Consider the following 72,089-nt stretch of genomic DNA (forward strand, 5'->3'; position numbering starts at 1 on the left):
ATTTTTCCTTGTGCATCTTTGACACTATTTTATTTTTACAGCACTGTTTGTTGGGATAGATAGGGTTCCTTGTTTACAGTGGTGCTTTACTGTGATTTTGGTTAAGTTTATTTATTTATTTCACATTTGTTATCCTGGTTAGTCCAACTGGGAGACCCGAGGAGAAAATCTCCACAACAAAACAAAAGATAATAATCAACAGTAGATAACAATTATAAAATTGCTTAACAGGATAGTAAAAATAACATTTGTAAATTACTAACATTTAAATATACTGGGCAGGATTCACAAAGCCTCCGTGTAAGAGTTACAAGGCTTACACGGAGGCTGCAGTTAAACGGTGTGACGTCAGCATGCCATGCATATGCATGAGGGCATGCTGAATCACACCTAAGGTTAACACGGTCCATGTAAGACAGTAGAGGGCGTGTCCGTAGGGCGAGCCCTGCAAATAGACATGCCCCCAGAAGAGTAAAAGTCCCGAAAGTAAACCCCCACGACAGAGTCCGTGTAAATGTGAATAAACACAACACAACACATTCCCCCACAGAATATGAACATAAAATGTAAAAATGAACGTTATATATTTTTTTATAAGTTTTAAAGATGTTTGCCCGTGAGTGCGCTTATGCATGCGTCTGGCCACTTTGTCACAGTTAGCAGTCAGTGGAAAAGTGTATAAGAACTAAATATGCAAAGTAAGCCAAGAAGCAATAGCGCAGCGGTAGAGACATCGGCTGAAGAGGAGGCAGTCATGGTTCGAGCCCCCACAACATCAATTTTTATTTTTAGTGAAATAACCACGGAGCAATTCCCTGACATATATGTACATGTATAAAATTATTTTTATGTAAAATGTAATGAAATGGGCCATGTATTGTGAAGAAATGTGTGAAATAAAAAAATAAGAAATGTCAGAAATGCCCATAGCTGAGCTACACTCTAACAAGCTGAGTATACCTGCCCATAGGTGAGCAGTGTTTTAACAGGTGTAAAATGAGTGCCCGTAGGTGAGTAGTGGTTTAACAGGTGTAAAATGAGTGCCCGTAGGTGAGTAGTGGTTTAACAGGTGTAGAAGGAGTGTCCGGGGTTGAGCAGAGTTTCAACATGCTGAAACTGTGTGCCCGTAGCTGAGCTGAGCATAATATGCGTGCTGACAGCCAAACAGCACATAAGCCAGCGTGACCCATTTGCGCGGAGCTGCGCACCGCGCCAACAAGCTAACCGACGAGCAACGTTGAGCAAGCTGTATCAAAATTGCCTTTACACAGACACACCTCCTGGCCTGTGTAGACAGTCATAAAATATAAAAAGTAATAGCCAGGCTTGAACTCAGGATACCATGCACCATAGTCAAAGTACTGAACCACTAAGCCATGACAGTTGCTCTTAGAAATGCAGTAATAGCATATATATAGGAATGAATGGAAAGAGGAGCATGACAAAGCAGGTTTTGTGAAGCTGATACAATTCCAAAATGGCCAATCACAGATAAGTGCAGGAAAAACGGCATATATAAGCCCCATAGGCGGGAATACACAGCATAATTGATTGTGGAACCGATTTGCAGTCAGGATGGCAGGTGTAGGAGAGGGTAGTTGCTTCCAAGCACAGAGGTGGGGCATTGAGGAGTCCAAATATATGGTTTGGCTCCTTGTCCATGATCATGAGGCCCAACTCATGCAGGGCCAGGTCCTGTGGGGAGCATATAGGGCTGAGGCATGGGACCGGTTGGCACATGATCTCACCAGTGCCACAGGAATACCAAGGACTGGTGAACAGGTCTGTCACCACCATGTGGACCTGAAGAGATGGAAGCAGGACCAACTGAACCATTGGAGGAGGCCCGGAAAATGCCCAACGCCCCACTACTGAGTAAGTTACATGTAATTATTTATGTAAGAAATTAACCTAGCTGATATTATGGAGATGTGTATTCCAATATTACTTCATTTATATTACAGCTGCAGGTGTCCGTTCCATGAACCGTCGAGCCTATGCCGCTAGGCTGGTGCGGTTGCGCCACCAGGCAGGTCAGTAATTCTCTCCCTGTAACTATAAAAAAATATAAGTATGACAGCTTGCAAAAGAGTGCAGTGTAGTCACTTATTAATAAAAAGTGCAAGTAACAGTGTAAGAGAGATTTTGCTAGTATTGTTTGATTACATAAGTGTGATGCAGCCTGTAATCCAAAAATAAAAATGAAACAAGTCTGAAATAAAGATGTTCCACCTGTAATATAATAGTACATAACCTGCAGCAGACTGAAAAGTACAGCTACAGAAGCTGAGTAAAACACATGTGTGAAATATATCCCCATTTAAATTCTGAAACATGACACAAGTGAGACTGTTGGAAAGGATTGTTATAACTAAGTAAAACATGTCAATAAAGCCTAGAATTAAGTACCATCCTGAATTGTAAAAATAAAACAAGTGAGAGAGTGTGAGAAAGAGGTATGAATCCACCAATAAAGTAGTAATAACTCCTGAATAAAGTATACTGCAGTCAGTACAGAATGAAATGAATGTGACAGGCACAACCAAACAGCAACATGTGTTGAAAAAAGTACTGAAGCTGGAATGTGTGTCCCAAGATCTGGATATGTTGCTCTCAGTTTGCAATATGCAGATAGTATGGTTGTATGAAATACCAAACATCCACAGTTGTCTAGAGCCATATAAAGCAAATGTAGCAGGATGATGTAGCTGAACAGAGCCAGATATGAATGTGTATGAATAAAAATGAAATGTATATTGATGTAGCAGTAACATTCCTATCACCAACATGCATAAGTTGTCACATACGAAACTGTAGTCAGACCTGTAGTGTGTATATATCTGCAGCTAGTAGAAATGCCGTAGGCAAGTCCAGGTAGGCCGTATGGACCGCTGTGCCCTCGTCAATGGCTCTAGTGACTGATTTGAAAAGGTCAACCAGGTTGATAAGGCAGGATCTGCCCTCTACAAAGCCAAACAGGGTGGGATCAAGTGTCCAAGTCCCCAATGTCTCTGTGTATGAGTTCCATGATTCTTTCCATAGCGTTGCAGACCAGGCTGGTTAAGCTTATGGGGTGGTAGTTACAAGGGTCTGTAGAGGTGCCTCCTTTGTGGAGTGGGACTACTGTTGCTGTATGCCAGTGTCCAGGTACATATGCTGTAGTAAGGCTACGGTTGAATAGCATGTAATGTGCGTGTGTAGCTCCTCTTGGAGTTCACGTAGCATGCAACCTGCAATACCGTCGGATCCCATTGATGCTGTGTTTACAGCTTTGCTGAGGGTGGTTCCCAGCTGGACATCTGAGATGACAGGGAGGTTACAGTCAGCTGGGATAAGTAATTCCTCATGTGTGGGTGAGGGAGGGGAGAAATCTGCACTGAACCTGTCTGCCAGAATGTTGGCATTATCTCTGTGTTCAGTGTAGCTTTTGTCACTGTGAACTAACTTTGAACATATCTGAGGGTTCCCACCCAGGTGTGTAACATAGCAGAAGAAGGCCTTGTGGTTATCTGTAGTGTCCATAGCGAAGTCCCTCTCATTGTTGGCCTTGCATGTTTGTACGACAGAACGTATCTTTCTACTAGTGCTGATCAGAGATGCCTTATCTCTATGGAATTCTGCTCTGCCGTGCAGTAGCTACCTTCTGTTGTTATACAATTTGTTCAATGCTGGGGTCCACCAGACAGGACACCTGCCCTTAGTGGAGAGGGTCTTGGTTTTATTTGAGATTGCATGATCCATGCATTCTTGGAGATGTCCGTAGAAAGCATATGTGAAGGTGTCTGCATTGTGGGATGTGATTTCCACTGGCCCAGTGGGCATAAAGGATACCAACTCAGTTATAAGAAGTGTAAAGTCGGCGGTTGAGAGGTTTCCCCACTGTAGTCTTTTGTGTTGTGGGGGAGGTGGGATATGTATATCCAGGGGGATTAGTCTGTGGTCAGATGTGACTAGTGAGGGGTATACTTCCGGTGTGTAGCACATTGTCCCCATGTTTGTGATGATCTGGTCTAGTATATTATCTCCCCTTGTGGGAGAGGTGACTAGCTGTTCCATTGCATTTGACTTAGTGAATTCCGGGAACCTTTGGGCTAGGGTGTTTGGGGTAGAATAATGCACCCAGTGTATGTTAGGGTAGTTGAAGTCTCCCAATATGATGGTGTGTGGTGGGGCATTCATATCCTCCAATGTCTTCAGGAAGGCTGACTGTGGTTGCTGAGATTGGGAGGGTGGTCTGTAACATGCTACCAGTTGTATAGCAGGTTTGCCTACGGTTATCTGCAGCTGGATGGTCTCTGATGCTTCATGTGTTGCCACTAACCTGGAGGTGTGGGTGTCCTTCATGAATATGGACACACCCCCTCTCTTTTTGTTTTGTCCCAAGTCCTGGGGCCAAAAAGCATGATACAAGGTATAGCCTGGTACCGCTGGTGTGCTCTCAGGAGCCTTGAACCAGGTTCTCACTTACTGCGCAGACATCGAGATTGGTAGAATATGTACGTACAGATATATGTAATACACACATACATATATAGATATATGTAGATACATATACATATACAGATAGATCTGACTGACAACAGATATGTCTGTATATGACTATCTCTCTCTGTCCCACCCCTCTCACTCTCCCTCTGTCTCTCTCTCTCACTCTCTCCCCCTCTCCCCCCACATTTATATGTATATATCTACATCTATATATACATAGTATATACATATATACAAACATATATATATATCTATATACAGATATAAATATATCAATATATATATCTATATATATATATATATCTCTATATATATATATGTATATATATGTATATATATATATATATATATATATATATATATATATATATATATATATATATATATATATATATATATATTGTGTGAGGCACATGTGTGCAGATGTCTTGCAACAGGTGCCTGGTGTCAAAGGCATAGAGTGAACACCAGTGAGGATACTGGAGTACCATACCCCATTCAAAAACACTGACACCAGTAACCACCACATATGTGCATGCCTGGCCACCACTGCATGTGTCAGGGGGGAACAGGGGCAACAAGTGTACAATAGGCTCCCCATTGATATACACAGTGGCACACTAGTCCTGTAATACCTGTACATGGAATATGTCAGCGGACATGGTGTGTCAGCTATGGACATGTGGGTCACTGCACCCCTCCACACCCCACAATGTCCTACACGGTATGTACCTCCCATGACAGCTACAGATATGGAGAAGGACACAGACATATGCAAGTAACTGTGTCAATGCACTCAAACACAATACCTATGCAGAGTGACTGACAAGACCACAGAGCGCACACAGACTACCTACATAGAGGTTACCACTGCTGGATATGCATAGTTCGGTCACACCCATGACAGTTGTCTAACAACCATGGTAACACCTCCAACATCCACAACACAAATTACCTATGTCTGTCATCCTTGTCACTGCAGTATAGAGCACATGGTGGAGGTACAGAACCCTACCCACAGATACGACATACCCTGTAGTAGAACACAGAATTAAGAAGCTAGGCTCCCCCATGAGTAGATGTCAGACATACCCCTGCTGAATGTTATGCAGATAGGTAATATGCCATATGAGTCACCGTGTGTAACTGTTTGTAAGGAGCAGGTACGATCATAACACATGTGTCACAAGGGGCAGGGTAGCATAACAGTATGCTGCTGTAGGCCCAGGGCCAAAAGCACACTACATACCTAAGACACAATGCACACCCATGAACACATTGCAAACGAAATATGTGAGGTGGAATGAGTGTGCCAGTGACTGGGTGCATGTTGTGTACTGGTGTAATTGCTCACCATGACTGTCTGTCTGTCATGGTAGTGTGTGTCCTTGGTGTGAGGCCAGAGACAGGTGTGTGAGTTATTGCGATCAACACATACTACATTGCCATATGTTGAGCTGTGTTACCCTGTATGTCACTGTGGTGTAGGTAGGGTTATGGCAAGTAAGAGTAGTGTGCATTACCAGTGAAATATGTAACGTGCATTGTGTGCAGTGCATGGGCTGATAATGTTCCCCATACAGTACCTTGATACAAACCCCCAGTGTGAGGTTGTGTATTGTACCTGAAACAGTGTGTTGACTGCTGCAGTATACTAGTCTGTCATATGGAGTGTGCCAGGTACTGTTGCACAGTTGTCAGATGAGCACTGATATCTGGTCATTTACATGTGTATCCCCCAATAGACAGACAGATGCTATATATGGTGGTTAAGTTATATCACTGCAGTCGAGTATTATGTGTATTATGTGTGCCATAGTTTGCTGACAGATATTGCTGACATATTTTTCTTCTCATTTTTACGGCTATGGTTCACCAGCGGAACCCTGTCTACTCCGCTGCAGAGGAGGAAGAGATATACCAGAGCCTGGTGCGGGATTTCGCTGTACTCTATTCCTGCATCAGCCAGAACCAGCAGGAGAGGGCTGCACTGTGGCAAGACCTGGTCCGTCGGGTAAATGACATAGGCACACATAACCGGACATATGAGCAGGTACGCCATCACTGCAGTGATTTAATTAGAAATGTCCGTCAGCGTGCGTCGGATATCCACAGGCAGCAGCTTGCCACAGGTGGTGGGGTGTCTAGACATCCTCCGCTTACCAGACTGGAGGGACTACTCCTAAGTGTTGTGGCTCCAGCCCAACAGCAACAGCAGCAGCATACATGTGTAATGATGGAGGCTGGAGCCACACAGCAGCAGGACACGGAGCGTGCAGGTAACATGCCATGTGTATAGTTGACCGTTCTGTACACTGTTAGGTTATGCATGTGTGAGGTGTGTCCTCATTTTGTAGCTGTAATCTTGGTAATTATTGTGCAAGAGTGATATCCTCAATATCAGCAGTACACCTGTGGAAGCTAACTGTTGCACTACTGAACTGTATCATGCCCACAGTATCAATGGCACAGTTGTGCCCACTGACAATAAATGTCTCTTTTCTGCAGGTCCCTCTGCTGTAACAGCAAGGCAGCCTATCCATGCTGGTGAGTGTGTAATACCATTACCTTCAATACTCTTGATACTAACAGTAATAATAGGCTGAAGCAGTAGTGCTATGTGTTTGATTGCAGGTGTGTTTGTGTCTGTGGGTTGATATCTCATATACTGAGGGGTGTGCATGTGTGCATGTGAGCATGTGTGCATGCGCCCATGTGTGCATGTGCCCATGTGTTCATGTGTGCATGTGCCCATGTGTGCATGTGTGCATGTGCGCATGTGTGCATGTGTGCATGTGTGCATGTGCGCCCATGTGTGCATGTGCCCATGTGTGCATGTGTGCATGTGTGCATGTGTGCATGTGCCCATGTGTGCATGTGTGCATGTGTGCATGTGCCCATGTGTGCATGTGCCCATGTGTGCATGTGTGCATGTGCCCATGTGTGCATGTGCCCATGTGTGCATGTGTGCATGTGTCCATGTGTGTACCAGTGGTGACATTGTGTACACATTGTAAACTGTGTTTACTGTCTTACTCCCACAGGTTCTGGTGCTGCTCTGGTGTTGTGCAGCAGGGAACCTGAATCAGCTGCTGTGGATAGTGATAATGATGATACCTGTGTAATGGCACAGGTAGGTGTGCCAGGGTCCGTCATTGGTCAGCCAATTGACACTACACAGCTGTCGACCCCATTAATGCGCACAGTCATCCTGCCAATACATCCTTTGTCACCAATGTCCCTAGGTGATGGACAGGATACAGTGGGCACTGACCAGGGTAATGTGGTATCGATGGCACATGCATCCCCACACAGCAGCCATGGCCAGGGTCCTGACATGGTACCACACAGGCAGACGTCCAGGGGTTCTCATGGGAGCATCCGTGGGCATACCACCCCTGTCAGACATGCCCACAGAGGTCTTTCAACTTCAGCTATGTTTCGGGCTGTAATGCAGGCACAGTCACGTATGGAACGATACACCAGACAGGGTCTGATGGAGCTGAGAGCATGTCGCACAGCCATGAGTGACAGTATGCGTGATGTTGCGGCTGCCATCCGTAACTTCACCGAGGTCATTGACAGACATTGGGGGGACACATTAGATCTGTTCCACAACTACATGTCCATGAGCCAGGGCAATGGTGGACGGTTGAGGCGTCGACGTGGCCGTATGCCTGCAACAGCAGCAGCTGGCAGCCATCGTGGACGACAACAGGCCCGCGGCTGCTCACATTGTGCTAGCAGCAGCCCCAGCAATGCTGGGTCTGTGCTGTCATCAGACCGCCCCAGGAGACCACGTGCACGTGGCGCTGGACAGTCCCAACAGGGACCTGTCTCCAGTCACCAACCACCTGCTTCTGATGACAGTACCCAGTCTGGCTTAGTACCTGATACGGTCCGTAGCACCCTTGCCAGGCACAGGTACCGTATCCGTGGCCACAGACAGTGATCTGTATGACCAGGCAGGTACAGTCTGTGGCTGTCCACAAACACCTGTATATGGCAGCCATGAGGTGGGACTGTGTGCATTCATACACACATGCAAAGTGATAACACCTAGGGCTAATGCATACATGCACACACTGCATCAACATTGCCCCATCTTGTACTGCTGACCCTCACCAACACACACACACAGACATGTCACTTGGTTGTATCAGTGGCAGACTCAGGCATACCAGGTACACACCCTGTGCATATGATGAAACTGTGCCACCTCCTGCAATCTGTAAAATCGGTGCAGGAACAGGTTAACATGGTGCTGATGCACAGGGTGACTACATAGACGTGTTGTAATAGTATGATGTTGACAATAGTACAGTGTAATGATATCATTGTGGGTATATACCAGCATGCCTGATGTAGTTACAGTATGAATGTCATTGTATTGTTTTGTACACCCATAGTAATTACCACAGTGTTCTGTCTGCACATCTTTGCATACTGGTGGTGAGGCTGTCAAGGGATGGCCACCTACATAGGTAGCACAGAGGATACAACAATGTACATATTGATACTCAATGTTGGTCATGTCAACTGCGAGTTGCATGCTGTCCACACACGACTCTGCAATGTGGATGTTTCAGGATGTTGATATCTGTGCAGTACTACACAACAGGTTCAAGGCTCACAAGAGCACACTAGCACTACAAGGTCACACCTCATACCATGCATGACGGCACCAAAACACAGAACTAACTATGACAGGAGGGAGAGTGTCCATACATGTCAAGGATACTGTGGTGCCAGGACAGGTAGCATACATCATACTAAGTCTGGAACTGCTGAGTGAGGGCTCAGATTCTGTTATTTGACATGTGTATTATTACAGGTATGAGCACTTGGGTATTAGGCCAGTTATTCAACATTACGAAGGTACTTGGTCTATACACTTGTGGGGTTGGTGGCTGGACCCAGCCTGTCTGACCTGTGAATGTCTGGGTACTGGCTTATAGTGCCTGCATATATGCACTGTTACCTACTGGAAGTCGTACACCTTGTTTGTTGTAGCATAGTCTACATACAAGCCTGCTGACTGTAGCTTTGTTTGTATGCATGTTTGCTTGTTATGTTCCTGAAACACTGATTCCACCTGCAGTGCAGATTTACAGTGCCTCTGTGGATCCCTAGTGACATCTGTATTGCTCACTGTACTGATGTCCATGTCTCACTTGACAGAACATCACTGTTTGTCCTGTTTGCATGTAGCTTGCCTGTAACACATTGCATAAGACTTACCTCGCATTTGCTCAAGACAGCATTCATATATGCCAGCACTAACAAATCAGGAGCACTACACCCTCACATAGTCACCTTGAGTACCTTGTTCCCCATTGGCCCTATGTGTCGTTACTTAGTATGGGATTCACAATGCTATGGTAGCATGTGCAAAGGTCACCTGTTGATCTACTCTCAGGTCCAGTTGGTGAATCTGTGAGTCATGTGGCAATGTTACAGCTGCCTCATGTACACAGACAACCCTCTCCCCTTCCCATACACGTACAACACATGTGAGAGATGCAACCACATAGCCAAACTGGGGGCTAAGCTCTGTTAACTCAGCACTGGCAATCCCTGTCAGGTGGAGTGGGATACTACAGTACCAGTCTCCCACAGACCTGCCATGACCACAATCCAAACACAGAAACCCACAGGTACATTATTGGACTCTCAGAATAGCATCCTGCCTGAGCAGCTAACACCTGCAAAGCAGACACACAAGCAAGCGTTAAGCCAGAGCAGAGCACGTGCAACACATAGCTCACAAAGCCTGTGTGCCAAACAGTCACAGGCCATACGGCTTGACAACACACAATGCTACAGTTGTATGAGGTACCTCTATCGTCAGGTACACTGAGGTCCTGCTCACCAGGCTGAACAAGGTGACAGTCATGCTGAGCTGCCCATCGGGCACTATGATCCACCACATAACACAAGCATACCGGTCACACCAAGGCATGTAGAAGTATGACTCAGTCATTGTCTGTGCCAGTTTGTATGACCTCTGACCCACCTCCCTGGACTACATGTTAGGGGACCTAGAGGGGCTCTCTGAGCTTGTGGCACAGGCTGGTATGACCCTGGCCTTGAGTAGCATCTCACCCTCACCAAGAATGCTGCCACAATATGTAGACAGGATCATCAGTTTCTGCAATTAACGTATGTTTCAGTGCCATTCAAAGGGGATCCAATGCCTGTCAGTGTGGGATTACATGCTGGACAAGCCACATTGCTTTGCTTGGGACAGCTTGCACCTGTCACCCATGGGCCGTTGTATATTGGCAGAGGCTGTTGCTACACATATAGTGCCTTTGTATGCAAGGCTGACATTACATAGCCACCTACACAGGTATCACACGGGATAGGACACTAATAGAAATGCTACTCAACAGCAGCAGTGTAAACCTCAAGATGCGTGCAGTGGAAACTGTCCTTAGCATGGGATACAGCAATATCCATGCAGTAACAGACTCCTGGTACAAGGCTCCCAGGTGCACACCATCAGTGCCAGGTCATTCCTGATACCATGCTTGTCGTCCCCTACACATGCACCAAACCAGAACAGGGGGGAAGTATCCAAAGGCACCACAGATACAAACACCTCCAGGTTGGTGGCACTGCACAAAGCATCAGAGCCTATCCATGTGCAACTAACAGTGGGTTAGACTGCCTTCAGGTTCATAGCCTGGCACACACCACACGCCCATACCCAGGAAACCCACTTGGTCTTCCTGACAACACTGGGAATATGACAGTCTCTACACACACCATTATATGGTTGTACTGCGACTACCCAAACATAGAGTGTGAGAATTACTCTAGCTCCAAGACCCTATCTGAAGGGTTCTTAGCATTCATTCCCTGCATTGCTATGGAACAACTTGTTACCACTCCCACAAGAGGTGACAACATGCTGAACCTGTTCATCACCAACATGTGGACTATATGCTCCAGACCAGTCATGTATCCCTCGCTGGTGGGATGACACCATCTACAACCCACACTGTCTAGTCACACACCACATGCAGCCCCTGCACAGAACACCACAGTCATACAGTTGTCTGATGCATATTCCATGTATTCACATGAGGCAGGCTTTGGACATGGGAACTATTGCAGTTCACAGGTACATATGTGTAGATGGCACACACATACATCATGTGTGCATTGACATTACCTATATAATGTATGTCGTGCAATATTGGGAACAACACCCCACACACATGTGACAAAACTACACATGGCGTTTGTAGGATACAAACCCCTACCTAACTATGTTAGATGACTTGTGAGAGACGCAGTAGCAGAGTGCGCTATTTGCATTACTGGGGGAATTGCTTTCTCCTGCTGTACTTATAGGGTGCTGACATCATCAGTGTTTAGACAGTGGAATATGCAGCATGTGTTGTGTAGTAATAGTTGCCAAAAGGGACATTTCTTTTACACATAGAATTGCACACACTACTCCCCCCACACATTCACACACACACTGTGCACTTGCAGGATTCAAACCCCTACTTAACTATGTTATGACACTTGTGAGAGACGCAGTAGCAGAGCGCACTATTTGCATTACTGGGAGGATTGCTTTCTCCTGCTGTACTTATAGGGTGCTGACATCATCGGTGTTTAGACAGTGGAATATGCAGCATGTGTTGTGTAGTAATAGTTGCCAAAAGGGACATTTCTCTTACACATGGAATCGCACACACTACTTACCCACACACATTCACACTGTGCACTATTCAAACCCCTACCTAACTATGCTATGACACTTGTGAGAGACGCAGTAGCAGAGCACTCTATTTGCATTACTGGGGGGATTGCTTTCTCCTGCTGTACTTATAGGGTGCTGACATCATCGATGTTTACACAGCGGAATATGCAGCATGTGTTGTGTAGTAATAGTTGCCAAAAGGGACATTTCTCTTACACATGGAATTGCACACACTACTCCCCCACACACATTCACACACACACTGAGCACTTGCAGGATTCAAACCCCATACTTAACTATGTTATGCCACTTGTTAGAGACGCAGTAACAGAGTGCACTATTCACATTACTGGGTATAATTTCTGCTCCTGACATATGTATAGTGTGCTGACATCATTATGGATGAAGAGGTATGTACATCTGTTACTATCCATCAGTACAGGGGAGAGCATATCTATGCATTAACTTTGCACAGGCACAGTGGCCTACTGTACTGTGGAGGCAGACGCCAAATACACTGTGGATAGCCTTCTGTATTCCCTAGGGACAACAGTCTAGTATTGCACTCTATGGCCATATGTTTACCTGTCAGATGCAAGTATCTGTTGCTCATATACTGTTTGTGGGTCTTTATTGCCATAGCCTTCCCTATCTCTATAAACAACGTGTGTACCGTGGGAGATGTTTGCATATGAGTGGGATCCAGTACTTTACTTATGTCTCTATTGTAACTTCACTGTGCGCACTGGGCAGATGTTTGTATTGTGGGAGGTTCATGTGTTAACACATAGAAATGCCAGATATGTGTGTGCAACTGCTGAACTGTGATATGGCCTAAATGTGTGAGCATGCCCAGTTCGCAGTTTGTATGGCTTCTTGACTGACACGTCTCATTTATCTAAGTGTGTGAGCATGCCCAGTGTGACCTTTCCTTATGTTGGGATCTGTGGACCACCACATTTGTGTTTGTGTTTGGACACCATCTATATATCACATGTACAGTTGAGTGTTGGACATCAGGTTGTGTTCTTACTGCCCAACTGCTTTGTGTCTGAACCTAACAGGCATTATGCTGTGCCTGCAGGGTCACCATGGGATAGTTTGCATACAGTTGTCATCATCCTTTCCTGCTGACCAAACAGTTGTATTGTCATATAGTGTACTGGTGCAGTACTTTCACTGTGGTGGACAGTATAATTGGTTTCAGTCCTATCACTGCTTGTAATATTTATAGTGAGCACACCAGACTGGTTGAGGGCCAGTTGTGCAGATATGACCATGTTGCATTTTGTTCAGATATGGACAGCATAGTACATGATTGTCCGACATTGTTAATGTATTCCACAACTTGTGTGGACAGTGACAAACAATGGCCATGTGCCCTAGTCCATTTGCAATGCTAATCAGATAGTGTTTGTCCTTCAACACACATTTACTGGTGTTTGCCATGACATATGTCACGGTTAGTGTGCTGTGCCTCTGTCTACCCGTGACATACAGGTGATATCCAGGGTACACCTACCATCTCCCATCCAGTCATCATGATTCCTGTGGATGACAGTCACTGAGGGACTCCCTGGATATCCTGTAGTGGGAGTTTAGTTGTGAGTGGAGTGAGCTTCTGGGTTATGCACCAATTGGTACAGCATGTCCTGTTTATGTCTGTGCTGGGGTTCAGGCCTGTCAGCTGCATAGGTCACCAGCATTCAGTGTTTACATGGTGCCAAATGTCCATTGATACCAGGTTGGTCATGGCTCTATTCATCAGGCACAGTTCACCTCCAGCCAGGCCGTATGGAACTGTGTGGAGCTGCAGTTTCTTTAATCAGGCAACACATGACATCTGTTACAGCTCTGCGATCCTCCTGGTGGGATATTTGTGTGGTCTTTCCAGTTGCTGCAGGTGTCTGCTACAGTACATCCCTGAAGGGCCATTGTACACAATTGTGAGGCTGCTGATGGATGACTGGAGAGGCACATTGACCTACCCTAACCAAGCTGTGCTTACCTTCATGATTAGGTGGGTATATGGTATTTTTCTGTAACCACTATAGACACATGGTTGTCACATGCAGGATATCTATCACCTTGTGTCCCCAGGTCTCTTATTGCTCCTGATGTACTTACTGGGTTAACACCTATGTGGTAATTTCTGGCCATGTACTGTGTTTCCACAGGGGTTGACTATACACTATTCTGCATTTAGCTTGTTGACATGGCTGTGGCACCACTTGTCTGTTTCTATGTGTGCCTTTTGTAGGTTGCTTGTGTCAGCTGGAGGGTCCGATATGGTGGGCAGTTTGTAGTCCTCTGCGAACCTGTTCAGACAGAGTCCTTCCATGTTGGCCTGTACCTATGTGACATATATAGCATACAAGAGAGGTCCCAGGACCATGCCTTGTGGGATGCCAGTTGTACCTGGTTTGCAGTCTGCCATGGCTGCAGCATGTCTGACCAGGTCAGTTCTCTCCTTGAGCTGGTTTGCAACCCATCTACTTGCATAGGGGTTTATAGTTAGGCTGGTGAGCTTATCTGTACCGCCAACTAGGGTATTGTATGGAAGGGTTTAGCAAGGTCCAGATAGGCTGTGTGATCCACATTCCCCACATCAATGGCTTTGGTGCACATTTCATATGAGTCAGACATGTGTAAGGGGCAGGCTCTGCCCTATGACAGCCACACTGGGTAGGGTCCAATGTCTGTAGGTACCCAATCTCGTTATTCATGGGAATCCATGATCATCCTCTCCATTACTTTGCCAACCTAGATAGTCGGGGTTGAGGGGTGATAGTTTGCAGTATCCATTCAGGCACCCCCTTTGTGGTGTGGGACCACTGTTGCTGTACACTGCTCTTTGGGTACATATCCTGTGGTAGGACTGATAGTGCACAGTACTGCTATTTGCTGTTCCATTCTTCTTACAGTACTTGTTGGACACAATCCAGGACACCATCTGGTACCATTGATGCTGTGTGCTGTGCTTTGTGGATGCTGGCTGTTACCTCAGCATCTGCAATGTCAGGGGGCCAGCACTCTCCTGGGATAGATATTTGGCAGTTAGGTGCTGGTGGGGAGTTTGGAAGGAATCTGTTCAGTAGGCTGTTGGCAATGTGTGTGGGTTTGGTGTATTGTTTGTTATATTAGAGTGCTGCAGAGCATATCTGTAGATTATCACCATGGTTCCTACCATCAGTTAGGACAGCTGTGTGATAATCCTTTGTGTCCTGCACAATTTGTATCATCATAGGTTCATAGGTTCATACTAGGCTATCTGCCCTGGTCTTGTTTGAGCACGGACAGACTGTGTGTGGGTCTTAACACCCCTTGCAATGTGCATATTATGCCCACGTAGGGTTTACTTTACTAGATGTGACACAGGGATGGCCCCCAGTGTACACCTACTATCCCCCATGCACTTCACCAGATTTCTCTTGTTGAGTTTGAGTGTGGAGCTCAGCCTATCATGGACTGGGATTCTGTTCCAGAGTGTCAGGAGCCTCTGGGTTATGGATATGTCCCTCCAACACATCCTATTAATCTATGTGTGGAGGTTCAGATATCTCACTGTGGCGTGTCTGCTGGATTTGGGATTTCTGCAGTGGAGCATGTCCATTCATTCTGGATTGGACATGGCCTTGTACATCAGGCATACATCACCTCTGACTGGGCAGTATGCTTCTGAATTGGGCTGTGGTTTCTTCAGCCAGGCTGCAGATGTCCAATGTTTGGACCCTTTATCCTGTTGGTGAGGTACATTTGGGGTCTTTCTAACTGCTGCAGGTGTAAGGTAAGGTACATCCGAACTGGGGCATTGTTGTCACGTATGGGCCTGATAAGGGAAGAGTATGGGGGCACAGTGACATCTCTAGATCTACATGTGCATCCTTTCATATTAAGGTGGGCAATATAGCAGGTCTTCCTGGCCACCTTGGCAATGTGAGTGTCACATGACAGGTTAGCATCCACTTGTGTCCCTAGGTCCCTGATTACTTCTTCCATACATAATGGATTGCCACCTATGTCATACTTTGTGTGTGCCTTGTTTGGTATTTGTTGAGACATTCATACTCTGCAGTGTCTTCAGGAAGGCTGGCTGGGGTACCTGGGTTTGTGTGTGTGGTCTGCAGCAGGCTTCAAACAGGTACACAGTTTGAGCCAGTGTTACTAGCCCGTGGATAGTCCATGCTGCTTCTTGCTGTGGTACCAACCTGGGGGTGTGGTTATCCTTGATAATTACTGGTAGCCACACTCCTATTGCTGTGTGTTCCATGTTTTGGAGCTGTAGAGCATGGTATGAGGCATAACCTGGTAGTATTAGGGTGCTCTTCTGGGCCTTGACCCAGGTTTCTGTTACAGAACACATATTACCATTCTCCATGCTGTGGTGAGTTTGGTCTGCATGTACCTTGCAGGTTAGACTTCTGGCATTGGGTAGCATTACGTCCAGGTTATTATCAATTGTGCTACCTATGGTGGTGGGTTTGTGTTTCCAGACTTACCTATTCCAGGCACAGTGGGGATGACAACAGCCTTTGCCAGTATCCACACAGCCAGATGTGCTGGGTGCGTGCCATCCCTAGCAGGTGGGGCATCATGTCTTGCTCAGCATGTCAGCCCAGGCTGTCAGCCATGTGTTCCCCCTTGCTAACAGCCAATTATTGTACTTGAGCTTGTTGTCTTCATAGTGTGGCATCATGCTTGGTGAGGGTGAGATGTTAGGTAGGGTCTTCATGTTTGCATATACTAGATGGTGTTACATTGCTTAACACATGGCAATCATGCCTCAGGTGGTGCTGCAGGGCTGCCTCTGTCGGATGCACATACTACACTCCCTGTACATGTTTGAGAGCAGGTTGTGTCATGTTATGCGTCCCTGTTACTATATGAGTGAGTCAGAGAGGGGTATCATTCCCAGGGTTCCTACTGAGCCAGTGTATGTGCGATGCATTGCCTCTTTGCCAAGGCCAGGGCATACTGGGCACGCCTCCTTCTGCCTACTGGGGCAGGCTCAGGTTGTTCCTCCTCCGAGTCACGCTCTGCCTGTGATGGCCTTGGCAATGGTGGGAGGCTGTTTGTCCCGGCCCTGTGCTGGTCCTGCTGCAGCTGTTTTCACAGAATCATATTATGTAGCATAGCACATACCATGACAATTTGGGTACATGTAGTTGGTGAGTATTGCAAGGCTCCACGAGATGTGTCCAGGCACCGGAACCATGACTTGAGCAGCCCAAACACACGCTCTATTACATTACGTGTTTGTGCGTGTGCCTCATTATAGCGTTCCTGTTCAGGTGTGTGTGCATTTCTGATGGGTGTCATCAGCCACGGCTCCAGTGCATATCCTGCATCCCCCACTAGGTGACCATGTGGGATGTCCCCATTGGCAAATGTCTGGTACAGCTGCGTCAAATGCCAGATATGGGAATCATGGTAGCTCCCAGGGCAGCCAGCACACACATTCATTATTATGCCCTGGGCATCACACATGACCTGGCAGTTGATGGAGGGGAAGCCCTTGCGGTTAATGTAGGCCCTACCCCGCTCACTGGCTGGTGCTTTGATGCATATGTGCGTGCAGTCTATTGCACCCACTACCTCAGGGTATTCCGCTATTTGCTGGAAGAGACGATATTGCTGGCCAATACCTCACGGGCATTGGGGAAATATACATGCTCACCGACATGTGCTGACATGGCATCCAGGAACTGGTGCAGTACCCTGGAGGCTAATGCCTGTGATATCCCCATCATATCACCAGTTGGTCTCTGGAAGGTACCTGTTGCTAGTATTCTTAGGCCAACACATACCTTGGTTTCCACTGGGATGGGTTCCCTCTGTTGGTTCTGTGTGTGAGGCGTGGCCTGCACAGCTCAACAATTTGCTGCAGGAGGTCTCTGTCCACTCTATAGCGCTCCACTATCTCCAGCTCATGTAACCCCTGGTAGGTGACCCTGGGCCTATACACTCTTCTCCGTCTCCTCACTGTGGGTTGTCTGGCAGCATTTGTATTGTCATCACCCTCAGCAAGTCTCCTATGTCTCCTTATAACAGCTATGGCAGCCCCTAGCATGTTTGGTCTGAGTGCAGCTTTTTCAGTTTTCACTTCTACTAGCTTACTCCTGTCTTGCAGTGTCTCTTGAGAGAAACATACTGCAATGCTGTTTGCAGTGTTTTAAGTGCTGGGCTGGGCTTGTATGCTGCCTGTGTAATTGCCTGCTTCTAATTGTTTTCACCTGCTACCTCTACCATTATTCCCTGCTAGTTTCCTACTATTTCTTCTGCTTCCTTTTTCCTCTCTGTTTCTTCAGGGGGGAGCAGTGGGCATACCAGCGAAAACACGCTCACAGTGGCTACCAAGCACGCACACATGCTTACACGGACTAGAATCTGCTTATTCGGGTTAAAACGCGCACACACCAGCGCAAACAGGTTTACATATCTTTAAACAGGCTCCTACATGCTTACTCTGCCTTACACGTGTGCACTCTGTCTTACTCAAAGCCTCCACACGCTACAAGATACGCACAGCAAGAAACTTTGGTGTTGGCCACAGTGTACACCTTCCATTTCTTGAATTTCCCATGCTTATCTGTTGACACTCCTCTTTTTATGCTGTGTGATTGACATCTTTCACATACCATTTTGCTCCAATGAGCTTGATTTCTTCCTGACATTCCCCCCTGTAATGTCACCTATCTCCTACTCTGTTACTCCCCCTTATCTAACTCTTACACTACACAGAATGTGCTCATTTGCTATGTGACAGTGTGATTCACTATCCTACCCCTCATTTACATAGGATTGCCTACTAATGCTTAGTTACATGTCTTACACTCAGCTTCCCCCCTTAGCAACCACTAGACGGTGGCCATGTTGTTTTTGGTCTGCTAGTCCCTGCATTGCAAATCCATGCATTACATAAAACCCACATTTGTGGGTTTCAAACCTTTATTTTTCTGTCTTATATAGCGCAGCCCATTTGCGCGGGGCTGCACTGCGTTTAAACTTCACCGATCGCTGAAAAAATTAAATTATTTTATTTCATGTTTGCATCGGGTTACCGTGCCAATGGCCACATATTTGGCCATTGGCATGCTGACTGCAACATTTGCACACTTTATTTGGAGATGTCATGGCTCCATTGTGTTATTTGCAGTAACGTACTCAGTTGTCAACTGAGTACATTTCTGCACCTAACACGACTCTTACACAGGCTGGTTTCAGCTTCGTGGATCACTAATCTAACTCATTTGCATGCCTTTCGGCTGCAAGTGAGGTGATTAGCATATCCACGGCCTGCCCGTGTAAGAGTTGTTTTAGCTGGTCTCTTACACAGGATTTCGGGCTGTACCTGGATCGCGATGGCTGCATGGAGTCTTACACGACTCTTAGACTCCGTGCAAGCCATCGTGAATCCTGCCCACTATCTCAACAGTTGCAGCTGGGTAGAAAAGTGAAAATACCATATGCAGTGAATCACTGCCAATGTACATATAAAATCCAGATCAGCAGTGACTATATATATAGGTTACCTCAAGGACCAGCTAAAGCTTCATTATGCTCATCTATATATTTCTGTGACTGTATTTTACAACTGCATGTTGTTATAATGCATTGAATAAAAGTGGCTTTTAGGCAAACTGTCTTAACGCAAAATTGACTTTAGACAATTGTAATGTCTGAGTCCTCATTAATTGAATTTGAAATCAAATAACATCAAATGCAATCAATGTATATATAAGAGTTCTTGGCTAGGGTCAGTTAAAAAAGTTACTAAATAATTCCTTTGCAAAATGTGAATAGCATCAGTTAATTAGTGTGAGGAGTTGAGAGACAGCACTGCTCTTTTATTTAGAAATATCTGTAGTTAGCTGAAGTGTTTGTGTGGTCTCCATTGCTCTATCACTCATCTGTGCATTTAATTCTGATTTGAAACTCTTTATTTAAGGTTAGATCACTTCTGTTTTGTATCTTATTCTAGTATTACTGTTTTTGTTTTAAGTTTTCTGTTCTGTTGGAGTTTTAAGAGTTTTTGGCTAGGGTCAGTTAAAAAAGTTACCAAAGAATTCTTCTGCAAACTGTGAATAGTATCAGTTAAATAATGGGAGGAGCTGAGAGTCAGCATTGCTCTTTTATTTAGAAATATCTGTAGTTAGCTGAAGTGTTTGTGTGGTCTGAATTGCTCTGAGTGTCACTCATCTCTGCATTTAATTTTGATTTGAAGCTCTTTATTTATGGTTTGATCATGTCTATTTTGTATTTTATTCTAGTATTACATTTGTTTTACATTTTCTGTTTTGTTGGAGTTTTAAGAGTTCCCCTTCCCACCCGCCCAGTCCTTGTTGTGTTCATAAATTTGGTGGCTTTTGAGTTGCCCACCCCTACTATAAATCTAATTTTGGAAACTCCTCCCAGTCCCATCGTATCAGCTTATTCTACTGAGTAGAGAGAGATCATTAGGTAAGACCCACTCCTTTAGTTTATCAACCTTAAATTATCATGTTTCATACTTTTCATCCCTTCCCACCTAACCTAAAAAAATAGCACTTTATTCATCTGCTTTTACTGTATTTCTGTTTCTTCCTACTTTATTACTTTATTTTTACTTTGCTGCCTGTTCTTAAAAGCACTCATTTGCACTTATTCTGCTGCATTTATTACTGCTTGTTAGTAGCCTGATTAATTTGTAACTGTTATTCTAAACTTTTTGGTTTAAGCACTTGGGCTTCAGGCCAGTTGTTTTACATTAAGAAGGTTTGTGGTCTGCACTCTTGTGGCAGGAGAGGTAGCGTACATCTTTCTAAGATGAGAGTTGCTGGTTGAAGGCTTAGTGTATGTTATCCTAAAAGTGTCTTAGTTCTGGTTTAAGCACTTGGGCTTCAGGCCAGTTATTTTACATTAAGAAGGTTTGTGGTCTGCACTCTTGTGGGAGGAGAGGTAGACTTTGCCCTTCTGAGATGGGAATTGCTGGTTAAAGGCTTATTGTGCCTGCTTATTTAACTGTTTCTGTCTGAACTTGGTGTGCCTTGTTTGATGTGGCATAGACTAGATTCAGACCTGCTTAATCAAGATTTGTTTGTATAACGTGAGCACTAATCCAGGCCATCTTTTTGGAGAAGGTTTCCTTGCACTCTAGTGGCAGGAGTGTGCAGTTAGAACTTGTCTGATTGAAGACTGCTGGAACAGGGCTCAATTTTGAGCTTTTTTATTGGTTAATTGGTTAATTCATTTAAATCAATTTGCTCTTGTTTGCTACTGTTATATTTAAGTTTTAATCTGTTCGCCTGTGTTAAATTGACCTAAAAAGAGTTTAAATATCTTTAGCATAGTTTGGTTACAGGTTTTGCTGTATTCAGAACTGTTTGTGTGACTCCTATGCTTCCTGCTACACCATCTTGTATTGGCCAGGGCTTGCCTGTACTTAGTGGGAATAAGTGAACTGGTTGGAACTGGTCTGGTATAGGGTGCTCAGCTACGAGCTCAAGGACAAGGGTTGATTGGTCAAATCCAGTGTTTCTATTTTGCTTTCATTTTTGTGGTATTTAAACCCAACATTTGCATGGGTTTGTGCTTGTTTGCCCATTGTGCACCATTGCTGTGTTGTTTTAACCCTTTGTGGGGTATCTCAATTGCATTTGTCCCTTACCAACACTCCTGTGTGCGTGAGGCCCTCGCCTGCAGCTACTGTATTGATTTTATCCAGCCCTACTCACACCTATACGTACTGTCATCAGATAGTACCCACTCTACTATCCCTGACCTCTCTTCCACAGATTCTGATAACCATGGACGGACAATTTTCTATGGTTTTTCCTGCTAGTTTGGTTGATATGGGTATCCTGAGATAGTGTAGCAACTGCCTTATGTACACAGACAACCCTCTACTACTACCACCTAGAAAAACAATATGTGACAGGTGTAATCACATTAAGAACCTAGAATCCTTGTTGTCTCAGTCACAAGCCAGTACATCTGGCACTGAGAAGGTTGTCTGCACAAACAATATGAACACCACACATCTAATACCACCCACATCTGTACAATGCACTCCTATATATGCAAGGGTTTTCAACAAAAACATACCTAAACAAAAGACACATCTAAAGCAAAAATACACATGCACATCACAAACACGTCTGTGTCTCGCAGCCTCTAAGGCCCAATCACAAACCTAACATACTAGTCATAGGAGAATCTATTGTGAGATACACAGATGTGCCCCACACCAGGTAAGACAAGGAGAAAGTCACAGTAAGTTGCTTGTCAGGTGCTAGGATCCACCATATCATGTATGCACTCAAGTCTCTTAACAAGATGTACTGTTATGACTCTGTCATAGTCCATGTTGATGTGAACGACTTGAAATGTACCTCTCTGGACTATATGAAGAGAGACATGATTGATCTGACTGAATATGTGCCCCAGGCAGATATGTCCCTAGCATTAAGCAGCATCTTACCATCACCCAGGATAATACCTTAATACAAACAGAAAATTATTGACTTTAACATTTGGCTTAGTTTCTGGTGTCATTCCAAGGGGATCCAGTACCTGACAGCCTGGGAGGGCATGATTGACAGACCACAATGCTTTTTCAGAAATGGCCTTTATCTGTCTCCCCTGGGCTTTAGACTTCTGGTAAAGGTTCTTGCCTCCCCCATAGTGCCTTATTTAGGCAAAGTCATGAGCACAAAATTAATGATATGAAAAATTCTTCTAAATGAAATGTAAAGGTCATGCTGATAAACACTAAGAGTCTTAACATGAAACTGCACTCATTGCAAGCATTCCTTGCCCTGGAGGATGTTGACATTTGTGCAGTCACTGAAACCTGGTTCAAAGCTGTGGAGAGCACCCCAACCTTACCAGGGTACTTAGCTTACCATACTTTTAGACTTCAAACAGAAGGCTACAAAGCCAAAGGAGGTGGAGTTTCAATATTTATGAAAGACATACACTTCTCCAGGCTGGTCAAACGGTATGATGCACAGGAGACAGTCCAAGTGCAGTTAACTGTTGACAAAACACCTATTCAAATCATAGCTAGCTACAGACCTCCAACCATAACTCAGGACTCCCACTCCACCTATCTGGAATTACTTGAATCCATCAAGATTCAACCCTCAACCCTGATCCTGAGTGACTTTAACTACCCAACCATAGAGTGGAAGACCTATTCTAGCCCAAACATGAATGCCCAGAGATTCCTTGACTTTGTCAATTGCAATGCATTGAATCAGCTGGTCAACACCCCTATGAGAGATGAAAATAACCTGGACCTGGTCCTAACCAACATGAGTAGCCACTGTAGCACACATACAGTGTCATCCTCCTTGGTAAGATCTGACCATAAAGCGATCACTTTTGAAGTCACCATTCCCCCTTGTCACAGTCAAATGAAAAAACCTTTCTAAAGCTGACTACAATCTCCTCAGAGCAGGTATAAGCAGTTTCACAGTCACCATCCCTTCAGTTGGAACTAGCACTAATGTCCAAGCCTACACCAAAAAACTATATGAGCACCTACATAGCTGTATGGACTCAGCGATGGATAACAGGACCAAATCATCTTCCTCAAGGAAACATAAACCTGTCTAGTGGACAGCAGCAATAATAGAAGAAAAAAAATTGCTTTCCAGGGTGAAGAAAGAGAAGGTGCCAAGTTGAAAGCAATCTTTCCTTTGTCTGAACATGTGAATAAGGTCACTGGTGAAATCCTCTAAGACTAACTTCGAGTCCAAATTGGCCACATCCACCAAACACAATTACAAGGCCTTCTTCACATATGTCTGCAGTCTCAAAGGCAACATCCAAATCTGCTCTGAACTGGTGGTCAATGACACCATATACACAAACGCCATAGATATAGCCAACCTGCTGGCAGACAGGTTCAGTGAAAACTTCTCACCTCTGTCCCCATCAGTAAAACAGGGCATCCCCAGCACCTGCCCCCTCCCCTCATCACCACAGAGCAGGTCCTTAATGCCCTCTCAAAGGCAAAAAATACAGTCTACGTGGGACCTGAAAAAATCCCTGGCTGTATCCTACATGAACTCAGGCATGAGCTCTCAGCTCCATTAGACTCCCTATTCAACCAAAGCCTGAGCACTGGGTTCATCCCAGCTGAATGGAGGACAGCCACTGTCATCTCTCTACACAAAGGTGGACCATCCACTGACCCAAGCAATTATAGACCCATCAGCCTAACTTGCCTGATCTGCAAGGCCATGGAACACATTATCATGGACCTTATAAACAGGGACATTGGCAGCCTCCAAATGCTTGACCCCACATAGTTTGGTTTTGTCAAGGGGAGATCATACCTGTTGAACTTGGTCGACTTCTTTGAAACAGTCACCAAGGCCATGGACAAGGGGAAGATGGTGCCAGACCTCTCAACCATACTGAATTCCTCAGTATTTACTGGTTTTGAGGACAAAATATTGGGGTGCCACGAATTCCCGAGTGGTCCCCTTAATTTCCAAATTTCCCGGTCTGTCTATGTCTCTCTCTCTCTCTTTTTTTTTGTAATTTACCACTTTAAAGTTTTGGGTGGTGTCACCACACATCGCCAGCCTTTAGGGGTGTGCATGATGACATCAGTAACTGCCTGTTCGACTCAAAGGAAAAATAGGGATGTCAGGTGGCAAAATAGGTAAGCGCGAGCTAGCTCAATTTGCTTATCTGCCTGGTCTTCATTCAACTGTTGCTGCACAGTATCATGCTACATTTACATTTATTTATTTAGTTATGCTGGCTGAGTTTGCTTATCTGTCTGTCTGGTGGTCAACCATTGCTGCACATTATCGCGCTACATTTATTTATTTAGTTATGCTGGCTGAGTTTGCTTATCTGTCTGTCTGGTGGTCAACCATTGCTGCACATTATCGTGCTACATTTACATTTATTTATTTAGTTATGTTGGCCGAGTTTGCTTATCTGTCTGGTATTCAAGTTACCGTTGCTGGACATTATCCTACTACATTTACATTTATTTATGATGGCTGAATTTGCTTATCTGTCTGGAGTTCGACCGTTGCTGCTGCATTTTTAATGTTCCTGCCAGTTTCTGCATTCACATATATATTTATGCTGGCTTTAGTCTGTTTGCTACATTTGCTGGCCGTGCAAGTTTATCGTGACTTACTTGCTAAGAAACAGAGAAATGGTATGTGTCGTTTTATTACAGCACTGATGTCAGAACATATGATTGCTTTTCTGCTTCTTCTTGCATGTCAGTAGTGCAGAGAAATGCTAAGAGACTGAGACAAAAAGAGCGAGCAGAGTTAGACTACTTTGCACTTTTTTGAGGTACTGAACCAAGCAGGAAATGTTGAAGCATGTTTATGAAATAAAAAAAAAGTTTGCTTAAAAAGTAAATAATGTGCTTGAAGTTATAAGGCACTGCCACAAAAGAATTAAATGTTTCCTGAATCCTCCATATTAAACTATGTATCATAACGTAACTTTTGATTGGTATTATTTGATTTATTATTTATTTATTTTATTGCAAAGCATGTGTTTTGCAGTTTAATGTTATTTCTTACTATGAGGGCAATCGCGTACTAAAAAAAATTTCCATCACACGAAAATGAAAGATTTTGAAGTAGACTTACATAGCTGGACTCGTAGTGAAGTTCATATAGCTGTATATTGCATTTAATAAACATTTGTGCTTAGACAGCCTGCCATATGCATTGCTTTAGTATACATCTGCTTTCTCATTAAAGCGTTGGTCATTCAACGACTGAAACCAGTACAAAATCACTGGATATTAAGCTTATCATCAGGCGCAGCACATATCAATAATGTCAAATGGTTGTAGAGCTAAATGAAAATGAGTTGAACTTGAAAAATATGTCAACAAAATAGTGCAGTCCGAGAGCTGGTCAGATTTAGTAGTGACATCATCTTTATTGCTAGTGGGGAATGGGGATGGGGAGTATTTGCATGGACCTGGGATATATAGACTTGGTTGGGAATTTACTTTTCCAACAAACACAACTTTAAGGAAGGGGAAGAAGATTGTCATGGGGCTTAGAAGGGGAAATAAGGGCACAGAAGGTGAGTTAAGGTTGTGAGGAGGCCTCTTCAAGCTGCTGTCACTTTGGGTTTGAGAAATGCCTCTGCTGTGGTGCTGGGCTGGGTGAGCAGTCCCGTCCAAGCTCCAACTCAGAGGAGAAAGTCTCAATGCACAGCAGAGGATGGCTTTACCTGCTCTTACAGTTCCGCAAAGTGAGGACATGTGTCAGACTCTACTCAGGCAAAAATCCAAAAGTGCAGCTTCAGAAACCGCGAATCCAAAAGCCATGATGCTCTCTGCAAACCACTCCAAGTACAAGCGTGTGCAATGCTAATCCTTACCAAGGGGAATTCTGTTGACATAACCACACTTATAACAGCCTCCTTAGCAGATTTCTGTGGTGCAAAAAGCACTCTTTATTTTTTAGTTCAAGTTGACAAAATAATACAGTTTATAAATCAATTTTTATAGAATGAGTGGTACTCAGAGATGAGGCTAGACAGTACAGAGTGCTGGGATGTTAAGAAATGGCAATAAATCACCACTAATCTGCTTGTGCTTTCTGCACCGGATTCAGTTTTCTGATTTAAAATGAAAATTATTTGTTGAGATCACAGCTGATTTATTTGTCATTATTGTACCTATAGTTTTAATGAGGTCTCTTTTTATGAGAAGGAGGAGTTCTGCTGGATAGATTACTCTTTTAAACTGTGCTCACTTTCTTTTTATATATACATTTTTAAAGGGGGCAAGGAAAGTGGTTAAGGTTTCTTAAACTAAAATTTATTTATATTTAGAAAACATCAGAAAGTGTCTGGTGGATCTCTGTGTGCTTGCTGGGTGTTCACAGAAAGTCCATGAAGGAATCTGGAGGGTAGCATCAAAGCCAAAGGTACAGTGTTGGAAGAAAGGCTGGGTTTGAAGGCACCTGCTTGGATGTCGTGCGGTGGATGTGAAGATGCTGTTTGCACATTACAGTGTTTATGATAAATGGGGTGAAATAGCCAAGTAATGGGACATTGGAATGGCTGCAGGGGACTCTGCGCTGGGGACATATACTCTGCACTAGGGACATATTTTGGTTATCTGTTTTTCAGTTTGCTGCTTGAAAGTTGGCATCCCACAATTCCATTGGAGTGGGTGTGGTCACATAATTATGTATGCTAATTTTATTTTAATCAGTGTGCAGATTTGTACCTATTTTTCATGGGCCTTTGTCTAGATTTTTGATAATTCCAGGTTGAGAGGTATGGATGGTGCACACTGCTTACCTTTACCTAGCCAAAGCCTTTGGCGCTATTCCCCACTCGGGCAAAATAGATAAACTCTCCCAGCTAGGCATCAACCTGTATGTTACCAGATGGGTAGCTAACTGGTTCACTGATAGAACCCACTCAGTCAAAGTAAGAGAAGCCACCTCTAGTAGTAGATCCATAATGAATGGTGTACAACAAGGATCGGTCTTGGGGCCTCTACTCTTTGGGATATACTTTTCTGAGGTGCAAGCCAAAACCAGTGGTCTGTGGCTGACTAAGTTTGCAGATGACTGCAAGCTGGGTGCTGTCTTAAATTTCCCTAGTGATGTGAACATCCTTCAAGAGGGCCTTACCCAAACTAATGACTGATGCCAGAAGAATGGCCTCAAACTGAGTGCTAATAGATGCATCATTATCCCTTTGGGGAAAATGTCATACCCACTAATTATCACATTAATAACAACATACTAAGCATGAAAAACGGCTCAGGAAAAATGCCAGTGTCCACAAACAAGTATTTAATAAAATCATTGTCCTTTAAAAACTAATGTTGTGATGGAAAAAAGTCCAAAATAAGCCAAAAAACAAGAATCAACAAATTCAAGTGTAAAGCGCTTTTCGTCTGTTAATATAAACAGACTTCTTCAGACAAATGCACTCTGTAAGTCAAAGGGAATTTAAATGCAGCACAAGTAGTCACATAACAGATGTTACTTAAAGTTAACTCTTTCAGAGTCAGAGCAGTGCTGACTTGCTTTTCACCTTTTAAAGAGAAAGACAATATGCAAAAATCAAGAAAACCTAACAACAAGTAATTTGAGTTAAACACAGTGGTTCAATGTGTTTCATGCATTGCATTCTAGTTATTTTACACTCTATTTCTCAAAAGTGAGAAGTGTATATGTGTATTACTGCAAACCAAGGTGTTATATAAATGAGCATTAACATATAAAAACATACAAATGCTAATGCTGAATGTGTTGTCAGTGCCTGTGTATAAATATTTATTCTGTATCTGAAATGCCTAAATGTTATAAGAAACAGAATAACCTGTGTATGAAGTACTGAACAGGGCTACACTTATGTCTCAGATGTATAATAAGTCTAAATGTTGAAAGGGTGCCCATACGTGTAACGCTATTGCACTATATCCCCCCTCCCCCACAAACAACAACAATGTATTAAACCGTGTGTACGGTATGTATTTAATAACCTGTCCTGTCAAAACAGGTTTAGACACTTATTAAAACAATGTCATTAAATACTAAACAAACTACCTTAAAATCTACTAAAACACAACAAGTAATAGACACCTATCTTCTGGTTGGTCAAATGCAAGATATGTGGATTGGAGGACTGTGTGCATTAAGTGGAAAATTGTACACCTAACGTAACCAATTCTTAAGTTTAAGTATACAGGCGAGCGAATGAACTTCATTCAATCCTGGTGGGCGACATGCATCCAAACGTAACTGCCATAAAAGTTCTCTTTTCTAAATTTAGTGAACTGGAGCCACCTCTAAGCAAAGCTTTGCTCACAACTGATGGAGACATCACCCAAAAGTTAGGACCATCACCGGTTGTCACTTACAGGCGTGGTAAAAACATAAAAAACATCATAGAAGGTCAACACAACAACACATGCAGAACAGCAGGTATGTTCCGTTGTGAGATGTGTAATTATTGTAAGTATATAGACATAGGCAGAAAGTTTGTTATCAGAGATAGAAATTATGTTTTGAGAAACAAATTCAACTGTAACTCTAAAGGTGTAGTCTACCTGGTTTTATGTCAACTATGCCCAGCCTTCTATGTCGGGAAAACTGACAGAAGGCTTCGTGACAGGATCTACGATCACACATATGCAATCAATAGACACAAACAAGAGAATGTACTAGCAAAACACTGTATGGAAAAACCCAACCACTCATTTAAATTTAAAGTTATTGAGCAAATACAAGATCAGGACAATTTAATCCATATTATGTTTAGAGGTGGCTCCAGTTCACTAAATTTAGAAAAATTGGATGCCACCAGGATTTGTTGATTGAGAATTTAAACTTAAACTATTGTTTACTTAAACTTAAATTGTTAGGTGTACAATTTTTTAGTTGCACTTAATCCTCAGTCAATTTATTTTGCATTTGACCAAACCCAGATAGGTGTCTATTACTTGTTGTTTGTTTTAGTATTTTTTAAAGTTAGTTTGTTTAGTATTTAATGACATTGTTTTAATAAGTCTAAACCTGTTGTTTGACTAGAGGTTATTAAATACATATACCATACACATGGTTTAATACATGTTTGTTGTTTGGGGGGTATAGTGCGATGTTATTTTGTTGTTTGTTTTTTTCCATGACATTTTTGGTTTTAAACATGATTTTATTAAATACTTGTTTGTGGGCGCTGGCATTTCTCCTGATCCATTTGTTCTTTGTGGTTAACATACTAAGCATGCAATCAGGTCCACCTCATAAAGGTAGGTGTTCATCCCAGGAACAGAGGTCATAACATCCCTGTATTGGTGAGACCACAGAGGGGTCCTGACCAAAACTCCAGGGTCTCAAACACCTATCCTATACAGATAAGGCCATTTCAGACCAAGCCTTGATGGAGTTTAGTCTGTGACATTAATAGAACTTGTTGGGATAGACAACTGGATAGAAAAAAAAAAATACCCCCCCCTGATCTCTTCTGTGTCTGATGGACAGGGGAAACATGTGCTGAACCATCTTTTGAGTCAACTTTTTTTTTTTCCAGTTTTTTGAAAATCAATAAATCAGAGAGCATCTGATTTGGGGGGAAAAAAAAAAAAGTTTTGTTATTAGCTACTACAGTGGATTTGGCTTATTGGCAAAACGGTGATGAGGCTTCCACCAGTGTGATATCTTTGACAACATTTATAGAATTATGTACAAACTCATTAGAAAGACATGAATAGATATTGTATCTGGTGATGGTTTATATCCCAGTGTAGGAAATATATTGTTACTTCTCTACACTACATATCTACCATCTTTACTTAAATCAAACCTATATGCCCATTATATGGAAGAGCAAAAATCATAATTCTGTCTATATCCTAAAAAATCTAAGAAAAAACTGGTCTATAATCAACTTTCAAATGACATAAGTCAATACTGCCGACCTTCACTGATTACACACTTTTAGCTATGGACAAAGACCAATGTATTAGAGCCATATTTATAGACCTTACCAGAATCATTGACACCATACTGGACTTTTTTTTTTTTTTATAAATAAGTTTACACTTGACCTTCCTCAAATACCAGTCTTACTATATACTAATGAGATGGCTATCTTCTGTTTCAGCCAAGCAACACACTCAATCCAACATGATCTGCAAAAAAAACATTTTCTTTCCCTCATTAATTTGCTCAATATTAAAGAAAAACATTACTTAATTCCTCAAAAACTAAAACTATGCTCTTTGGAACCTCCACAAAAGAACTCCAACTTACTTATTATTCTTGGCCACCTTAATAATGCATTGAGCAGATTAACACCTTCAGATGTATAGGAGTCTGTTATAAAAAAACACCTAGAAAAAAAGATAAACTGCCTAATCGTCTAAGCCAACAAAATCTCTCTCCTGTCCCATCCAACAAGAAATGCTTCCAGAATAAACACCACCACCATCATCAAACAAAACTCTATGTGCCCCCTGTATTACTGCTCTAAAAAGTATGAACACCACTGTCTTAAACTAGGCAAAGCCAAACAGCTGCCCATTATAGTCTCTATTCTCTCTCTATACACTACCAGCCTATCATTTTCACAAAAGGATCTTTTCTATAATGCTTAACATGTTGTTACTCTAATGCATGTAAATAATTGTACACATTGGTTTCAGTGTGTTATTTTTGTTTATATTTTTTTTCCCAATTGATGATTAGTGTTCTACCACAACACAACACATAAACAAATAATTATAAAAAATATGCTCTGTAAACTTCCTCTCATCAATTGCTTTCTTTCTGCAGACAGCATTGTCCTTAGCAGGGTTAACAAAAATCCAAGCCTACTCAAAGAAGAAGGTCATAATGACTTTTATTGCAACAGTGATAATTTCACTGTCAATACAAAGAAAATTTCAGTAATGCGTCATTTAGTACCATCAGTTTATGAAAAGAAAATTACATCATCTGACCCTGTAGATAAAAAGAAACAAAATTATTTAAGCCTCCTTTTTAATCAGCACCTCTCATTTAATGGACACATTGAAACACAACTACAAAGGTATTAGCTCATCTAAGACTATTTTACAGAGTTTCTCACTTGCTGACTCTTGAAGCCAGTGCTCCATTTGCTGTACATATGCTGCTTCCCAGACATGAGTATGGGTTGTCTATCATACCCCTCTACTCTTCAACTAATGCCATTCTACTGCAGTCTGCTGAAAACCAAACTCTTATATTCATTCACCTTTCCTGTAAACTGAATATAAGTGAAGTACCATAAATAAAAATAACAAACTACCAGTAGCTGCCAGGACTTACATACTCCTTAACACACTCACCTACACATTTTCCATCTCAGTTACTAACCTCCTCTTTACAACAAAGCGTCTTTCAAAAATGATTTGTTCTCCTGTTGGAACTATAACTCTCTTCAACTGAATAGGTTACTGTTCACTCCTTCCATTTGCAAAATATCCTTCTCAAAAATAACCCAAGCCTGTTTGATCTCACAGCCTGAAGACATTAAATCAAAAATCTTGTTTCATTCAAAAACTCTCTACATTCCCATCTACTCAAAGAAACTAAATGTAACTGCTTCAGAGGTGCTTGTTAATCCCTATCCTACCCTAAATGGCTACTCTATTTCTAATTCTTCTTTACTTATCTTTTCTTTTTTTACCAATATGGCGTGTTATATACTTTTCTGCTTTATACTTTTATTACACAACTGGCACATTATATTAAGTCTAACATTATGTTTATATCTACTATATGCTTCTGCAACTGACAGATGCCCAGGTATATGCATATATGATATTTCTGACTTGAGACTGCAATAATATGTTTTGCCTGTTTATTTGGATTTACAAAGCTAAGTATCTGTATTACTGTACTCTATATTTTATCTGTGTCTTTCTGTCTGTACTCTGTATTTGCTATCTGTCTAGGGTTATGGAGGAAGCGAGTCATCCAACCAACCCACCTAAATGATTAACAAAGGTTAACTAATTGAATAAATAAATCATTAAAATCAAAAAGTACTACTAAGTTACAAAAAACTTCTAAATGTTTTATATAGAGTGCAATACCACATATGTGTCTGTACCTCTGGACACTGTGTATTGGTATTATATGAATATTTATGCAGGTAATATAACAGGGAAATATGTATTAGATCCTTACTTGTTTTAAATATTGCACACACTAAACAGAGTAGTGCTTATATACCATGATTATTTTCATTTTAATGTCATTAGGCCAACTAATAGGGAATGCATTGTTTAACTTAAGAGTTATTCATTCTCAGTGGTTTCGAGTTGTGTACAGAAATAGCAAAGTGGTATTCAAATATGCTAGCAAAGGACATTATGAAGCTTCTAGAAATATTTTCATTGTCAATATTAATGTGCTTTTTGATTTAAGTGGCAAGAGAAGTTTATAAATAAGCACATATGCTTTATCTTTTTCTAGGAAATGTTTCCTAAATGAAATTTAAATGTTACCACTTTTCATTTTGTTTCTTTTCTATTTGCTGCATTCTGTATAGCTGCTTAGTAACATATTTGTTTAATTTGTCTATTGGTCCATTAATAGATTTCTTTCATTTTTTTAATAAAATGCATAGTAAGGATACTCAAATCTAAAAACATCTGTTTCAATAAACATTGTTTTCTGTATGCCCCATAAGTTGAGTCAAAATATTTTCTTTATTCTATATCAATTTAAGGTGGATCTTAAAGAAAAAAAATGCATTGTTTAAGCATTAATATTGCTTAACATAATTATAGATCCTTAATATTTTCCTTGTGATTTATCTGAAAGTAAGTTGAGATCCTTAACATTAGTAATGGAATAGCATGTACATAAATAGTTTAGAACTTGTTTAGCACCTCACCTAAAGGACTCCACATAAATAGTGCAGAAACCCACTGATACTATGCTGCCATAACAGTATTTAGAAATCATCTAGCATAGGTATAGGCTTGGTGATCTTTTGGTTTTCCAGTATAAAAAGTAAATGTGCAAGCAGTAATTCAGTGACACTATGCATTACTTCCAACATTTTCTTATTTTCACAAATCATAACCTGAATTGCAATATATTTTCTAGCTCATATTTTCTACATAGAATACACATTTTATATTCAGTACTGTGTATCCATCGGATTACAAAAAAATAAATGAAACTGCTCCTTGTAAAACCTTGACTATTGAGAGTTTGCTCTGTTTTGAATTAAGTACAAATACAAGTGACACAAATAATAAATGATCCCTTCTGGATCATGTTAAGTCTTTGAAAATCACAGTAAAATCTGGGTCAAAGGTATGCATCAGGGTGAGTATAAAAATAAGCAATTTATATTTTTCTGACATCTAACAATATGGAAAATGTTATTGGGCTGTCATCAAAATGTTATTTGTGATAAGAATAAAGGCAACATAAAAAGGAATCGCCTATAAAAGAAAATAAACTGTTACACAGATATAATATTTTTCTTCTTCTTCACCATATATTCAGTCTTGTAAGAAATAAACAAAGATAAAATAAAACTCTTGATGCAGGAATAATACTGTACATTCCAAAATACTTGATTTTTGTTTGCATTAATTATCTATTATTCATAGTATAAATGGATCTGCAAACTAGCTGCCACAAAACCTGTTGTTCTAGATCCTCCATTTTGTTCTATATCCATTTTCCCTAAATGGTATTTATGTATGTGTGTGTGTGTGTGTGTGTGTGTGTGTGTGTGTGTGTGTGTGTGTCTGTGTTTGTGTAAGCACACAACATCATAATGCTTGCATTAATTTTCTCACAGGCTTCTAGAGAGTATTTGTACAAAATATCCACCCTCTTCCTTGATGATAGAAATTGTATCTGTTCTTTTTTTCCCTTGTTTCTGTGATCTTGCCATTCTGGGAATAAGAGAAAAAATAATGTACCAGTATTTGAACTATGAAGTTTGCTGTTTGCAGGGTGAATGGGGAGTACAAAGAAGGTAATGTAAGAAAATGTGGTAATTTATTGTACAACTATTGGAAAACAGTCAAGACTTTTGCATCAGTATACATGTTGCCTGGTTCATCATAGAGGTTAATGCCCTGACTGTAGGAATGTCCTAAAAGCCTATTTGAAAAGAAATGTGAGCAAGTACAGCTGAAAATGGAATATGAGACTAAGTGTATATATTGTTCAAAATATTGTCAAACATATTGTCCAATCTGATGTCTCTTACTTTTAATTGTCTGCCTATGAGAATTGTGAGTCCCTACTAGGGAACACTACTAACCCATTGTATATAATCACTTTATTTTTATAATTGCTTGCTGACTTCTGTGTAATCTATGTAAGTTTGTCTATGTGGAGCTTTTCTCCCTGGGCCTCCGCTGAAAATGGACATGTATCCAATTGGACTATCCCAGTAAATAAATGCAAAATAAATAAATAAATAAAATAAAATAGGAAAGTAAAATGTGCTTTCCTTTTGTTTAAAACAGAAAGATAAAATGTATTCTGTTGCTGTTCAGAACAGGAAAGCTATTATGCAAGCTATCAACCTGTAAAACCATCTGTACAATGACTAAATATCATGATACATTTGAAAATATGGACATACCACATCTGAGTAGCTGATCAAAATAGACACAAATTTTTGTCACTGATAATTTAAAAGTTTTTTTTCAGCTAAGCAAACTTTCTTATCATAACCAGTTGAGTGAGAAACGTTACCATTTTGTAAAATGCTGTACATGTAAACCATCATGTACTGAGTCTTTCTAACTCTGATTCAGAAAGACATTATGCAAAAGGGAAGCTTTAATTTGGCCATTTTCCCTTATGGTAAGGCTTTCAGATTCTTAGATCACCCTGTCAATGCGGTTTCCCATGGGCTGGAACCTGTGCTTGGAGTATGTTTGCCACTTGACCTGTTTTCAACCTGACATTCATTTGTTAGTAATTTCTGTCCCATTGCCCACATTAACTGTGAGCAGCAAAGGAAATGTTGTGGTTTCCCAGTGCTACTGTAAGTGTAACAGCAAATGAGACTGGCACTGGTGCACTTCCCTGTGGCTCAAGGTGTTAGTGCAATAATTCTGGAGCAAGAACAGAAGTAATGCAGCATTCAAATCTGGATTACAGATAGTTTTACTGATGGATTCAAAATGAGAATTTTCTAATTTTTATATTATAAATTGACTAAGTACAACTGTCAAATTACAACAGAACTGAGCAAAGCAATTCCGTGAAACGAATGCTAAATACATTATTTATGAAGTTTGTGAATTATGTTACGTATAAAACTGATCATAATTAATTGAAATTATAGTTGCATATGTATAATTTTGACAATACTGATTGGAAAATGACATTTGTAGTGCATGGAGCACTATGATTATGCTCCAAAACTGAAAATAAATAAATAAATAATGGTGTTATGCATTGCAGTAGCGTGAGATCCAACTTAAACAGCAGTTTCAAAGGTGTGCAGCAGTCACATAGCCCCCCTAAGCATTGTTACAGTCATGAATAAGGGAAGGAATGTTCCTTTACTCTAAATGACCCCTAAATATAGTTTTCATTTTTCCAGATATGTTTGTATGTCAGTCTATAAGGAATTTATTTAAATTAGGGCAGTATTTAAAACAGCCCCTGATTTTTTTCTTCACTTGCTGTTTATGCGATAACACTCACTGAGTGCTTTACTGACTGTCAAAGCCAGTAAAACATGTTGGCTCTTTATTAGCAGCTAGTACATGGAGTAGATAAAACTCCAAGCACTAAAAAGAGTTATGATTGTGTCTCACTGATCATTACCCTTTATTATTTACACCTTAAGCTTTGCACTCCAGGAAAAATTGTTGGCATTCATGTCTGAAACGTAATAATGTGGTTGCGATTGGAGAACCAATCATGACCCATTATGTTATGCCACTTTTTTTGTTGCTCAATATGTTAATGCACTAACATATGTGAAACCACAGTAATAATGCAGAGTCTGAGTCCAGCTTTTTATATTTTGAATATATTATTTACAGTGATACAAATGTTTTGTTGCTGGAACCTGTGATGTAAAAATATGACATTTACTAAAATGTGAGTAAATAAAAGAATTAACATATTAAATGTGGAAATATTTACAATATTCTGGTTTAATTATTTATATTTCCCAAACAGTAATCATGAAAGCAATACACTTCCTTTAAAAAGAGATAATTCTTACTTGTATATGTTGCATATGAAATGAGCTTATATAATCTCTTGTGTGGCCCCTTCCTGAAGATATTTAATTACATAATAGCATAACGATGTGTTACAGAAATGTAAGTTATCATGTGGCAAACACTTTTAAAAGATTTAATGTGTCAGAGTAATGCCATAGGTATTGGGTTCTTTGCTAGATATATCCTTTTTGCATTCTGTTTTTATTTTTTTATTTTTTATCTGCTTCTGCATTTGTATGATGCTTGGCATTGCATGCCATTCAGTATCAATCATCACTATCAATCACAGACAGCTAACATCTGAGGGCAAAAATTCAAAATTTTAATTTGGGCTTCCATCAGTAGCACAAATGAGACTGGCATTCATATACTTCCATTATTACTCTTGATAGCATTAATTGAAGATGATATACCTGCCAGTTACCTTTCTGTGTGGCTCATGGTGTTAATATAATATGTTTGAAGAAAGAGCATGTGTGATGCAAGGTTGGAATCCAGATTGCAAATATTTTACTGAGAGGTTCAATATAAGTATTGCCATTTATTTCCTATTAGGAAATTAACATGAAGTAAAACTGGCAATTGCAAAAATAAAATTTGCAACATAACTCTGACATTGCTCAATATGTCAGCTATAATCTGTATAAAGTATGTTAAGCATAACAATGATCATACTTAATTTATACCACACTTGTATATGTATAATCTGCACAATAGTTGTTCAAAAAATATAACTCAGTACAAATATTGTTATTAGATGTGTAGGGCAATATGTCATGTAAAGTATGTAGGGCACCTACCCTAAAATGGTTTGCTCAGCTCATACAACTCAAAGCATAGGAAATTGATTTTCAGAAATAAATACTGGCTTTTACATATAACTCCAGTAATATAACAACTGAAAGTCAAACATATAGAACTGTTCATAATTAGATCTCCACTCATGTTGAAATTGTTACACCATAACTTACAAGCCCAAACTGTTACTTCTTCTGCAGCATTAATACCTAATAAAGATCAGTTAGCAATGTAGCCTTCTATTTAGTCATGGGCTAAATTAGTCAAATTTAAGTCTAAAGTTTGTATTCCACTACAATGCATTATTTCCCAAATTATACCATTATTTTCTCTTACCAGCACTGGTCATATCTTCATAGATAAGTACTAGGCTAGCTGCCCTTACAGACAATTTTAAGCTTAACTAATTTGCCATTAAAGGTAAGAATTGAACCCTTTACCATGTGTCTTTCAGCTAAACACCTTAACCATTATGCCACCTTCCCAACCTCGTAGAGTTGATAGCATGTCATATCACTGTCAGAAGAGTGTATGTGTGATTATAATCCACAGTAACAGACAGCATGGCCAGACATGGCAATATGTCCTTTGAAGCATAATTAACATATCATTATCAAAAAAGCATTTGAGGATTTCATAGTGGAACATGTGTAAATCGATTGAACATTACACATGGCCAAATGGCATTGCCATACTTCACACCTGTAGTGTAGTTTGAAGCAATCATATCCAATTTCTCAATCAGGCCATTTCAGTGTATACTATTGTGGAAATGCAGCTGGCAAGGTACTCCAGCATTGCACACAAGCTGGTACATGTAAGGTCAAAAATGGACAGCAATTCACTGCCATATTTCTTGGTCTCCTTCAGAAGACATTGTAGACAAACCTAGATTTACAGCCAAACATGTTATGAAGAGGACTCCAGCATCTTTGTTGCAGTCCTCATTAAGTGTTACAGTGACAACTTTCGGTAGAAAGACTATGCCATGTCATGGTATAAGGCTGAGGCTTAGAATGGCTTGGCCAAGGCTGTCTCAAGTGCAACTGGCATTCCAAGCACTTGCAAACAATATCATCACCATTATAGTGACATGAAGAGGTACAGATAGGATCTCCTGGACTGATAAGAGACAAATTTTAGAAGTGCTGACACCCCTGAGTTGTGTAAGTATCATGACTCATTACCACACAATAATAGACATAGATTGGTCAGGAAATGCACTTATTCATCATGATTTTTATGTTTTGTTTAATGTTATATACAGCTGCTGAAGACATAGTTAGAAACAGGAAGACACATCAGGAATGACTGGTATGCCTCAGAGAGGCACAAGGTAAATATAGCTCATGTATGAATGCAAGCAAAATCATCATTCATCTGAAATTTAGTTAATGTTACCAAATTTCTTGACATCAGTCCAGAAAACTCTGAAATATTATGCCCTGGCTACAATATTGTTAGAGCAGAGTGATTGCACAAAAACTAGTGGAATAGCATTACTTTACTCCAGCAGCTATAACCTGACAACCTAATGAGAAATCATTTGAAAATTTGGTAATGTAGTCATATTTATTACTTTCTTGCAATTAAATAATACAAAAAGTTTATATATTACTGTACTGTATGTTTACACTGGCCACAATATCACAATTGTAGATGATATTTTATCTTGGATATCAACTAAAACATCCAATTAAACTATTATCTTAGGGGATGTTAATATCCTCTGAGAAAATCTAACATCTGATGTCCTAACCACCTCCATGAACCTGTTCAAATTCTTAGCACTAATCACAACACAGAAAGACAAAACTCAGCATCCAGAATGTTATGAAAAAAAGGATACTTTACCTGATAGAAGATCCAAAACATAAACACAAAACTAATCACTTTCATTTCTAAACAAACAAAACAGGACTTCATCAGAGTAAAGTGCTAACACCAGCTGGCTGCATTTATACATTTGTCAAACAATCCAAAGCAGTCACCAGGTTAACTCAATTTTTTATAGAAACACAAACAGAAAAATAGCAATCCTACTACTACAATAACCAAATTTTGTAAAGAATCATACAATTACAATAGCAAATATATTATTGCTTTTAAATGCAACTGGGTAAACAGACACTCTTTGTTAACCGATTTTATATGTTAAGCTAACGCTAGTGAACCACATTAGAAATAGACACATAATCATTTAAAACATTTTTTTGTTCGCATTTAGCCTAATATGCCAACACAATGCTTTAAATTCAAGTAAATCATCACAGTCACAACCTCTCATGTTTTTGAACACTCTTTCAGTGATAAATCGACAACATCATTTGCTGCACATGAAATATTATCATTGTAATCTAACCTATTTAACATCATCGAAAACATAAATTTTGTCACCACAATGGTACTTGCATTGATAATATGGGTTCCTATCCTGAAACTGAAAATGAAGAATGCTGAATACTGGAAGGCCGAACTTGGTAGTTTGAAAGGTGAGAATGTCGAAGTCATGGAAACCCGAATTCTTTCCCAGGGAAAGAATTTGGTTGGCTGTTTCTGCAGCTTTGGCATTTTCGGACTGGGTCATGGTAAGTGTACTAATGGGTAGTGATGAAATTTAGGGTTAGGGCACGTGTCAGGTAAGTGTGCAATAGTGACGGACTTTAGGGTTAGGGTGCAGGTCAGGTAAGTGTGCGATAGTGATGGACTTTAGGGTTAGGGTGTGGGTCAGGTAAGTGTGCGGTAGTGAGGGACTTTAGGGTTAGGGCGCGGGTCAGGTAAGTGTGTGGTAGTGACAGACTTTAGGGTTAAGGCTGGGTTAAGGATAGTGCATAGACAATAGTGTATGTTAGGTTTAGTGTAGGTTTTGAAGGTGTTTGGTGTGATTATGTTATGTGTATGTTTTTCGGAATAGCAATTTTTTTCCCTGTGAAAAACTTTGCTGTTTTGAAGTTTCAATGTTATCTGAATTCGATCTTCCAAGTTCAAACTTATGGTGTTCGATATTTTGGAAGTTTGATTTCATGATACAGACCCGATAATCTATATAAGCTGCAAGAGGATCAGCTTTTTATTTACCTGCAACTATTATAGGTCTCAGTTTTGGGTCCTTCAGATCCTTATGTAGTTTTGGTATCCCAAATATACAGGTCTGTCTAGCATAAAAAAAGTCATACATGTCATGAGGTATATTGCCTTCAATAACAATATCTAACAAATGATAATCTAGCTTTGCATACATAACAGTGACCTTCTTTCTAGAAATCATTTCATACATGTTAGTACCATCCAAAATCCCAATGATCTCTATAATCCATAATAATCACAACCCACCTTTTCTGGTTTCATGACCCTAATATTCTTGTTGTTAATAAACTGTTTCACAAGAGCTCTTTCATAAGATGAAACCATTTTCTTTCCAAATATAAGTATTTGCAAGTATTGTCCTACTTTGTTCTTCTCAATACTTTTCAAATTCTGTCACCATAAGACAGTTGGGGGGGGGTTGTTAAATGAAAAATACTGTAATAAAAAGATCAATACACAGGAGGTTCAGGTTCAGGTTCTTTACTAGTGTACACCAGGAGGCAAAAAACGTACAAGTACAGAATTTTGTCTGAATGAAACAGGAAGATCACAACTTTTATAGTATTTCTTACTAGTATTAACCCACCAGGCTGATGTAGTCAATCACAAGGGGTTTTACATCACTTTAGCTTACAATATTCTATTCATCTAAAATGCTGATACTATATTTTGCTTAAAAAGCTTTTCTGGTAAACAACGTGGCTTTGCTAGCCACCTGGTTAGTTACAATACCCTTTTACAAAAGTTTCCACTCAAGGTTCTAAGTTAATTCAAACATAATAGTAGATACAGTTCTCAATACATTTCTCTTGTTGCATGTTATCACTTCTTCCTTGCAGTCGGTGCGTTATCTAGCAACATATACAAGGTTGATTGCTCAAGCAGGAAAGACCAGAAGATTCTAATTATTTCACACGTTTAATTTCCTGACCCAGCAGATAATCACTTGTGAGAAGCATAAACATCAATTCTTGCTGAGCTAACAGCTGCTGGGGTCAGAGGCTAACTTGCAAAAAGGCACACTGCAGTTTCCAAAAGCTTCTTGCAGTTTCATATGAATTCATTTTTCTTGTCATAACATTAATAGAATAAAATGCATTATATCTTTCTTATTTCTTAATAAGCACTAAACATATACATTAATACATATTTGTCTAACATTTTTCCCCTGTTAATACTTTTTATTCTATTCTCAGAAGTGAACACAGTCTTATTTCTTCTCCTAACCTCTTCCACTTAGGATTTGCAGTTAAGAGAGTCACTCAGTTTAGACTTCAAGGAGAATTTCATTTGGAACCAATTCCTCAAGTTCGATGTCTTGATAGAAGGTTTCAAAGACAGACATATCTATAAAATCTTTAATTAATCTTTTTAATGCAGGGGATTCCACAACAAACACATGCTCCTAATAGGAGTAAACCCACACAAATGGCAATCAGAATATTCATTAGGATGAAACCCCACCCCCCAAACAGATTCTGGAAAAAATCTGTCAGAGGGTTTGGGCCTGGTTTGTTCATGGCCGACACCTGCTGAATCACCTCCAGATGGTTATTTATTTCATGCTTATTATCTGGAATATATGCACAGCATTCTTCTTTGATAAGCGCGCATGTACCACCTCTCACCGCTAGGGTGAAGTCAAGAGCCATCCGATTTTGCAACACAACAGTTCTCATGGCATTCAGTTCATCAGTCACTAATTCAAGAGCAGAAAAAGTTGCATTACTCATTACTTAGAGAAGTTTCGACAGTTTTCTCAGCTCCCAAATTGATTTGACTGCACCATATGCTGGGAGTATACCTGCCCAAGATATAACACTGTCAATCAAGTCCATATGAGTCAATTTGTCTTTGTCCTTCAGGGAATTATGGTCTTTCCAACCTGCTTCAACTCGCCCTACTGGATTCACAGGTTTCTCGATTGGATCTTTGTTTTTTTTGGAAACATCTCTCACGTTCCGTATTTTACCCAGAGGTAATTCCGCAGTGTGTCGTATGGCCGGAACTAGGTAGCCCAAAAAACAACTGCCGGACCAATTCTCAGGTAGCCATTTGTCTACCTTTTTCCCACACACAAAATAACAGTTTTCAACTTTAGTGCTAATACGCACCAACCCTGCATGAAACATTTTCTTATCTATCCAAAAATAAATATAGTTCCTGGTTACTGGTTTGCAGCACGCTTGTTGATTAAGTAACTAAGAAATAAAACGATGTATTTGGAACAAGCGGTGAACAGGTGAGACGTACTATACAACACAAACTCAAAATAGATCCAAAAACACAAGATGTTAAGCACAATTGTTTAAAACGATAAGCGCTTTCACTAAGTTTAGCTTCCTCAGATCAAAGACAAACAAACATAAAATTCATGCGCCTTATATACTTGGTAACAGTCCAATTAATCTAACAATTATTGCTTAATTAAGCTGATTATTACAATGATGACTAAAACATCAAAAGGGAAAATGGCAATATGTATCTTACAAAAATAGCTAGCATATCAAGTGACATCTAATAATATACGGCAGCACATAATTTTTCATAGGCATATGTTTTAAATACAGCAGCACAAAATATTCTCATGAACATAAGAATAAAACCAATAAAAATACACTTATAATAATTATGCTAATGAAATGGGATAAATGAAAATGAATAGTAATACCAGTGGGTAATTTTGGTATTTAAATACATAGCAGACATCTTGAGATATGTACTTTAATATATATATAATACCAGAATGTAATGGTGAATAAATATGTGAAGCATAATGTGTTTGGCCATGATAGTTGTATTTAAAATGAATATGGAATATAAAATCACTGCATTTTCCTAGAAATATGCATAAATATATTAAATGAATCAGGTAGTCTAAAATGTATATGTATATAAAAACTGCTAATAATTATATATATATAATAGTGCAAATATAGATATAAATATTGATATTAATATAAATATAAATTAATATCTAAAAAACAATATGTACTGTGGTGTGTATGTATATGTTAACATATTAATGGCATATAGAATAGTTATAAAAATCATTATAGATTATTAAAAAATGTGTTAAAAATAGTTTGTATAATATAATATGATCGCTATCTATATATAAAATGTGTATGTATAAAAATATATATATATCTAAAACCTAAGAAATTATTATTATTATGATGGTGATATAATCAATGTTGGAATTTGATATGTCTATGTTTTCTTAAATGAGGTCTAATGGATGCTCTTTCATTTAATCCATGGCCCTTATCAGCCCTAAGCAAGATGATCCATCTGCTTTCTCTGTCCTCAGTATGATTCATTATATCTCCTCCTCTTGTGTTCACAATGATTTTCTCTAAAACTCTAAAGCTAAATGTATGTTGAGAGTTTGTTTGCATTACATGTTTTGCTAGTGCATTCTGTGCATTGCCCTTCCTTATATTATAACAGTGCTCCCTTATTCTGTCACGTAGGACCCTGTTGGTTTTTCCAACATAAAAACATGAGCATAGTTTGCACACAGCCAGATATATAACATCTGATGTCATACAGTCAGCATTAACTTGAGTAAAAATTTCTTTATGTGTGTCTGGGTGTGTAAAACTTATATTTGAATCTATCATAGGACAGAAATTACAGTGTCCACAGGGTCTTGTATAACAATTGTTGGTTAAATCTGTATTCTTCTTTGATGGATAGCACAATAATCTTTTAAGATTCTTTTTATTTCTATATGTAAAGGATGGAGTATTACCTACAATCATTGTTAGTAAATCATCAGCTTGTAGAATATTCCAATTCTTACAAATAATATCTCTGACCTGTAATAAAACTTAGACCTTTAACCAACAGATTAATATCATATTGTGACAACGGAATACTAGACAAATTGTAGATTAAATCTTGTTTTGATTTGTCCACATTTTCTTTAAGGTTGTGTTGTGTGGTGACTCTCCGGAAAATTTTCTTTTTTGCCTCCCTCGACTGACAGAGCGTGTTCTGTTTAAATTATTCTCTTGGCGTATCGCTAAAGGGAAGGATAAATTAATACCTACCTCTTTATTGTTTTCACTGACCTTTGGTCTAACAACTAGTTCTTGATCACTCATGGAATTTCTCTTATTTTTAAAAATAAACAGAACACGCTCTGTTAAAGGTTAAAGGTCTAAGTTTTATTCCACACTGTAACAGTACACTTGATGAAACTACTATAGATTTGAAAGTATTTTGCAGAAATGTTATGCTTAAATACATTTATAGGGACACTGACAATACTAATACTATCAAAAATATTCCTACCGCTACGAATACATTTGGTTTCAAGAACCTTAGTGAATTTGTTCCAGCTAACCACCCTTTACTTGAGGCATATTTGAGAACTACTGAAGATGAATTATATAGTTACTATCATAAAAATGAAAAGAGTAATTTTAAATATATAAAATATAATAATTTATCATACCAAGAAAGAAAGAGCCTCCTTAATTTGAAAAATGATTTGAATATTATAATAAGACCTGCAGATAAAGGTTCAGGGATAGTAGTAATGGATACTATACACTACCAAACAGAAATGATTGACATGCTACAAGATGTTTTTTATACAAGTATTAACTTTACTAAGGCCTATGAAATGTGTATATATGTCCACAACATCTTGACAGACATCTACAAAAGTAAATTAATCAACAAAGATGAATTTGAATACCTATACATTAAAATGCCTACCATCCCAGTCATACATGGATTGCCCAAAATACATAAAAGTATAACTAAACCACCCATGAGACCTATAGTCTTTGGAAAAGGATGGGTCACGGAACATGTATCAGTCTTCATAAAGAAACATCTGAGGTGTATATTGAAAAACAATATTTTTGTATTGCGTGATTCTAAGCAGTTTCTATTAGATTTATATAACACTACCAATCAACTAGAAACTACAGAAAACTTAATTTTAGTGACTTACGATATACAGTCTTTATTTACAGTTATTCCCAATGAACTTGGTTTAACTTACATTAACTCTTACCTCAGGAAACACAGTACATACAGCAATATGTTGATTGATCTTTTGGTACATTTTCTGGAATTAGTCCTAGAAAATAATATTTTTATGTTTGGTGATAACATCTACCAGCAACTAGATGGTGTAGCTATGGGCACTCCATGTGCAAATAGCTACGCCAATATGTTTTTGGCATACTGGGAAGAGCAATTACTGTTTGTAGAACCTTTGTTTAAGACACATGTACAATTCTACAGACGTTTTGTAGATGATGTGTTTATTTTATGGAGTGGCACAATAGATGAGTTGACAAGTTTCACTACGATTATGAATAATATAACACCTTGTTTGAAGTTTACCATGAATTATTCACAAGTGAAGATTGAGTTCTTAGACTTATATGTAGAAAAATTACATTGTGGCATGTTTAATACAGGGATCTTCAGAAAACCATGTCATAGAAATGCATTGCTATTTAGAACTAGCATGCATCCTAGACACGTGTTTAATAATATAATGAAAGGGCAGGCATTAAGAATGTCTAGGCTTAATTCAAATGACACAGGCTTTTTAACAGATTTAAATGATTTAAAGGAAAAGTTTTTTGAACGAGGTTATAAACCCGATGAGCTTAATGGACATATTAATACTGTATTGAATTTACGTTCAACAACAGGTATTCCATATTTTGGGCCCCAACCTGTAGTGACCAGCAATGGAGAGGATACATCTAGAGTAACCATCAAGTTTCTGACTTCATATACAGCAGATAATAAACAAGTCAGAGATATTATTTGTAAGAATTGGAATATTCTACAAGCTGATGATTTACTAACAATGATTGTAGGTAATACTCCATCCTTTACATATAGAAATAAAAAGAATCTTAAAAGATTTTTGTGCTATCCATCAAAGAAGAATACAGATTTAACCAACAATACAGATTTAACCAACAATTGTTATACAAGACCCTGTGGACACTGTAATTTCTGTCCTATGATAGATTCAAATATAATTTTTACATACCCAGACACACATAAAGAAATTTTTACTCAAGTTAATGCTGACTGTATGGCATCAGATGTTATATATCTGGCTGTGTGCAAACTATGCTCATGTTTTTATGTTGGAAAAACCAACAGGGTCCTACGTGACAGAATAAGGGAGCACTGTTATAATATAAGGAAGGGCAATGCACAGAATGCACTAGCAAAACATGTAATGCAAACAAACTCTCAACATACATTTAGCTTTAGAGTTTTAGAGAAAATCATTGTGAACACAAGAGGAGGAGATATAATGAATCATACTGAGGACAGAGAAAGCAGATGGATCATCTTGCTTAGGGCCGATAAGGGCCATGGATTAAATGAAAGAGCATCCATTAGACCTCATTTAAGAAAACGTAGACATATCAAATTCCAACATTGATTATATCACCATCATAATAATAATAATTTCTTAGGTTTTAGAGATATATATATTTTTATACATACACATTTTATATATAGATATCGATCATATTATATTATACAAACTATTTTTAACACATTTTTTAATAATCTATAATGATTTTTATAACTATTCTATAGGCCATTAATATGTTAACATATACATACACACCACAGTACATATTGTTTTTTAGATATTACATCCATTAATTTATATTTATATTAATATCAATATTTATATCTATATTTGCACTATTATATATATAATTATTAGCAGTTTTTATATACATATACATTTTAGACTACCTGATTCATTTAATATATTTATGCATATTTTTAGGAAAATGCAGTGATTTTATATTCCATATTCATTTTAAATACAACTATCATGGCCAAACACATTATGCTTCACATATTTATTCACCATTACATTCTGGTATTATATATATATTAAAGTACATATCTCAAGATGTCTGCTATGTATTTAAATACCAAAATTACCCACTGGTATTACTATTCATTTTCATTTATCCCATTTCATTAGCATAATTATTATAAGTGTATTTTTATTGGTTTTATTCTTATGTTCATGAGAATATTTTGTGCTGCTGTATTTAAAACATATGCCTATGAAAAATTATGTGCTGCCGTATATTATTAGATGTCACTTGATATGCTAGCTATTTTTGTAAGATACATATTGCCATTTTCCCTTTTGATGTTTTAATCATCATTGTAATAATCAGCTTAATTAAGCAATAATTGTTAGATTAATTGGACTGTTACCAAGTATATAAGGCGCATGAATTTTATGTTTGTTTGTCTTTGATCTGAGGAAGCTAAACTTAGTGAAAGCGCTTATCGTTTTAAACAAATAAATCTTGTGCTTAACATCTTGTGTTTTTGGATCTATTTTGAGTTTGTGTTGTATAGTACATCTCACCTGTTCACCGCTTGTTCCAAATACATCGTTTTATTTTCTTATCTATGATTGACAATTGTTTAATCAAAACAGGATTTCTTTGTATCTCATTCAATGTTGTTTTCATTGAGTTCAAGTATGAATCATAGTTAGTATTGCAAACAGTACCCCCACTTTTAGTCTTAATATAACATTTATAAGATATTGTTATGTTACAGTTACTCCAGCCCACCTGGAGAGTATCATTCTTGAAAAAACACACAATCCCTTTTTGTGTAACAGGTAAATACAATGCTATTTTATCCTGTGATCTCACAGTTCCTATGTCAAAAAGTAAATTTTCCCAAGTCTCATTGATCCCTAAAGGAACAGCGGACATTAGTCGTCCTACATATGCTGTTGGTATAGCTGTACAAACCCAGCAGTTTGAAATATTCATAGTCTCAGCATATACACATTTAATTGCTAGGTATGTGTTAAAGTTTGGATGCCAGTCTATGGATGTCTCATCACGTTTATCCAGTTTTACTTGTGTGGTTGAGAAATGAAAAAAACAAAACAGGAAGAAAATTGTCAAAAGTACAGTCAACAAGTGTACGCTCAATAATATAATTATGCAACATTTTTGAGGTTGGTCTACATTCTTATCTTTGGCCATTTTGTTCTTGTTGCGTAACAGTTACAATGTTTTTATCAAGTTGAAAGTTCTTTACCGGTTTACAGTGCATCAAATGGATCCAGGATGACTTTTTGGCTATTTTGACTGCAGTAGGCATGGTCAGCAGTATCTGGTACGGTCCTTCCCACTTCGGGCTTGCCAAATTCTTCCTCTTTGTTACCTTCACCCAGATCCAGGACCCCAGGGCTAGAATCGCTTCCAATGGTCTGGTCTGTTCTTTATCTGAAAAAGAGTTAAACTGCAAGAGAGATTTATTTGTTAACCATTTCCTCATATAACTAGCTAGTGAACTATCAGCCTCCTGGTCTGCAGGCATGAGAGCTTTCCACTGAGGTACATAATATGCCCTCCCAAACACCATTTCAAAAGGAGTTAAACCCTTTGCATTTGGAACTGTTCACATACTCAGCAGCGCCAGAGGCAGACAGTGCACCCAGTTCTTTTGGGTTTCATTGACTAACTTTCTAAGTTTGTTCTTGAGGACTCCATTGTGCCTCTCCACCAGTCCTGCAGACTGAGGGTGATAAGCACAATGGTTCTAAAGGGAAATCCCAAAGAATCGTCCCAACTGTTGTATGGTTTGATTCACAAAATGTGTACCATTGTCACTATAAATTCTTTCCAGTATGCCAAATCTAGGAATAATCTCCTTTATGAGGGCATTTGCCACTATTGTTGCATCCGGATTCTTGGTCGGAAAAGGTTCCACCCATCTTGAAAACATATCTACAATGACAAGGCAGTACTTTTTGTTATCGCATTTGTTCAGTTCTATAAAATCCATATAAATAGTATGGAACGGATATGGCGGTGTAGGAAAACTTCCTTGTTTAGGTTTAAATGCCCCTTGTGCATGATGTTTGTTACAAATATGACATGCCTCACAAAATTTTTTTGTGTAATTTGTGAATCCATAAGTTTGGAATATTCAGTTTACTAACTGTACCATTCCCCCTGTTGAGACATGGCACTGCCCATGGCTCAACAAAGCTGCATATCTAAACAAATTAGACGGCAAAATTGTTTTTTTCTCTTTGGAGATGTACAGCCCATTTTCAAGGATTGCTCCTCTTTTTTCCCATTTTTGTTTCTCTGCTTTTGTAGTAAGCGTCTGCATTGTTTTTAACATTTCCAGGTCTAAAATTTCAGAGGGTTGTAATTCCTCGTCTAAAAGTAAAGTTTCTGAGTCTGAAGCTGCTTGCTTCACAGCTGCATCAGCTCTCGCATTACCTTTTGAAATTCTGTCCTGCTGTTTTGTATGAGCTACGCATTTGCAAATAGCTACTTTAGTAGGTAACTGAATAGATTCTAACAATTCTAAAATAAATTGCGCATGATTAAATGGTTTACCACTAGATGTTATCATCCCTCTATTTTTCCACTGCTGTGCAAAAACATGTGCAGTAGAAAAAGCATACTGACTGTCAGTATATATGTTTACACATTTGTCTTTTGCTAAGGTACAAGCTCGTGTTAAGGCAATCAATTCTGCTGCTTGTGCAGACAGGTTATGTGGTAAGGATTAGGCTTCTAAGGTTTCAGTGTCTGTAACTATTGCATACCCCACTAGATTTTTCCCTGTAGGGCCCCTTCTGCATGAGCCGTCCACGTAATATGTCACCTTGGCCTTATCCAAGGGAATATCCATAAGATCTTGTCTGGGTAATGTTTTCTGCTCAATTTCTTGCAGGCTACTGTGTGGTGTGCCATCCGCAGGAGTTGAGAGCAAAGTTGATGGATTTAATGTCGTGCATCGTTCAATTGTCATATGAGGTTGGCTCAACAGTATAGTCATACAGGAAAGGTGTCTAGCAGGAGAAAGATAAGCTACCTTTTCTTGCAGTAAAATTATCGCAACCGCATGAGGCACTCTCAATGTGAGAGGGTGGAATAACACCACTGAGGCTGAAGCCTGTACTGCCATTGCAGCTGCAACCACTGCTTGCACACAGTGGGGCAAGGATCGCGCCACTGGGTCTAACTGTGATGAATAGTAAGCTATGGGGCGCTGCTTATCTCCATGTTGTTGTGTCAATACTGATGTCATATATCCTTGCTTACAGTCTACAGTTTGAAAGAAACATTTATGATAGTTTGGTAGTCCTAAGACTAATGAAGAAGCTATCAATTGCTTCAACCTGCAGAAAGCTATTTCTGCTTCAGGTGTCCATTGTAATAAATCCTGTGCTGCCATCGGCTTTTTGTATATGAGGTCGGTCAGTGGAGCAGATTCCAAAGCATAGTTTGGTATCCAACTCCGGCAGAAGTTACTTGTTCCCAGGAAGGACATAATTTCCTTCTTGGTCGCTGGTTTGGGTGCTTGTAAAATCGCTGTCTTTCTTTCCTGATCTAATATTTTACCTTCTTTGGATATTACATATCCTAGGTATCTAACTTGTTTTCTTCAAAGCTGTAGTTTGCTTTTGTTTACTTTGTGTCCCTGCGTTGCTAAGAATTGTAACAGCGCTATGGTATCCTCCCTGCATTGCTGCTGGGTGGGGGCTGCTAGCAAGATGTCATCTACATAAAGTAGAATTTGACTACCCCCGGTGGGGTGAATCCCACCAAATTACTAGCCATTTCTTGTGCGAATATTGTTGGACTCTCACAATATCCCTGTGGTAGTCGAGTATAGGTATACCTTTTCCCCTGAAATGTAAATGCAAACCAATATTGGCTATCAGGATGTATAGATATTGAAAAGAAGGCATTGCTGATCTCTACCACAGAGAAATATTTTTGATGAGGTTTCAAATCATTTAACAAAGTGTGTGGATCTGGCACCATAGGTGCTCTAGGTATTGCTGCATTATTTACAGTTTGTAAGTCCTGAACCATACGCCATTCCCCGTTTGCCTTTTTAACAGGAAATAGGGGTGTATTACATGGTGAATCAGGAGATTCTACCAGTACTCCTTCTTTAAGTAATGCTGCTATTATAGGTTTGATTCCTATCTCTGCATCCTTTCTCAAAGGATATTGTCTCTTCTGTGGTCTAAATGCTGACTTTGGTGTAATAGTAACTGGTCCTGCTGTTCGAATAAGTCCTACATTTGACTTGCCTGTTGACCAAAGAATCTTTGGTATGTTACATAAGGCTTTCTCCTCTTCTTCTAATAAGAATGCTAATCAGCTGTCCTCGCTAGACTGCAAGTGTACAGCTGGGTGTGCCTGTGTTAACCAATTCAGTTTTGTTTCTGTATTCCCTGCTCTGATAATTCTAAATCTGTTTGTTTCTCCCATCTCATTACCATTTCTTCTAGGTCTGCCCATTTTACATTTTTGTTCTTAGTTAAAGTGACATGTGGTAATTGATTAGATTTGTATAATGCAAGGAATTCTTGAGGTAATGAACAGCTAACAACACTGTTTCCCTCAGTATCCCAGTACAGATTACGTAACACTAATCTGTTTGCATGATTTCTGAACAGTTCTTGCTCATATTCCTTATCAGGTCCTGGTGTACTACAGTAATACAGAGTGCAATGCAACAAATGCTGTCTGTCAGTGTCAAGGGAGGGGGATTTACTGATGGCTACATTCATCAGTTCCTCGGTCACTGCCCCTGGACCAGTCATAACTAAGTCCTGGCTGTACCAGTAAAAAGTCTCACCCTCCGATCGCACCGCAAAAGTATCCATTTGTCGCTGTGCCTCCATACACTGCATAGTCGGAACTACTGCTATGCCAAATATCTGCATAAGGTCCCTACCTAATAGGTTCACTGGACATTTTGCAGAAACAACAATTTTACTCCTTTGAGTCATCCCTGAAACAGGGTCAGTTATTGCTATATCATAGGAAAGTGGTTCCCAGTATAGCTGTCCATTTGCAGCTTTCACTAATATATAATCAGGTGATTCTGAATGTTCCGGTAACTTGGAGGGGTGTATCAGAGTCCGTGATGCTCCTGAATCACACAGGAATTTAACTTCCTTCCCCTCCACCAGAAGTGTAACTTCCGGTTTTGTGTCTGCTAGGTAGAGCTCTAGGCTCAATAATGCTAAATCTAAAACCTCATTTTCTGCATCTTCCATGTCTACTTGCACTTCCTCTACTCCTTCTATCACATTTACATTTGTTTTTTCTTTATTGTCTTTTCCCAATGATTTCTGACTCTCGTATGGTGTATCTTCACCATCATATAGTCAGTCCTCATCTCCCTTATCCTCTGTGGTTGCCTTCTTATTTTGTTTACAATACCTAGCTAGATGTCCTTTCTTCCCGCACTTAAAGCATTCACCTCTCTTTTTCCTTTCTTCAAAGTCCTCTGACCGTTTGTCAGACTGTTTATTTCCCTGTGCATTTTTCTTACCCTTTTTACCAGACTGTAATACATAAACTTCAGCTCCGTCTTCAGCAGTGAAGACTTGCGCTTTCTTTTTCTTTTTGCTATTAAAATGTCTTTCAGCATGTCTAGCATATTCAAGTAAGGCTTGTAACCTACTTGTTTGATGATCTATCGTATGCTTCGTAATGAAACTACTAATAGGTGCAATACAGCCTTTTAAAAATGCATTTTTCAATTGTTGTTCATACGGGAAATCATTTGTCTGATTTTCGGGAACTGTCATACCGCTATGATTATTAAAACATTCTAATAATCTGGCATAGTACCCATCTACTGTTTCATTTTCTTGCTGTATGCATTGATTAATACAAGTCCAGTCTGCTCTAGGTTTCCACTTCTCAGAGATTCGGTCTGTAAGGCCTTTTACTCTATTGTCAAGTTCTGCGTCACTATGTGGGAGTGGCTTAAATTCTGCATTACGAGGATTCCAGGTGCCACTGATCATGTGCCAATCTGGACCTACAATTTGTCTAACTACTTTTTCTACTTCTTCCCCATTTAAGTGGTAACTTAACCTCATGCCTTGTAAATCTTCTAGGAATTTTGTAAAATTAACTTTTGGATGGGGAATTCCCTCAGTAGCTTTCCGGATATCCTCCGGTGTCCATGGCCTATATACCAAGAGGGTTGGGTCCTGTCCAACCTGTCCTGCCTGAGGATTTGGTACCTCTATAAGTGGACATATTTCTTCCTCACTTTCAGCTTGTAAATTTCTCTCCATTTGATACGATTCTATGTCCCCCTGTGTTTTACGTGTTCGGGACCTAGTTTCAATGGGATCTCTAACAAACGATTTTGGTTTCACTGAGACATCAGGATACCGCGGAGGTGGACCAGCTTGTCCACCCGCTTCATATCCTGAAAAAGGGAGTGGGGGGGGTATTGCTACTACTATATTATTATCTTCTTTGTCTAAAAATAATGCCTTTGAATTATTACTCTTTTGTTCCCTACGGTTTGCTTCCTCAATCCACCTGTGTGCCTGAGGAATGCCTAATTGTCGTTGTTTTCTTGCCTGACCTTTTGTATCACTTTTAAGCTGTTTAAGATGTTTAACAAGCAAAGATTTGTCTAATTTCCCATCAAATTCATATTTGTTAACCCATTTTGCATAATATCTAACATTATCTGCATGTTGTAGTTGCATATATTTTGCATCTTCGGTTAGGGGCGGGTCTCGCGATGTTTTAGTGCACTGATTTCCCATGTTAATAAATGTTACGTAACACTTTTACCACGTGGTACCACAACTTCAGTTCCTTTCACAGTTTATCTAGAATACCTGCCTACCTTATTCTGTTACCCTGATCTATGACCAAATAAACAGTAATTTTTTCTTGTCCATGATCTGTATGACAAATCTGACAAAAAAACAATATTTACTGTAACCTAGTCCCTGATCTAAAACAGCAAAAAGGCAAAAAGTCTCCCTACCTGAGCCTCCGGTATTGAGCAGTCACGGTTCGAAGTGGAGATCCGCTCCTCAGCCACAGATCAGAAAGTGGCCACCCTCTTTAAACGACAATTCAGTCAGAGGTCTTTTCACTCAAGAAGAATCATTTCGGTATCTTCTCCTGCATGCAGACTTCGACCACCGCTACGCTCTGATCCGCAGCTTTTGAGGGATTCCGGTCCGAAGGACCAATCTGTTAAATGAAACATACTGTAATAAAAAGATCAATACACAGGAGGTTCAGGTTCAGGTTCTTTACTAGTGTACACCAGGAGGCAAAAAACGTACAAGTACAGAATTTTGTCTGAATGAAACAGGAAGAACACAACTTTTATATATTTCTTACTAGTATTAACCCACCAGGCTGACGTAGTCAGTCACAAGGGGTTTTACATCACTTTAGCTTACAATATTCTATTCATCTAAAATGCTGATACTACATTTTGCTTAAAAGTTTTTCTGGTAAACAACGTGGCCTTGCTAGCCACCTGGTTAGTTACAATACCCTTTTACAAAAGTTTCCACTCAAGGTTCTAAGTTAATTCGAACATAATAGTAGATACAGTTCTCAATACATTTCTCTTGTTACATGTAATCACTTCTTCCTTGCAGCTGGTGCGTTATCTAGCAACATATACAAGGTCGATTGCTCAAGCAGGAAAGAGCAGAAGATTCTCATTATTTCACACATTTAATTTCCTGACCCAGCAGATAATCACTTGTGAGAAGCATAAACATTAATTCTTGCTGAGCTAGCAGCTGCTGGGGTCAGAGGCCAACTTGCAAAAAGGCACACTGCAGTTTCCAAAAGCTTCTTGCAGTTTCATATGAATTCATTTTTCTTGTCATAACATTAATAGAATAAAATGCATTATATCATTCTTATTTCTTAATAAGCACTAAACATATACATTAATACATATTTTTCTAATGGGGGCATAAACACACTTTTCTTTTTTAAAACATCTTGAGAAGCGTGATTGAATTGTCTTAAAAAAATAACTTCAAGTTCAAATTTAGAGGATTTTTTAAGCTGAAAGAGTGTGTGTGTGTGTGTGTGTGTGTGTGTGTGTGTGTGTGTGTGTGTGTGTGTGTGTGTGTGTGTGTACAATTTCAATTTTGAAAAATGGAGCAAAATAAAAAACAACTTTACTTAACAATGAGTAATGCCATTCTTCAACATCAAGTTGACTCAGATTAAAAATCTTAAATTGTTAAATTCTTCAAGAGAATTAAATTGGACCCAGTCACTTCTTTTTTGCAGTTTCTTTTTCCTTTTCCCTTTCTCATAATGCGTCTGTTCATTCATTGTGTTGAGATGAAGAGACTGGTCATGTTGATTTGCTATTCTCTCTCTGATCTTTTCATCTGCAACTGTACAGGACCTGAAAAATCATCAGAATAATCATTGTCCACATTAGATGTCATCTCAGAATTGACAACGTTGCTAGATTCCTTAGGATCCAAGTCTCAGTTCTTCTTAGGTACATCATTCAAAATAGGTGGCTTTGGATAAGCTTTCTTGTCATTATAATCAGATTAATTTCTAATGAATTTCTTTTGCTTTCTTTCTTGGCTTTTAGCCACCAAGTTGTTGACCAATTTAAACCTACTATTATACTCAGTAGAGTAAGATGGGAACAAGACATCTTTTTCTACACTAGTGTTAAGGACCTTAATATCTTGATCCAGCCTCTGCAATTTACATTCATTTTCGTTATAATTAGTATCATTCATTTGCAACCAGATCTATCAAATTACTCCAACAACTCACCATGGAAAATCAAGTTGATTACAGTTGGAAAAGAATATTTACAAAAGCAGAACCCTTTTGGAACAAATTTAACCTTGATACATTTAGCCATATAATAATTGCCCATCTGAACACTCCCATATTTTGTCAATTGGTGCTCAAGTCCATAAAATGGTCTCTGCTAAAAGCGCTTTCTCTTCATGAGACAGTAAATTACTTTAATAGTTAATTTCTTAATATCCTCAATAGTGTTGCTCCTCTTCATACTTAGCCAAGAACAGCCATGATTTATACTATATAAACAAAAAAATGTCAGACTGGGACAAAACATTGAAGGAATGGTTAAAGTATAAAACTAGTACTCATCTAAAAAAGTATATGGAACTCCATAACTGAGTTAAAATAATAAGACATTTAAGAAAAAAAATAAATCTGCCTACAAGAAACTCACAAAAACAAGCCCCAAAAATTCTGATACTATATTAATTCACTACCTAATCATGGAACTAAATGTGATCTCACTTCATACCCAAGTAAAACTCCTTCAGAAACTCTTAAGGAGGAATTTAATAAAGCCTACATGTTTTTTCCATGTAGGCATCACGCCCAGATGCTTACATGGACACGAACATTTTTAGATTTACTAATCACTGCTGAGCAGTGTGCACTCAAGCACCAACATGGAAACTTCTGTGGCATGTAAATCACCTCATAAGCAGGTGAATCTCATGCAACTGAGGCAGGCAGAGTGATCCAGCAAGTAGATAGGCATCTGTTCAGACTCCATGTCAGTGTCCATAGTGTACACAAAAAAATTCTGAGTACAGGAGTGTAGACAGACAAAAGGGGTTGTAAAAATGTAGATATATGGACAGAAATGCCATACCACATACACATATGAGTGAAACTATTATCCTGTATGTCATACAAATTAAAGGCAATAAGTTAAATTATTTATTTATTTTTTTAAATACTCTAGGTATGTTTGCATTGTGTGCCACAGTGCGCAAAATGTTTTATAGAAAAATTTAAAAAAAAATGGAAAAAAGAAATTAATATTATGTGATAGAAATGTATTACAGGACCTTGTGTGGAATCCCTCAATGGTGCATTGCTGCTGTTGCTAATATGGGAGGGCTATGAAGTGTGTAGTTTCCAGGCTGTGAGTATGGATACCTATGCAAATGAGGCAGAGTTACTGAATAGCAGAAAGGAGTAATCATGCCCACATATTCCCTTTGTGTAGACTTAGAACCATGTTGCTGTTTACACAGAATGTAGTTGACACCGGGGATGGGTGTGTCCACTGACTTATAAGCTCTTTTCAGCTTAGGTGCATGTTTGCATGGTGCACCACCATGCTGACTGTGTCTGGAAAAAATGTATTTAATTAGATTTGACCCTTGATTAAGCTAAACTAGGGCCATTAAATGATGTTAATTATATTGTAGGCAGGTGGAATGCATTATGTTAGCCAATCACACATTCTGCACCTACAGCTGAGCTCTAAACAGTATGTACACACCCTACATTCTGATTTTTCCCAAATATTCTGGACCATTGGAAAACAGACTTGGGAATTTTAACTGAGAGAATGCTAGGGGCTGCTGCAGGTCTGCTACATCTCTATGTGTTAGATGCTGAAGTCAGTGCTGCTGCTGACAATAGACCTAGGCAGAGAAGGAGAAGAGTTTTCAGGCCCAGGATAACCTTCCAGGAACTACATGAGCTGAGATTGTAGAACACTACAGGGTGGACAGTGACATACTAAAATAATTCACTGAGCTCTACCACCCTCAACTTAGACCCAGAGCCAACAGAGGGGAATCCATCCCAGTGGAAACAAAGGTATGTGTAGCCCTTAGGGTACTAGCTACAGGTACTTTCCAAAGACCAACTGGGGACATGATGGGGGCCTCACAAGTATCAGCGTCCATGGTACGTCACCAGTTCCTCAAAGACAAATTGGGTACATGTTGGGGGTCTCACAGGCATCAGCATCCAGGGTACTCCACTAATTCCTGAATGCCATGCTACCACATGCCAGTGAGCACATTTCTTTTCCCTTCACCACTGAGCTGAGGGAGAGCAACATGCAACCCTTCTACTGTGTAGCACACTACCCTGAAGTACTGGGAGTCATAGATTGCACTCATGTACACATCACGTTACCACTCAGTGAGGAGGGTAGAATCTACCTCAACCACAAGGGGTACCACTCCATTAACTGCCAAGTCATGTGCAATGTCTAGGGAATTATCATGAATGAGTATGCTGACAGCCCTGACAGTTATTACAACTCCCATATCTGGCACACATAGCACCTGTACCAGCTGTTCTTTAGGGGGACCATTTACTAGGGGATGCTAGATAAGTCCTGGAACCACAGATTATGACACCCATCAGAAAAGCACACACACCCACAGAAGAATGCCATAACAAGGCGCACACACAAACTAGGAACATCATAGAGCGTGTGTTCGGGCTATTGAATATGCGGTTCTGGTGCCTCAATATATCTGGTGGAGCCCTGCAGTACCTTCGGGCCACATGTTCATAGTATGTGGTATGCTACACAATATGACCCTGCAGAAACAGCTCCAGCAGGATCAGCAAAGGAAAGGGATACACAGCCCCCCACCAATGCCTAGGTCACCACAGCCACAGTCAAGGGAGAACTCAGAGGAGGAAACCCCTGATGATGTCCTAGTAGGCAGACGTAGGCATGGCAAGTATGCCATGGCTTTGGCTAACAGACAATGCATAGCACATTCATTGGCAACCTAGGGCCCTAGGGACTGACACCTTACTCCTACTCAGACACACACACACACACACACACACACACACACACACACACACACACACATATATATATATATATATATATATATATATATATATATATATATATATTAAAATTGATGTCAGGCAATCCACACAACCTGTGCCTATCCATGTATTGGCTGTGTGCTGATTGTATCAGACAGAGTCAGCCCTGAACTACAGTTCTGTCAACTGCTGTATTCGCAATTTAAGTACCTAACCTACACTCTACTTGCAATGATTACTATAATATTGCATTGTATGTATGGATCTGCTGCATTTATGCAAGGAAATATAGTGAGCTATGTGGACAGAAGTCACATCCCCATTGGACTACAGTTACCCAGCCCACTAGTATGTGTTCCTTAATATTTACTAGGTCTCATGGTTGGTATATGCACTACATCAGTCAAGGGAGATTTGAAACTTTGGGGTCACATGATATTTGGACTACTGTGTATCCCAGCAGAACATGCCATGTTGTTCCATCACACCGAACACAGCAGTTTTCCCATATAACTGCTTTAACAGTAAGTCATCAATGGTATATCAGCAGTCCAGGCAATCTCAGGGCAGTAACATAGAAGATGAGCATGCATGGCATGTCTCAGTGCAGGAATAACAATGTACATATGTATGCTGTTGATTGTGTGATGAATGTCAACTTCCTGGCTGGCAGCTTGTGTGGCTCATTGGGCTAGAGAAGTTAGCATGGGTGATACTGTTGATGGTTCAAAGCTGGAAGTATCCACATCTTTTGTATATGAGGTATTATTATATTGGTATTTCACAGACCACCAGTCTGTGTGTGGTGTAACATTGTGAACCTCTGTCACATATTATTTATATCAGACAGCTGGAGAATGCTATGGACATTTTGAGTGAAGTTTAGTACTGAAGAAACAGGGATCAATAGATGTCAGTGTCTGTAACACACAAAATGCTGGACTGGAGTACAGGTAGGTGTGGGCTGAAGTCATTTAATAAGTACTTATTAAACAACAGGGTTGGGAGGGTGGCCTAATGGTTAAGGTGTTTGCCTTGCAAGTACAAGGTGCAGGGTTTGAGTCTCACAAGAGATAATTGGCTAGGCTTAAAATGGCTCACAAGGGCAGTTAGCTTAGTACTAACCTATGAACTACTAACCTATGAACTGACAGTCCCGCTGGGCATGCCCATAAACTGAGCCTAATCCTGTTGCCTCTTGATCAAATCATACACACACACATACACACACACACACACACACACACACACACACACACACACACACACACACACACATACACACAGCTACATTTATATACTGATCCCTGTTATATACATAACTATGTGTGTGGATTTCTGTATTGTCCTATATACCCTAATAATAGTGAGTAAAGCTGCACTATCACACATCCACGATTCTGCTCAACAAATCCAAAGTAAGGATTCAACAGTACATAATGCAGTTACCTACAGAGCCCTGTGCCTGCTGGATGTCACCACATACACAGCAACAGGTGAGCAGGTGTTGTAATGCATAATGTTGCCTATGCATGAATAGACAGGGCACATTGTTCCTGCCCACAGGTTTGCCCATCCAAGTGCAAACAGCCACATACGGCTATACTGGTAACAGTAGAAACATAGCTAGGATAATAATTATTTCACTGCCAGGATACTAGTTGCAGATAACAGTACAAAGCAATATCACTCTGCAGGCCACAGATACTGTTCAACACAAGCCTAGTTTGTGTAATCCACAAGTAGTTTGCCTGAAATCACATAGAAAACAGATATCAGCCGTGGCACGTGCAACAACTACTGTCATCTATAGTTTGTAAGACTTGATAGGTAGGGGTTCTAATCTCACTGCCAGCCACTAGGTGTGTGTGTGTGTGTGTGTGCGTGTGTGTGTGTGTGTGTGTGTGTGTGTGTGTGTGTGTGTGTGTGTGTGTGTGTGCGTGTGTGTGTGTGTGTGTGTGTGTGTGTGTGTGTGTGTGTGTGTGTGTGTGTGTGTGTGTGTGTGTGTGTGTGTGTGTAACCCCCCCAACTTTGGCCCTGTAAGTTGCTGCTGCCTTCCAAACTGACTTTTTCTACAAGGCCTGATTATGTCATCTACCTTAAGACTACCAACAACAATTTAAGTATCAGACTTAAGGCATAGCACATGCAATAAGTATTGTGATCTAGAGTGTGTAAGACTAGATAGGTAGGGGTTCTAATCCCAATCAACCACTTGTGTGTGGGTATATGTCCATATGGCATAAATATGATCACCACAGTAACTTAGAAAGAGGAAGGGTTTTGCAGTACTTTATTTGTAACAGGTGATGTTGCCCTCCAAATACCTAACCCCAACTATTCCTGCTGATGTCATCAAGCATATGTCCTAAACCAAAAGTACTAGCAAAGATGTGGTGTGTTGCGTACATCACGTACTGTGATCTGTAGTGTGTACCATTACATAGGTAAGTGTTTTAATCTACATACAGCCAACTTGCACTGTGTGTGTGCTCTGCCCTGTCCTACAAGCAGTAATTGGAAGTGCTGCTATCTTCAATGTAGTCATATTTGTGTGTGTGGCTGTTAGAGCATTTTACATCAGCTTAAGGAACCACAGGACATTTAAACTTCACTAGCATAATGGCCATACAGACCTTACAATTGTAGATAACTGTATACCCTCATTTACATGATCAGTATATATTGGCCAAGTCCAAGAGAGACACAGGCAGAAGCCCTGTGGTGAAATGATGGTCGCCCAGCCAGTCATACAGATGGCATGTGTTGAGGTGCACTGAGGTGCTCTGCTTGCCATTAGTCAGGGTTTTCTTTCAAAGGTGTGTTAAAGTCTGCTAGACATATGTCTCCCACCAGCATGTATTACTAATATCACATACTAGGTTAATGTCCTTAAAGTGACTAATCCATCATCTATACTGCCTACTGATCTGCAGCATTTACAATCAAGCAAGGTCACACATTGCCCCATATGTAAGGCAGATATCACCTCTGAGTAGTCTATATGCCACAGGCTACAATGGCACTTTATTCAGATGGTCACCATTGAGCACAAACTGAAGACATGAAGTTCCCTAGTAAGGGACCATACTGTTGTATGCAAGTGCCAGTATTGCATGAGTGCAATGTCCATTACTAAATAGCCATTGCACTCTGATATTAGCATGCTGAGGGAAGAGTACATGGAGGTTATGAGTATGTCAATTATGGGTGATTCTCCCCTCAGCTATGACATATGATTCCTGTCATATCACTGAGGAGACATGGTGATCTCAGGCATATTAGGTGTAAACCTGTATGGCCAGATCTGTGTGCCCAGTTCTTTCATCCCTGAGTATGTACATCACATGTTGCAACTGATGTGCTACTTACCAGGTACATAGGTGTTAGTGATTGAAATGATACTACGTATATATTTGCATGGACTTTATGGCCATTAGTATATCAACAGGCATATGTTAATCAATACCCTTTTGTAGGATATTGACATAACTCACAGACTCCATGAGTGCTCACAGTCTGCAGGCATCAGCCAACACTGTTAGCCACAGACATTCAGTATTCACTTGTATTGTGGTTAAATAGATTCCAAGCAATAGAGGACCCAGGACTGAGCCCTGTTGCACACTGCTGCTTACAGATCAGCTATTGGAGGTGGCTCTCCCTATGTTGAGCATGTGTGCCATCAGTGGGCCACTTAGTGACCCCTACAATAATAGTATCATGGATGCCTAGGTGGATGCTTTGTAAATCATGCCTGAATAGGGGATATAGTCAGGTGTCTTGGTTCAGTCCAGGGTGTTGTATGCCCTGATGTCCCCCACCCAGGTCCTTGGTGACTGTGTCAGAAATGTCCACCATGTTTAACAGTCATGATCCCCCTGTCAGACATCCAAACTTTGTACAGTCAACTGTGTGTAGATCACATACATGTGTGCTGATCAGTTCCATGATGATTGCCCCTACAGCCATACAGATATGGATACTCAGGCATAGAGGTTTATAGTTCTGGTGGTCAGTGAATGCACCACCTCTTGCAAGGGTATAACAGTTGCTGTTGTTCAGTCAGCTGGGGTACAGCCAGTGGTTTCAGTATGGTTGCAAGGTGTTCCCGATGATGTTAGTAATCCTTGTCAGATCACATATAGGATGCAAACTGGGATGTTAGCATGTCCAATAGATGCTGTGTATCCCCCACAGAGAGGCCATTTATGACCAACTTTTTGGATATGAAAGTTATAGGACAGGTTGTGGGAATGTCATGTGTCACATGTGATGGGGACAGGGAGGTGCAGCTGACACAGAACATGTGAGACTACAGGTTAGCTATGAGTACAGACCCATTATATGTGGCATCATTATGTATGAGTTCACCAACAACCTGGGCCTGTCCTTTAAGGTTATACATGTAACTGCATTGTGTGTTGTGGTTCTGCTTTGTGTGGGTGGCTAATTTTGTCATTTACTATGTCTACACCAAATCACAACTACACTATGTGCTTGTTTTAACTGAGGAGGTTGTGCTTCCATTTCAGGGGGAGCACCCTCACCCCAACTGTCACACAGCAATGTCCACCTCTAACTGTATAACCTGATAATGGCAGTTGTCCAACAGGCAGGTTTGCTGGGCCATGAGGCACCTGTGTTCCTCCTGTCAGGTACAGCCGAGTTCATGCAGTTGTAATGTTGCTGGCAGAATGTATGGGTGTAGAGCTCTGCACACTTGCTTGTCCCATCTGAGGGGGGATGTGCAGTCAAGCTATGTAAACCATCCTACAGGAGGTAATAAATGGTTTTGTTGAACTATATGTCTTTATTGTCTGTAGGGGGGAGGTTAGTGCTGGTAGTTTTAATGAGACTGATTTGTGATCAGATCCTACCAGGGAGGACCTCACATTTTGGGGCTGCAGTGGTCACCAATACTGGTAAATGCATGATGCAATATGTTGGTTCCCCTTGGGAGTATGTCACAACACTACTCCAGGGAATTGTAGTTAAAGACCTGGACTAATCTGTGGCCAAGTGAAATGCAGCATAACTGAGCAACACAGTTGGTGGATATTTAATACCACCCCAAACCATGGTGTAAAGATATATCTTGACAGACTCTTGCACATACAAATATGTACAATGGGTGTATGGATTCATGGAACTGCTCCTGTAGCCATGTAGCCAGCTATTGCTTGTTATGTGCTATTCCAGTACTGAATGGCACCTGCAGTATATCAGGGAAATCATAGTATTTCACAAAATCTGGATGTGTGTCTATCCTTTATGAGTATGTATACATCACCTGCATTACCTTGAACACTATCATTTTGAGGTCTGAAGATGTGGATGGACATGTAGTCTGGTATAGCTGTGGTGCTGTCCAATGCCTTGAACCAGATGTCCTTGACTGCACACATGTCTGCATAATCCAGGGTGGGGACACCGTCCACAGAGTGGGGTTCAGTGTTGCCATACCAACCGTGTGGCAGCATAACCATGATGTTGTATAAAGATGGTGTTCTTATTGCCAAATTTTCCCCGAACAATGCATTTATGATGCATTGTGGGGGTGTCAGCAGCCCTGGTCAGTACACCAAATCTCAGGGGTAAGTGATGAAGAGTATCAATGGTGAAGCATTGATGTCTGTTGAGCAAGGCATCCCATGCAAACATGTAGTAGATCCTCTTGCAATGAAACCACACACTAAGGCAATTATTGACTTCCATCAATTTCCATGTGTATGGAGCCATCATCCTAGGGGAAGCTCAACTGCAGCTGAAAGCTATGTGCATACCCGTGAGAGACACTGACTAAGCTCATTCATGTGTCTGCATACAGGCCGGTGACGTTGTCCCTAGTTGTACACATCTGCAGGAACTATGATGTCAACATTATGTTAAATGATATTCCTTGATTTGTGGCAATGTGTGTCAAGGCCTATTGAGTAAACCTACAGATGGCTATCTGTGATCTTTCCCATATATAGCCACTTGACACAGACATCAATAGGTCTCACAATGTAATCACCTATGAGGTGTGATTTTGTGTTTTGCCTCAGGTGTTTGACCGGTAAGAGAGTGGTGCATGCTTTATTATGTGTACTGTGCATTCCAGAGGCAGGATTTCCTGAGGTGCCTTTTGTTTAGCAATGTGTCTGGCAAGGAGCTGTATACATGCAGATGTGTCTGATGTGGTTATAGGTGGTGCAGGATATTAGCTGTGCATGTTAGCATAGTGCTCATTGCCATATGCAATTACTGATGTTGGAGACACCATGGCAGCAAGGTTTGAAATGCAGTCATGTCTGTCACATGTTGCGTTTGTGTGTCATAGGAGTAGATGGGTGGGGACACACGCAACATCTCAGCAGCAGGTCCTGCAAAGTTAGGGTCATGCTGTCGCACCCTTGGGGTTGACAGCCTGATATACAGTGTTTGTAGGCACACCTTGCAGTGAAGATGTGGATGCCCATGCATGCATAGGGGACTTGTTCAACTTTGCTAACATTATGTTGGCTTCACAAGCATATTATGCCTGTCAAGCAACAAGACAGCACACTGGCTCTTGTGTGACATGATGTGGGAATGCAGGTGGAGACACATTGGCCAAAGGTGGCCAGTCTGCTGCAGTAGGCCTCACAGTCATGTCATGGAGATATCCACCAGTAATCTACTGAAAGCCAGGATGTATGACTAGCTGTGAAATTGTAACCTATGATGGCTCACTGCCAGTGTGCTCATTGTTTCGGCAAGACTTGGCATCTATGTCACTTGACATTGTACATTGTATTGTGGCAGTACAGCAGTGCTCCTAACTCCCCTCTTGTCAGTTCCCTAGTGACACACCACCAACCCTAGAACAGAAGGCGTAAAACATGGAAAAGCCAACTGAGTGCCCGGGTTGCTAATCAAGGCATCTACCTGGAGAAGGATATGTGAAGCTTACAAAGCCTTTCATGATGTGGGACAGCTATGTAGAAGAACAAGCAGGCTGTATCCTGCTTGTCATCATGGGCTTCATAGTAACATTTTGCGTGTGAAGACAGAAAATGTATCGGAGCATGGTATTCTATGTGAGAGTGGTATTGGTGAGACCAGCAATAGTAGTTGCTAGGCACCAGCATTTCCACAGACTCCCATGCTTAACACAGTCTTCACAAGTTAATTGTGTCCTTCCAGTGCACACCACCTGGGTAGTGTCCATCTGCAGAATACCTGTGTAACCCCCAACTTACCTTCACAAGGTATACATATTACACTTCCCTTATATGTTTGTTTGTGCTCTGTACAAGCATGTTGGATGACCCTCTTCTTGGAACATGCTGGAAGTAACTGCAATACTTAGTCACACAAGGGACAACTAGCATTTAGTGCCAAGCAGTGTCACCAGATCTCTGAGTTATGTGACATGAAATGCCATGAAAGGAGTTAGCATGGAGCAGTAACACTGTTGTACACCTACTGACACTGGACCAAACAGTGTTTGTTTTTCTCAAGGCCAAATCATGCCTACCAACTCTAACTGGTGGACTCCATTGAGTGTTACAGTCTGCAATGGATGACAGGAATATGAATCACTCTACCTACTATGGCCTGACAAGGTGTTTGGCAATATTAGGTCAGCAGGCCTTGCTGGAAACTGTGTAGGTTATCGACAGAGAATTATGTCAGCTGGTGGCTAGGCAAGTGTCTGACAGTCATAATCTGGGAAAATAGCATTGGGAGACCCATGCTGCAATGACGCCAGTCACCAGTGGATTTCCCCAGACTTCATTAAAGACATACCCCATTTAGCCATTCCCTCTTTGCAGTCACAGCCACTGTCAGTGACCTCTGACTGACTACATTAGCAGGTGATTGCATATTAGGAGCTGTCACTAAATCACTCACAGAATCAACAGTTATCCAGGGTATCCTGTGACTCACATTCAGTTGTTGTCTGAGCTACTGACAAATACTAAATGTCAATGACTGCACAATACTATCTCTTGGGAAGTCATCCACTCCTGGAAAATATATTAGTGTCCACACACCACACACAGTTGACCCATTACTCATGGACTTATGGTCACAGAGAGTAATGTAGCCTTTGACTTTCACTGGTTGGTAAGATGTGGGGTTGGAATTCAGTTTTGCACAACCTATACAGAAAGGCATGGGATGTAAATCCCAGACTTTCATTGCTATACTGAATGTGGCATTCATCAAACCTATCATTGTGTGCAATGTTATCCTTGCTATGTCACTACACTGGCATATCTTACAACTGTAGCAATCACACAGGTTCCATGGTACACCAGTACACATTGTAGATAACATGTCCTTTTGAATATGTGTCAAGACCGTACATGTGTAGTCTGTTTCCTAAATGCTTTGGAAGGGATGTTCTACACACCTACACTGTTATTGTGGTATAAATAGTACATGCTGGAGAGACAGGTATGTAATGCAAAAAGTACACCCTATATATAACAGGCCCCCACACGTGTGAAGCACACATCTGCTGTGACACACATCATGTTCAGGTTTCATAATGGGACGCAGAACAAGACAATCATAACTGGTATCAGGCAAATATCTGTAATGGACACAGACAATTTGTAAATGGGTCATCTCCATCTTTACAGCTTGTAGATGTATTAGCTCCCAAAACCCTAGTAACACTTATCACAGGTATCAGACCTTTTCAAAGATTGCATGAGTACACTGAATTACACCATTGTCCTTGTTAGCCTGTTATACACATATGAACCTATGGAGCCATGCACCTATAGTGCTGTACCTTGCTGAAGGCATATTTCTTCTATGCTGACATTCCATCCTGTGCTATGACATCAATGGCTTTATTGCTGCTGCGTATCCGTAGGTGTCCCCAACAGAATCCTATAACAGAAACATAAGCAGGTTGGTGACACACCTTTCATTGTGTAAGTATACAACCATTACAAAATTATACAATATAAGGTACGCAAAATTATGTGGCTTACTCATTACAAATGTCAGCATACAGTATCTGTCAGTAACCATTACAAGTGGTATGGCAAAACAACAATGCATTACACAAGTACATGTTAATTTATATAGTCACCCTGTGCATCAGACACAAAGCTTCATTTCCATGCATCGATGATGAGGATGACAGGGATGTGGCACAGGTATCATCACTTGCACAGGGTGTTGTGTGGGGGTGCAAGAGGTTTAGGCTGACCCCACAGCCTGGCAAGCATATGTGTGAGTCAGGAAGGGAAACAGACAAGATGGACCATGGAATGTGTCATATGTGTCTACAGGTGACCTGCATTTGAGAGTGGTGTGTGAGTCCTTGCATGAACACAGTCAATTTCAGTGCTAGCCCTACATGACTGTGTGTTAGACAGCTTTGAACTGTGCATGGCAGAGCTGACAGTTCACCATCTCTATGCCCAAACATGGGAACTGCCTCTGCCAGGAGTTGCAGTGACACCTCAATGCCCAATGTCAGAAGCAGCACTACCACCTGACAGTGAAAGCTGTCTGCTGGGACCGTGTCCTCCATGGGAATGCCCAAGATCAGGAGCCCATGGCCTGCCACATCTTGGTGTGGACAGTACACTAATCTCTGGAGTGCTAGGTGCCACTATAGGAGCCTGAGTGAGCATGGCCATGTGGACTCTCAGCTGATGTAGTTGTTGAACAACATCCACGGGTCGGGCACTTAACTCCAGCCAGATATTCTGTCACAGACAATGACCATTCCAAGACAAATAATCTGCAATCTCTCTCAGACCACTATCTTTCCACTGTGTCAGTCAGCCAATCCAGGGTATCAGCAATGTGGTGGAGTCAGTCATGGATGTCAGATTGTGCTGCATCCATAACCCTGCACATTTGTCTGAAGGTCATTTTGGAACTTGCCTGTGTCTCCATGATGGGCCTAAACATACATTGAGTGACACTTGATTGGACACCTGCAACAGGTTTAAAGGACAACAGGTTTCCTATGAGCACCTCTATCAATCCGCCTGTGTGGAACCTTGCCATTTCTTTGGCTATGGCCAGTATCAACACTCACTGCAGCCATAGTATCCACACTTTCCTGTTCAATGTTCCCACACTCTGACTGTGGCCTCAGGGGACTTTGTATGTGTAAGCATACTGACTGTGCATGGTGACAGTGAAGGCAGAAGAGTGATGTCAACCTCTGTGCCAGATGCAGCCCGTGTATCCCTCCTGTGCCTCACTTTGGTCACCATCATCATCAGAGTCTGAAGAGACATTGACATCAGGTTGTGAGGTGGACAGAGAACAACCCCCCCCCCCGGTCACCTGTGGTAAAACTGGAAAAGATGTACATTACTACATGCACTAATATGCCCTACAGTACTATCTTGCAATATCGAAAAAAACTTCTGTAGTTTCTTGTAAATAATAAGCTCCTTATTCAAGAATCTCATGAGCAACAGTGATGCACATTGTTGACATTTTTCAACACTGCACAGATGACACATAAGGCAATCTGAACTGTCCTACAAATACTGCAAATCTATCAGTGTGGTCACAACTACAAGGCATAAGTATGACTGTAAACCGTGTTCCATTGGTAAGACTCTGTGAGGTTGGCAATCATGCAGACAGTACATCAATCCAGCTGGCAGGCCTAGGATGACACTTTAACAAGTACAATGCACTCAATCTACATCTGTATCACAACAGTGTTATGCTTACCAGGAGCAGGATCATGGCCGCATATGGTTCCTGATGGTCCTGTGAAAATTGAGGAAGAAGTAATGTAAACAACAACCTATGTTGCACTATGACAAGTTAATATGTCCATAGATCTCACATTTACAGTACATACTATGCTACTTGGTATTTAGGTCGCAATCTGGCATAAGATTCGCACTGCAACTAACCTCCCCACCCCCCCCAAAAAATACCTGCCACTCACAGAAAAGTATGTGCAGCATGAAATACCGAATGCTACAATATTCCAATGCTTATCCAGCTAAGCATACCTGGACGATCCTCTTGTGTTAAAATGGTGGCACCCATATTCACAACATACTGTGTGATGGATGTCTGGGAGCTGTCCTGTGTTCCTAGGCTCACCAAGAATTCCTCTATAGCTGACAGTGGTTGTTCCACTGCAGGACCTCCACCAGTGACACTACAATCCCTGGCCACATCTGCTGCTCTTCTACAGGCAGAATTTATCATATCTGTGACACAGTGAGAACCAGGTCACTCCACAATGCTGCCCACTTTTCCCTGTTTGTCCTCTACCTGGATAGCAGGAGATGGTGATGCTGATGCAGAGCAACCAGGATAACTTCATTTATGGCCTCTGAAAAAAGGGCCCCAGCATTTCAGATACACATCTCCTGAAAGACAACAAGATGTGAACACACTAGAGACAGAGTCAATCATTAGGCTTTCTTCACATATGTCTGCAACCTTAAAGGAAACACCCAGATCTGTTCAGAACTGGTGGCCAAGGGCACCACATATACAAATGACATAGATATAGCAAACTTGTTGGCTGACAAATTCACTGAAAATTTCACCCCTCTGCCCCCCCCATCAGTAAAGCAGGACATCCCCAGTACATGGCCCTTTCCCATTATATCTAGGGAACAGGTCATCACTGGTCTCTCAAAGGCAAAAAATACAGCCTCCATGGGACCCAATAACATCCCAGGCTGCATCCTAATTGAACTCAGACAGGAACTTGGAGCACCATTAAGCACCCTATTCAACCAAAGCCTGAGTACCGGCTTCATCCCACCTGAGAGGAGGGCAGCCACTGTTATCCCTTTGCACAAAGGTGGAGCATCCACCAATCCAGGAAATTATAGACCCATCACTCTAACTAGCCTGATCTGCAAGGCCATGGAATGGATTATCATGGACCTCATTAACAAGGACATTGGCAACATGCAAACACTTGATCCCACACAGTTTGGCTTTATCAAGTGGAGGTCATGTCTGTTAAATTTGGACAACTTCATTGAGACAGTTACCAAAGCCATGAACCAGGGGAAGATGGTGCACACTGCCTACCTTGACCTGGCCAAAGCCTTCAACACTATTCTCCACTCAGGAATAATAGATAAACTCTCTCAACTAGGCATCAATCCATATGTTACCAGATGAGTAGCAAATTTGCTCACTGATAGAACCCACCTAGTCAAAATACGGGAAGCCATTTCAATCAATAGACCCATAACAAGTGGCATACCCCTGGGCATGTTCTTGGGGGTTCTATTATTTGGGATATACTTTTCTGAGATGCAGGCCAAAATCAGTGGGCTATGGCTAACCAAATTTGCAGATGATTGCAAGATGGGTGCTGTCATCAATTCCCTTAGTGATGTGGACATCCTCCAAGAGGGTCTCACTCAGACAAATGACTGGTGCCAGAAACAGGGTGTCAAGCTGAATACCAAAAATGCATCATCATCCCTTTGGGGAGAGTGACATCCCCACAAAGGATCACATTAATAACAATGTTCTAAGCATGCAATCAATCGTGAGGGATTTGGGCACCCAGGTTGATAGCAACCTGACTTTTTCCCACCATGTTGCTTCCATTGTATGGAGAGCCTTCTATATGGCCCATCTCATATGTAATGGTATCTCATCCAAGGACAAGCCCATCATAATATCCCAGTATTCTTCCCTTATAAAGCCCATTATTGAGTACAATTCCCCTTTTGGTATGTACCTCAAAAAGCATATGCAGCAGCTTGAGAGACCACAGAGGTTCCTCATCAGGAGAATCCAGGTCCTCAAACATTTGTCATACACAGATAGGCTAAAAGCCCTATCCCTCTACTCAGTTTAATACAGACTCCTCAGAGGTGACTTCTGT

This window comes from Protopterus annectens, chromosome 6.part0 (assembly GCF_019279795.1).
Source record: "Protopterus annectens isolate FY-2018-M chromosome 6.part0, PAN1.0, whole genome shotgun sequence".
NCBI lineage: Eukaryota > Metazoa > Chordata > Ceratodontiformes > Protopteridae > Protopterus > Protopterus annectens.